This window comes from Balaenoptera physalus (assembly GCF_965194825.1).
Source record: "Balaenoptera physalus genome assembly, chromosome: 4".
NCBI classification, from domain to species: Eukaryota; Metazoa; Chordata; class Mammalia; order Artiodactyla; family Balaenopteridae; genus Balaenoptera; species Balaenoptera physalus.
Window position 1 is genome coordinate 134,674,591 of NC_138891.1, and position 72,089 is coordinate 134,746,679.

At 43.3% G+C, this 72,089-nt stretch overlaps 1 long non-coding RNA gene and 1 pseudogene across 2 annotated transcripts; both read left to right on the forward strand.

Moving 5' to 3' along the window:
• The first annotated feature begins 654 nt into the window (after positions 1-654).
• LOC309659416 (heterogeneous nuclear ribonucleoprotein A1 pseudogene) lies at positions 655-12,876 on the forward strand (annotated as a pseudogene). The gene has a single exon. The product of its transcript is annotated as a heterogeneous nuclear ribonucleoprotein A1 pseudogene (transcript).
• A 3,150-nt stretch (positions 12,877-16,026) lies between these two features.
• Positions 16,027-27,765, forward strand: LOC309659427. The gene is made up of 2 exons (XR_014262803.1): positions 16,027-24,440; positions 24,477-27,765. It is a non-coding gene; the product is annotated as an uncharacterized lncRNA (long non-coding RNA).
• The last annotated feature ends 44,324 nt before the right edge of the window (positions 27,766-72,089 follow it).

Below are 72,089 nucleotides of genomic sequence, written 5' to 3' on the forward strand. Positions count from 1 at the left end.
CAATAGAGTTGACTCATTTTTGTAATTCCTACACTCATCAAATTATGTCAGTAGAGCATTTTGTTCAACATCTTTGATTCTAATCAGGTGGTTCCTGAGAATTGTTAAAACAGCAACCTTAGAATAGAAAATAGAATCAGGAATTTAAGTTTTATTGAATCCCTGGAATGTGAACTCCATGAAGATGTGCAGTTTTTTGTCTGTTTTGTTCACTGCTATATCCTCAGCAGTGCCGGGCATGCACTCAGTAAATATTTGTGGAATGAATGAATGAGGGGATCCAATAAAAAAGAATTATATACGTTGAACAATTCAATGAAGTGGTGATTCAAATCCCTTTTCTCATTCTCTCATTGATTTTTAATATTTATTTATTTATTTATTTTTGGCTGTGTTGGGTCTTCGTTTCTGTGCGAGGGCTTTCTCTAGTTGTGGCAAGCGGGGGCTACTCTTCATCGCGGTGCGCAGGCCTCTCACTAACGCGGCCTCTCTTGTTGCGGAGCACAGGCTCCAGACGCGCAGGCTCAGTAGTTGTGGCTCACGGGCCCAGCTGCTCTGCGGCATGTGGGATCTTCCCAGACCAGGGCTCGAACCCATGTTCCCTGCATTGGCAGGCAGATTCTCAACCACTGCACCACCAGGGAAGCCCTCTCATTGATTTTTAAGTGAATGAAAGCTCTGTGACTTTGTCAACTGTCCTAAATTTTCTGGATCTCAGTTTTCTCATCCATAAAATAAAGACTTGATAAACCTTAAAGTCCCTTCCAAGCCTAAACCTTTATCATGGCAGGTGATACACATATATCAGTGATGAGCTAACTTGTACACCTCCTGCCAAGCAGAACCACCACAGAAAAGATAGTTCCAAATGGAAATTTTCCCAAAATAATTGTGGATGGAGTTACTGAAGAATAAATGCATAATCTCCAGGGAACACCCTTGAATGATAATACTAATTTGAATGCATAGATTCCCTCCTTCCTTGCTTTCATCAGTCTCATTGCTACATCAGGCTCTTAACTGATGGGTACTCTGAATAAAATGAATGTGAAAATGACCCAAACAAAGAAAGAAGGCATTTCCCGTTTTTCCATACTTAAAGCACAATCCTTTGTGCTTTCATACCCAGGAAAACAATGTATGGCATCAGTGGTGTAGAGTTTTGTTGGTCAATACCATTTTACTTATATTATTAATGCAGTGCTCTGAAAAATAAATTTTAAGGCAGTATATTGAATATAATCACATTTCGTAGGTAGCTGGGTATGTTCTAGAATGAATTTATTTTGTCTATTTTAAATCGACTTAAAGTGCTAGAAATTGTATTGCTTTTCTCAGGTTACTCTCTATTTTAACAGTTCTCAACTTTAAGTGTTTTCTGTTTGCTTGGATATTTCCATGTCATTATATTTTTCTCACTAGTTCTTTCTTAATTCATTAAAGGAAAATGTTTAAGCAGTAAATCTCTTGACGCCATGATACAATTTCTTTACAGTCACTTAATCCTATATGTGAAAGATCCAGCTATTTGTCTAGTTGCCTTTCTTAGTTATATGCCTAGTTCCAGTATATTAGCTTGGTTGGTATTATTGCACCGAAATGTAGGGGAGATTGTGAGACCCATCCACATAATATAAATGGATACGTCCTTGAGAAGGAAAGGAGGGTGGAAGGAGGAAAATCCCTGTGACTCTCTGTAAAAAATGGTAAAAATGTCTTGTGTGTCCAACACAGATGTTTCACTTTCAAATTTAAGGATAATTTAATGTTTTGATGCTGGTTCTATTTAATAATTTACTTTTGTTTTATGGAGATTTAAAAAAAGGAATAAGGAAATAGGAGGGTAGACATACAAAGAGAAAGGAAGGAAGGAAGGGAGGGAGGAAAGAAGGGAGGAAAGAGGGAAGAAAAAGAGGGAGGGAGGGAGGAAGGAAGGAAACAAGCTAGCCATTGCTAAGGCCAAAGCCCTTGCTTATTTGAGTGGAGAATGTTACAGTGATGAAAGTGGCAACTCAGAGGAGCCCCACAATCCCTTCCTTCCTTCCAATCTTCTCCCAGTTTCACCTGCCTTCCTTCCGTCCAACTTTTTCTTCCCTTCTCAACTTCCTTTCTCCCCCTTTTCCCTGAATATTTCCCCACCATTGCCGATGATACGCCTGTCTGTCGCTGGGGACACCTTAGTGACAACACAGACGTGGAGCTGAGCCTCTCCTTGGGGAGGACAGAGACGTAGCAGGAAGTCACACCGACTGATGGGATTATCCATTCTGATAAAGGCTGTGACAAAGGTGACAAGGGACAGGATGATGGTGGGACAAACTTAGACTAACGGGTCAGCAAAGAACTCTCTGAGAAAGTAAAATGTTTACACTGAGACTTGAAGGATGAGCTGAAGTTATCTAGGAGTAAGGGTGTGGTGTGTGTGTGTGTGTGTGTGTGTGTGTATCTGTCTGTCTGTCTGAGGGGAGAGGGGAAGGTGTGAGCCCAGGCAGAATGAAAAGCAGGTGCAAAGGCCTTGAGTGAAAAAGACTGAATGTTAGAGGAGCTGGAAGGTGGTCAGAGTGGCCAGAGTGGTCAGTAGGATGGGGGCAGGGCTGGAAATGACTGTGGGTAACATAGGCAGAGCCTTGTGGGCTGTGTCAGTTATCTTGGATGCTCTCTAGAACATCCACGGGAATCCACTGAAGGGCACTGAGTGGAGGTTAATATGATTTGAGTCTTAAGGAGATTTTAATAGTTTAAAGATTTTTCTGACCACCTTCTAGGGAATGGATTGCAGTTATCTGAACTAAGGAGTGCCACAGTGCACCTAGCCAAAGTGTACCTACACAGCATAATGTAGGAGCCAACTGTTCAGGTTCAAGTCCCAGTTGCTAGCCTTGGGCAAGAGAATTAAATTTTCTGTGCCTCTGTTTCCTTATTTGTAAAAGGCGGGTGATAACGGTATCAAGCTGAGGGCTGTTGTGTAGATGACAACAGCGTAATAATGTCTGGCATATAATAAGTGCTCAATAAACATCTGCCATTGTGATGACCTATTCCTGAACTTTGCTCTGTAACACACAGGCTGTCAAAAGGTAAAATTAAAAGACATTTTAAATGTTTTCCAGGAAAAGTAGCCCATGAAGAATCCTTTAATAAAACAAGCAAGCAAACAAACAAAAAGACCCTGTATCTTTCTAGCTGGAAAAACCTTTTCGTGTATGAGGTTGCTTAGCATGGGGGACAGTCATGCTGCCTAAGGAGTCCTCTGAGGGCAGTGAACCAGCCCCATCTTCCTACTTTAATTCATCCTGCAAATTGCAGAGTATCTCCTGTCTGCAAGGTACTGGTGTTGGTTAAGGTGGTTTTGGAGGCAAGAGACAGAAAACTCCTACTCAGCCAGCTTAAACCATGAAGCACTCTATTATTTTATATGGTGAGGGATCCAAAGGCAGCGTGGCTCTGGCTCTTTCTCTGTCTTTCGGGATTCCTTTGCCTCTGCCCCTTTCTGGTGCTGGCTTAACCTTCAGACTGGTGTCAAGAGAGCGGCTTTCATCCCCTGTGTCTCATTCGGGTGGACCACATCCCTCCTAAGCAGAGGAACAATCTCTTCCTTGTGTCTTCTTTTAAAAGCAAGGAAATCAAGATATGTTTGGTAGATGGGCTTTCTGCCCATGGTTGCTGCTGAGTAAGTATCGTTGACATCTCGCCCCTCCACTGCCGTCATGTCCGGGTCAGAGTGTCCCAAAGAGCCCGAACAGCTGTGGAAGCTCTTCATCGGAGGTTTGAGCTTTGAAGCAACCAATGAGAGTCTGAGGAGCCATTCTGAGCAAAGGGGAACGCTCACAGATTGTGTGGTAATGAGGGATCCAAGCACCAAGCGCTGCAGAGGCTTCGGGTTTGTCACGTGTGCCACTATGGAGGAGGTGGATACGGCCATGGATGCAGGGAGAGTGGTGGAACCAAAGAGGGCTGTCTCAAGAGAAGATTCTCAAAGACCTGGTGCCCATGTACCTATGAAAAAGATTTTTGGTGGTGACGTTAAAGAAGACACTGAAGAACATCACCTAAGAGATTATTTTGAACAGTATGGGAAAATCGAAGTGACTGAATTCATGACTGACGGAGGCAGTGGCAAAAGGAGAGGCTTTGCTTTCCTAACTTTTGATGACCGTGACACCGTAGACAAGATTGTCATTCAGAAATACCACACTGTGAATTGCCTCAACTGTGAAGAAAGGAAAGCCCTACCTAAGCAAGAGATGATAGTGCTTCATCCGGCCAAAGAGGTCGAAGTGGTTCTGGAAACTTTGGTGGTGGTCTTGGAGGTGGTTTTGGTGGGAATGACAGCTTTGGTCATGGAGGAAACTTCAGTGGCCGAGGTGGCTTTGGTGGCAGCCGCGGTGGTGGGGGTTATGGTGGCAGTGGGGACGGCTATAATGGCTTCGGTAATGATGGAAGCCATTTTGGAGATGGCGGAAGCTACAATGATTTTGGCAGTTACAACAATCAATCTTCAAATTTTGTACCCATGAAAGGAGGAAACTTTGGAGGCAGAAGTGCTGGCCCCTGTGGTGGTGGAGGCCAATACTTTGCCAAACCACGAAAACAAGGTGGCTGTGGTGGTTCCAGCAGCAGCAGGAGCTATGGCGGGGGCAGAAGATTTTAATTACTGCCGGGAAACAAAGCTTAGCAGGAGAGGAGACCCGGAGAAGTGACAGAGAAGCTCCAGGCTACAACAGATTTGCAAACTCAGCCAAGCACAGTGGTGGCAGGGCCCAGCTGCTACAAAGAAGACATGTTTTAGACAAAACTCATGTGTATGGGCAAAAAAAACTGGAGGACTGTATTTGTGACCAATTGTTTTTTGTTTTTTGTTTTTTTTAAATTAATTAATTAATTAATTAATTAATTTTTGGTTGTGTTGGGTCTTCGTTTCTGTGCCAGGGCTTTCTCTAGTTGCAGCGAGCGGGGGCCACTCTTCATCGCGGTGCGTGGGCCTCTCACTATCGCGGCCTCTCTTGTTGTGGAGCACAGGCTCCAGACGCGCAGGCTCAGTAATGTGGCTCACGGGCCCAGTTGCTCTGCAGCATGTGGGATCTTCCCAGACCAGGGCTCGAAGCTGTGTCCCCTGCATTGGCAGGTGGATTCTCAACCACTGCACCACCAGGGAAGTCCTGTGACCAATTGTATAACAGATTATTTTAGTTTCTGTTCCGTGGAAAGTATAAAGCATTCCAACAAAGGGTTTTAATGTAGATTTTTTTTTTTTTTTTGCACCCATGCTGCTGACTGCTAAATGTAATAGTCTGATCATGAAGCTGAATAAATGTCTTTTAAAAAAAAAAAGCAAGGAAATCTTTTCCGGAGCTCCTCAGCAGAACCCCCTCCTATCTCATTGACCACAAAATTGACCCATGACTATGTTGGAACCAGTCATTGACAAGGGGAATGGCGCCATCATGACCGACTTGGACTCCTCATGGCCCATGCACTAGGGGCCCAGCCTCCTCGGAAGCACGTGGACAGATTGGAGAAGGGGAGACACCGGAGTAAAATGGGGATTGTGTCAGGAAGGAGGAGAGAAGAAGTGCCTGAGGGTTCGGCCTCCAGCAGCATCTACCAAATAGCTGTAGGGCAAACCATCGCCTTCAAAACCTCACATTCGAGAGAGTGAGGTGGAGACACACAGAACTTGAACATTGATCAGAATGCAATAATTACTGAAATAGAGTTTTGATCAGAGGACATGGGAGTGTGGAAGAAAAATTGATTAATCCTTTTTCGGCTGGTATCAGGACTGGTGACAGCTGACCAGCCCATTGAAGAATTGAATAAGAGTTAGCTGAAATATGGCTTTCTTGGTAGAAAAAGAATTTTTTTTAACAATGTTTCTAAAACCAAGATTTTTTTTCCAATTTCTTAAAAACATTAAAAAAAATTGTGGTAAAATGCACATAACATAAAATTTACCATCTTAACCATATTTAAGTGCGTAGTTCAGTATTGTCGAGCCTACTCACATTGTCATGCAGCCAATCCCCAGAACTTTTTCATTTTGCAAAACCGAAACTCTGTATCCATTAAACAACTCCCCATTTCCTCTTCCCTCCAGCCCCTGGCAACCACCATTCTTTCTGTTTCTATGAGTTTGACTATTCTAGATACTTCATCTAAGTGGAATCATACAATATGTGTTCTTTGGTGTCTGGCTTATTTCACTTAGCATAATGTCCTCAAGGTTCTTTCATGTTGCAGCCTGTCCCAGAATTTCCTTCCTTTTTAAGACTGAATAACATTCCATTACATTTATATATCACATTCTATTTATCAGGTCATCCAGGGATGGACACTTGGGTTGCTTCCATGTCTTGGCTATTGTGAAATAATGCTACTGTGAACATGGGTGTACGTATATTTCTTCAAGACTCTGCTTTCAATTCTTTTGGTTATACCAGAGTGGAATTGTCAAGCTTGGTCCTTAAATCTCCTAATGTGTGTTCTTATTGTAAAGATAATAGTTGAAGGTGGATGTATGATTTATGTTTTAGAGCCTTGCTGCCCGCTGTGGTACCTGGTCTCGTAGGTGCATCAGTAGCACCTGGGAGATGGTTAGGTGTCTTGCCCCAGCTCTACTTACTGAACCAGCTCTGCAAGTCCTAGGGAATCCCCAGGTGCCTCCAAGGCACATTAAAGTTTGAGCAGCCCTGCTCTGAGTATACACTGTTTCCCTTCCAAGAGTTTACGGTCAAGTGTATCTTTTCTCTTAGGTTTTACCTTCATTCAAAAACTTGCTCTTCCCTCCCCTTTGTGCTACATACAAATCATTTGCTTTCAAAGACTTGATATTTAACATTGCAGCGGCAGAGATCTTTTTTTTTTTCTTTTTCCCGTTTACTGTTTCATCTGCCTCTAAAAGAGGCAGGAATTAGATCAGCTGGAATTAGAAAAGAAGACCCACTGCAGAGGTGACTGCTAATTAAGTCCCATCTTGAAGATTATTAGTTTAATACAGCAACAAAGCAAACAAACAAAAAGAGAGCATATTTTAGTTTTGGTTGAGAAGGGTAGGACCCAGGAAAACAGAAGTATGTGAAAAGAATTGCTAAGTGACTGATAAATAGGCTTAAGTTATTTAAACTGGCACCGAGCACGGCTTAAAGAGTATGTTTTGCATCATCTAAATTTCTAAATACCTGGAGTATATTTGTAAACATGGCAATCTAACATGTTATTGAACGGCACATTCATATTCAAATGAGCATAAATGAGGATTTAACAGCTGATTGCACAGTGTGAATGATAGTAACTAATTGTCAAGTCGGAAAGTTGCGCAGATAATAGTACTAATGCGATCGGCACGCAGCCGCAGTGATATGACTTACAGTAGCAAATCCGTGAATTTTCAGCTGGCTGCCCAAGTCCCCGTACATAAAAGAACGAGTCTGGATTAGGGCAACATGGGCCAAATGGGCAGTCAGAAGGGAAAAGAAGGGCGAGGAGGGAGAATCGGAGCTAGGTTTGAGGGGCGGTGTGAAACTTTTCTTTCCCCCTACGCGGGCCTTTACCTCTTTCATAACAGTCGTCAATGGGGCTCCCTGGCCATTCAGCGCTGTCCCTCTTCTAGGAAGCAATTGTTCAGAGGTGTGGCTCATTTCAGGCATTAATCTCCACTGAATGGCGGCTGTGTTACACATTCTGTCTCTACCCGGAGCCTGCAGGCAGCTGGTCAGTGGAAAGTAACAATGACCACAGGAGGAGAATGGGGCAAATGCTTTGCTGCAGATGCTGCGTCCCCAACCTTGACCTTGGTCATTTCCCTCCCAGGGTGGCTTGGCCCTTCGCAGCGGGAGCCTGGCTTTGCGAGGCTGCCACGGCGGGCAAGGTGGCCGCTACCTGCGGATTTGTCCCCTCCTAATAACCCTTAGACCTGACAGGCAGTCACCATGAGGACTGGAGACGGAGGCCAATGTGGAGACAGCTGCTAAGTCCAAACACGAAAACAAACCCCCTAAGTTTTCAGGCAGGGGCTTTTCCAGCAGGGATGAGTTCCAGTTCCCAGCGGCTCCAGTCGGTGATCCAAGCCTGGGTGTTGGGCATTGGTCAGGGGAAGTGGCTGCTCTTTCAGGCCAGCGCTTGCCTCCTGCATCCTCTGTCGCCCGGTCTCCAGCCTGTGCAGAGCGCTGGGAGTGGGAGAAATGTAACAAATAATCCTGTCTTCTGTCCACCCATAGTGCCTTCTATACCTCCACCCCCCAGGGGGAAAAGCACATCCCTAGTCTCTTCCCTATCCCACCTTCAGCCCATCTCCATTCTCATCCAGTCTCCTTCTGCATCTTTCTCTACCTCCGCCTATCTCTCTCTCATCTATCTATCATCTATCTATTATCTATCAATCAATCGATCATCTATGTATCTATTTATCTATTATCTATCATCTATCAATTATCAATCAATCAATCATCTAGGTATCTATCTAAGTATCTATCAATCAATCATCTAGGTATCTATTATCTATCTCTCTCTATCTATCATCTAATACAGAAAAGCAGATTCGGTCGAGTACTGCTTATCACGTCCTTGATTAAACCATTAATGACTGCCCATTGACAACAAAAAGTGCACACTTTTTACTAGAACCCTGCAAGTCTTTCATAATCTGAACCACCTTGGTTTTTCAACTTCTTCTTCCCCTTCCCCTCCTCCCTCCTCACTTCCTCTCTCCTTTCCTTGCTCTGAGGTCACAGACATGGTGCCAGGCACAGGACATCCTGACACTCCCTCCCACCCGCTTCCTGACGACTGCCTTTCATCACACCCTGCCTCTCCCCCCATCTCCATCACCTCCAGGGTTTGGTCTCAGAGCCACGCTGGACCGCTTGTCTTCCCCCCAGGCTCCCCGCTCCTTCCCCTCTCTCAGCCTCTGTCTTTGAGGTTTCCTCTCTAGCATGCTTGTTCCTGAACCCACATTCTGGCCATAAATGGTTCCTTCTTTAGAGCTCTCTTTGTCAAGAACAAGCACAGCTGTACCTCTTACCAGACTGAGGGTTCCTTTCTCAGTTTATCCCAGTGCCTGGAAGGGTTTCCAGCTTAATAATATGTGCATGTGAGGGAGAAGGGGGAAGAAGCCTTGATTGCCACTTCTACCTGAATGGAAGTCAAGAACTTGGACCCTGGAGTCAGGCTTCCTGCTCAGACCTACTTCGGCCATTCACCGGCTGTGCATCCTTGGGTTGGTTTCCTCATCTCTCTGAGCCTCGTTTCGTCAAGTGTACAGTACAGCTTGTTACAGTACCTACCTCATAGGGTTGCTCTGAGGATTGAATGAACGAGTGCATGTGAAGGGCTTAGCCGACTGTAGATGCTCAGTAAATAGAATTCAAACTCCCTGAGGACTGGGACCCTTGTTTGATTGACTGATATGTTTTCAGCACCTAGGACTCTGCCTGGCATGAGAATGAATGGAGGGAGCTAGAGTAATAATCATATGTGAAAGCTGCAGTTGGTGGGTCCTGCTGGCAGTTGCATCCATGTGGGTTGGAATAAGCTTTGGGTGACCCTCAAACCTCTCTTTACTCTGCATTTGGAAGGACTGTGCTTAGGACTTCATTATTTGGTTACTGTTGCCCCAATTCACCTGGAAACACATATCTTTCATGCTGCCCTTCAGGTGTCATTCAGGGGACCAGCACTCTCCAGCCACACTGCATGGTTTGAAGCTGTGTTTTCAAGGGCGCCCTCTGCCAGTTCTCCACTCTGAAGATGTTTCCCCCACCCCTGCACCACTGGTTGGGTCACCTTGGCCATGAGATCCTGATTTGCCATCCCATTCTAATTTGGTAAGTCCTCCTGCTTTGCTGTGCCCTGTTTCATGCAGGGCTCTTGTGACACTTCCATTTCCCCCACACGTTGGCGTCCCCTGACCCAGTCAAGGTTATTTTGGTTGCAAGCACCCAAAACCAACTCAAGGACTGTAAGGAAGACCAAAGGGCCATGTGTGGTGGAGGTGGTTTATTGGAAGGAATCAGGAATATCTCAGAACTGATGGTCAGGAAAGGCTGTTGGGACCAGCAGTGGGGACGGCTCAGCCACAGAGGCCGCCCTCTCCACCCACAGAACCCGTGGGCAAACATGCCAGAGGGCTTGCCTGGAGGGGTGTGGGGCAATGGGCTTTGGACATAGGTTACCTGAGAGCAGGTGCCACTCCAAGCCAAGCAGGAGGAGAGGAGAGGTTTTGGTTGCAGAACCAAAGCATCCTGTCCCAGCATCTCCTGCTCAGACAGTCAGTCTGGAAAAGTTAGTTTCCTGAAGCAGGTTACTTTGGGACTGAGTGAGAAGGGACCTTTACCTAATTCTCCTCCTGATGCAAACCTAGGGGAAGGGCATGCTGGGAAAAGAGACTCTAAGGGGATGGTTGTTAGGGCCTGGTGCAGCTGGGATCCCCTGACGTGGGATATGGGACATGGGACCCCACTTTAGCTCAGAAAAAAGGCCTGAGCTGAGTCCACCTTTGCACACAGCAGGTCACTGTGTTAACTCAGAGACCAAAGGACTTGGGTGGGGCTGGAAATGGGATGGGAATTAGGGGTGATGAGATGCCAGTGATGTGAGACAGGGATTCTTCTTTCCTCTTTTCCTCAAATTCATGTCACATATTTCATAGATAATTTTGGTTCCCAGGTTATAAAAGGACAATTCTTAATCCCAGGATTAAAAATGTTCATTTTAGGATTTATGTATTGATAATTAAATTGATGAAGACAAGCATCATTGCAAGGAATAGAGAGCCAGGCTCCTTAATATTCACTCAGTTACAGTGATTATAGGATTTGGTTTTGCTCTTACTTTTCTATATCAAATAGAATTGTTTTTCTGTTTGTTTTTGACATTTCTATTTTTTTCTTAACCTTTATTTTTTTAGAGCTTTCTTACATTCACAGAAATAGAACTGGTTTTTGTTATAGCTTTTATATGATTCCGATTTCACAGAAAGTTTCTACAATCTGCACATTTGTATTTGTGCCATGGTAAATTTCATTCAGTTTTACTTTTTAACTTTTCATACAGAAGGATAAAAATTAGAAATTCTTAAAAATCACTGATTCATGAAACACTTGTTTGGCAACAGTACAGCTATTGAGTCGGGACTGACGACCTTCATTCTGACAGAATGAGGACAGATTATTGTTCAGATTAGAGTAGTTTATGAAATTAACCAAAATCACAAACAAAATATTAGCAAATAGAATACAGCAATGTATTAAAAGAAGAATATATCTTGACAAAGTGAGGTTTATCCAAAGTGTGAATATTTGTTGAACATTAAAAAATCAATGTCATAAAGAATAAAAACCTTGTGACCGTACTAATAAATGCTGAGGAAACATTTGATAAAATTCAACACCCATTCTGTATTAAAAAAAAAAAAAAAAACAACAAAAACAAAAAGCTCTCAGCAAAGTAGAAAATCAGGGAAAGAAACCTCCTCTCTAATAAGGGGTATCTACTGAACACTTAGAACTAACATCACACTTAATGGTAAAATATTAGATGCTTTTCCTCTACAGTCAAGGCAAGGATAGTCACTCTTATCACTTCTATTCTACAATTCAGTAGAGGGCCTAGCCAGTACAATAAGTCAAGGACAGAAATAAAAGGCATAAAGATGAGAAAGAAAGAAGGAAAACTATCTTTATTCACAGTTGACATCACTGTGTACATGAAACATCCAAAGGAATCTACACACTACTAGAATTTTTTAGTGAATTTAGTAAAGTTGCAGGGTAAGAGACCAATGTATAAAGATTAAATTGTATGTCTCTATACAGACAACAAATGATGGGAAAATAAAATTAAAATACACTACTGAAAGTAACCTAAGAATCAAATACTAAGAATAAATTTAAGTTTAATGAAAGATATGCAAGGTCTCTACACAGAAATTTATAAAATATTGCTGAGACAAATTAGAGAAGTCTTAAATAAATGCAGAGATATGCCATGTTCATGAATTGGAAGATTTAGTATGTTAAGATGTCAGCTTTCCTCAAATTTATCTATCCAGTTAATGCAATCCCAACCTAAATCCCAGCAGAGATTTTTGTAGAAATGAATAAGCTGATTCTAAAATATTTATGCAAAGGATCTTAAATAGTCAGAACAATCATGAAAAAGAAGAACAAAGTTGGAGGAGTTATGCTAGCTGATTTCAAGACTTACTAAAAAGCTATAGTAATCAAGATAGTGTACTATTGGTATAAGGTAAAAAATAGATCAATAGAACAGGATAAAGAGTCCAGAAATAGATGTACAGTGGTTATTGGGCAACATATAGATGCATGGTCAATTGCTTTCTGTCAAAAATGTCAAAGCAATTCAATGTAGAAAGGCAAATAAGTCACATGACAGTAAATATCAGGAAAAAATGGTGGAAAAACTAGATATTGGCACAGGAAAAAAATTAAGCTTGACTCCTACCTCACACTATACATATAAATTAATTTGAAGCGGAAAACATACGTAAATATCTTCACTATTTGGGGCAGGGAAAGATTTCTTAGAAAGTCATAAAAGACACTACCAATAAAGGCAAACATTCATACATTGGACTTTATCAAAATTAAATACTTCTCATCAAAAGAAACATCATTAAGAAAGTGAAAAGTCAAGCTACAGATTGGGATGAAATATTCAAGAAGCATATATTTGAAAAAGACTTCATCTAGAATATATAAAGAATTCCTACAAATCAATAATAAAAAACCCAATTAATAAAAAATGGACAAAAATCTTTAACAAGCACTTTCAAAGGAAGATACCTGAAAAGCCAAGAAATATCAATACATGAAAAGGTGTTCAACATCATAAGGCAACAGGGGAATGCAAATTAAAACCACAATGAAATACTGCAACACACGCATCAGAATGTCTAAAATTACAAGACTGACAATACCAAGTGTTGGCAACCATCCATTGTTGGTGAAAACATAAAATAGTAAAATTTTAGTTCAACATGTTATCTAACTTATGAGCAGAAAATCCACTTCTAGGTACATACCCAAGTGAAATGAAAACATATTCCTCATACAGATGTGTCCAAAACTTTCATGATAGCTTTATTCATAATAACTGCGAACATCAGCAAGAGAATAGATAAACAAATTATGGTATATTTTTACAATGGAATACTACTCATCAATCAGAAGAAACAAACTCATGATGCAGGCAACATCATGGATGAATCAAAAACATTATATTGAGCACAAGAAGCCAAACACAAAAGAATACATACTTTATGATTCTATTAATATGAAGTTGAAGAACAGGCAAAACTAACTTATGGTGATAGAAATTAGAACAGTGCTGGGTGACCGGAAAGAGGCACAGAGGAATTTTCTGGAATGATGGAAAGCTTCTCTATCTTGTATTGCGGGTAGTTATATGTGTGCCCATTTGTCAAAATTCAAAGAGCAGTAGACTTAAGATGTGGGCATTTGACATTATCAAGGAGTACTGTCAGTATAGTAGAAAGAGAGAGAGGCCAAGAGAGAAAGAGAGAGAAGTGCATATTCCAGAAGGATTGCCTCTTACATTAGTCAAGTCATAGAAAATGAAAACAGTCCTCTCCTGCCCTTAGGTTATAAGCATTAAAAATAAACTGTGAAGCCTCTATCCTATGACTTTTGGTTCTTGGATGGCTTAAACTTTCTTTTAAAAAGTAAACCAGGGACTAATGATTCTCATTGGGGTAGAAACTCATTGAACTTATTTCTAAATTCAAGTCAAGACAAGAGTTTCCAGCCTTTGGGACGGCCTCCCCACGCTCCGGGTCCCTAGTGGATCTCTAAATAAGTTGGCAGTTCTGCAAGGGGACATTTGCTACAATCAGCTTCCTTAACTTGAAAGCCCCAGTGGCTGAAGTTAATTGTGTCTGGCCTTGGCCCCCTTGGCCTCTTCCCCCTTTGATGGGTTTCTCTTCTGTTCCAGCTATGCCACAGGAGGCATTTTACTAGGCCCTTCCCAGCAAGGAATAAAATTACAAATATATTGGAGGTATCCTTTTGTTTTGTTTTGTTTCTAAGGAAGGACTGCTTATGGCTGAACCCTGTGATAACCACGAGTATTAAATTGCAGTTGCTGATGTGGATACAGGGGGAAGAAAGTGGGTTGGGTAATCTCTTCAGAGAAACTGACATCAGATTTGGGTAAAATGTTGGGTGACTCCAGGCAATGTGTAAATCAACAGTTCTTATTATTAATCCCGGAAGCCTGGTATTTCTTTGCAAAAGAGGAAAAAAGGAAAACTGCAATCCTCAGCAGCTCTTTGTACCCACCAAGGTAGAGACCAAGTCCATATTAATCCATGTAAACAAAATCAATACTTCTGAAAAAGTCAAGGTTTGGGGAGCGGCACACACATACCTGCAGGACCTCAGGCATCTTGTGACTTAAGGATGAAGGCCACATGCTGAGGATGGTTGGTCAGGGTGACAGAAGAGCCTCCCTCTTTGATGACATTGTTGGTCTACCTGCCTCTGGTCTTCTTGTTCCATTAGAAAAATTAACATTTTACTTTTTAGGTCATAGTCAAGATTTCTGTCACTCAATGCAAAACCCATTTCTTATTGAAAAAGATTCTTTCGTAAATAGATAATAGAGAGGTAGATATTGCATGTTAATTATTTTTTAAAAAGTGTCAGAGGTGGAAGATGGCAATCTTATTTGCAATTCTACCCCCCTCCACATACCCGTGCCCTTTGCCATGCCACCTGGCCATTCCTCTCACTTATGGCAGCACCAAGTATTATAGTTTCCCAAGTTATTGGTACAAGGCTTGGCCGTGGACTTGCTGCGGTCATGGAATGCTGGTGGATGTAAATGAACAGAGGCTTTAAATTTGGTTATGGGTGGGGCTTGTTCCACTCTGAGAATGTGCCCCTGGGAGCTGCTGTCCTGGAGGGATGAGAGACAACGAAAATAGGCCTGACCCCACCTGCAGCTGGGAGCCCATTCCGCTGCCCCAGCCTGAAGAAGAGCCACCCAGCAGAGCCCAGCCCAGATCAGCCTAACCTCAGACAACCTGCCCAATGTGAGCATGAGAGCAACTGTCTGGGGTAAGCCACTGAGTTCTGGGATATTTTGTTTTGCATTAATATTGTGGCTAATGAAGTAATACTAAACCTGCAGTTTTGTAGCTTAGTTTTTCAGTTAGCAATATACCATAAACACAAATATGCTTCTACAACTTGAGTTTTAAAGGATGCATAATATTCCATAGTATAGAATATCCTAATTCTTTTCTTCAGTTACCTATAATTGGACACTTGGGTCCAATTATTTTATTAGGGTTTTGCTAATAAAGATGCCACAAAATCCTTGTATAAGTCTCTATGCATGTTCTTAGGTTCCCTAAAATAAATCTTTAAAGAACAAATTTCTAGAAGTGGAATTGCTAAGTCAGAGCAGATACACATTTTAAGGCTTTTCATACATATTACCACATGGCCGTTCAGAAAGACTGGAATAATTCAAGTTTCTACCAGCAAGGAATGAAAGTACTCATTTCCCCAGATCTTTCCAGGATTAAATATCATCATGCTTATCATTTTTGTACAAAATCTTGATGGTTGGATGATAGCGACTATTTTTTAGTGTTATGTGTGTTTTTTCTTATTATAAAAGAAATGCAGGTTAAATATGGAAATATAAGTATGTGAAAAGAATAAAATACATATCACCCAAAACGCCATTTCCAAATGATACCCAATGCTAACATTTTGTATAAATCCTCAAGTGGCTTATATTTGAACTGTATACACTTAGATATTTACATGTTTTTGCAGGTCACACATGTAGATGTGAACAGAGGAACTTAGTTCACCTCTCTATAATGGAAATAAACTTGATCTTGAGCCCCTTATCCAACTGGGTAGAAAAAAGCACTTAAATTTGCTACCTGTTATGGACTGACTGTTTGTGTCCCTCCCCACCCACCCTCCATCCCCCCCCCAACCCAACCCCCGGCCCAGCCCAGTTCATATGTCAAAGCCTTGACCTCCAGGGTGACTGTATTTGGACTAAGAAAGTATTAAGGTTAAGTGAAGTCATAAGGATGGCGCCTTGATCTGATTGGACTGATGTCTTTATAGGAAGAGACACCAGACAGCTTCTCTGTCCCCTCAAACGCACAAAGAGGTCATGTGAGCACATAGCAAGATGGCACCATCTATATGCGAAGAGAAGAGGCCTCAGAATGAAACCTACCTTTCCAGCACTTTGATCTTGGATTTCCCAGCCTCCAGAACTGTGAGACAATAAATTTCTGTTGTTTAAGCCACCCAGTCTCTGGTTATTTGTTACGGCAGCTCGAGCTAATACAATAACTTAAATTATCATTTGATAATTTCAGGTTTAAATAGCTTCTTTTGACTACTCAGTGTCTTTCAGGTAAATAATCAGTTTTTTCAGGATTTCTCCCTACTTCCCTTTTCCCCCTCCTTTCCCAAAGGGGTAACTGATGGTCAGAGATGGCTTCCTGTCTCACGGCAGAGGACTGGTGGCATCTGCTCTTTGGCCTTCTCTAAGTTCCAGATCATCCCTCCTGCTCATGGACATTTCCGCTGAGTCTACAGGGCTGTGTCTATTACCATCTTGGGTGCCTGCTGGCTGGCTCTTGCTGCTAAAGTCTGTGGTCCCTGGGAAAGTCCCTGCGTCAAAGATTCCTACAATCCAAAGCCTCCCTGTCCTTGTCTCAACTCTCTTTTTTCCCATAGATACTCTTGGCACTTCTGCAAGCCCAAAGGGGTATGTGCGGCTTCTGAATGTCTTCCTCACGTGGCACGCTCAGGGGTGGGTGTGAAGGATTAGCTCAGGTCCTCACTTTTGCACCTCCTTCCTCAGACCCTGCTAATCTCCTGCCCGGGAATCATGTTGCCCCCAGACTCTCCTTTCTCCCAAGGTACCCAGGTTCCACTGGGTCTGTCCAGGTGCTCCTGCCATTGTCTGTCTCTTGGCTGCCCAGGACTCAACAGGATATGCGTGCCAAGTGCTTCTTGAGGCTCCTTCTCTCATCCCCTCGGAATTCTTTCCAGGTTCTTCCCCAGGGCCCTGGAAGGGCCTGTATTCTTCCTATGGGCTGCGAGCTCCCCTCATGTCATAGCCTACACACTGTGACCTACTCTGTGGCTTTTCCTCAAAGCTTTAGTTCTTTTTTTTTTAAGTTGTTTGTTTTCTTTTTTTCTGCAGCTTTATTTTTTATTTTTTATTTTTTTTGGCTGCACCAAGCAGCATGTGGGATCTTAGTTCCCTGACCAGGGATCGAACCCATACCCCTGCATTGGAAGTGCAGAGTCTTAACCACTGGACAGCCAGGGAAGTCCTCAAAGCTTTAGTTCTTGATATATAAAATGCAGCTTTGGAAATTCTAAGAAATCCTTTTTCTTTCTCTTTTGAAAACTTGGCTTTCAAGTCTACTGCCTTCCTTTTCCCCCAACTACTCACCAAGGACCTTGAAAAATTTAGTTTGAAGCATCCAACAAATCGATGAATTCTCTCCTGAGCAGTATCCATTCTCTTCGCAAAGCAGTGAATCTTTCAGCTTCAATAAGCTGATAGTCACCCAGTAAGTAGGAACAGATCGTGTCTTAACATTTTAAAAAATATAATCCCTGCTACCTATGATATATGCATATGTGCAACACTGACCTTTTTAAAGGCTGCATCTCCTTCAGGATGTTCAATATTCCATAATGAATTCAAACAAGCTTGTTTCTCTGTGTTGCTTTTCTCTGACTGTAATTCCGAGTCCATGTCCTGCTATGCATGGGTAAGGGACTACTCCCCAGACTGGGAGATCTTAGGTCAGGGTTGATTCAGGGGTGTTGTACCCAATATTGTCTAGGAAGCAGAGTATGAGTTGAAAGTGGTGGGTTAGTGTACCAGAATCAAGGAATAACATAAAGTGAAAAGGTGACCTTCAGTGACAGACGAGGCATGAGAGTGGGGCAGGATACAAGGTGAAGTGGAGGTGGCAGAAATGGCTAATTCGCCTTCTCTTCTTCTGGAGCAGTGATTCTTAACTGGGGGTGATTTTGGCCCCTAGGGGACCTTAGACGATGGCTGGAGACATTTTTGTTCATCACACATAGGGGGCTGCTGCTGGCATCTAGAAGGTAGAGGCCAGGGATGCTGCTAAATGCTCCACAGTGCCCAGGGTAGCTTCTGCACCTAAGACTCATCAGGCTCAGCAGTTGTGCCAAGGTTGAACAGCCCTGTCCTGTCTTACTGGAATCACTGATTTTTAGGTCACATGGCTGCCAACACTGAGGACTATATTTCCCAGCCTGTTTTGTAGTTTGGTGTGACCATGTGACTAAGTTCTGGCTAATGAGACCTAGGCTAATGTAGCAACTTCTGGGAACTGTCCTTGAAGAAAGAAAGCATGCTCTTCTCCTTCCCTTTTGTCCTTCCTCGTGGCTGGAATGCGATCGTGTTGGCCGGAGCTCTGGCAGCCATCTTAGAACAATAGGATGACTTTGAGGCCATCTGAAGTGGAGCAAGAAGGAAAAAAGGGTCCCTGACACTGTGAAGCATCTTTCTACTCTCAAATGTCCTCCCCTAAACTCCTTCAAACTAAACAGAAACACTCTATCTTGCTTAGTCTTCTATTATTTCGTGGGGTTTTTTCCCTGTTACTTACAGCTGAACTTAATTCTAATTAGTACAGTGTACTATTTGCACCTACCTTCTGCACTCTGGAATGTTCTGGTTATTGAGATCTGCCATGCCATGATGGGTTAGGGCTACATTCTGGAAGGAGCTGAACTTGGCAAGGAGCAGAGCAGGTCTGGGTGGATTGTGGGCAACAGCACAAGAAGTCAACGTGGAAATGGGCTAAGAAAAAGAAGGGGTTGGATTTAAGCTTCATCTTTTTCTGCAGGCTTGCTTAGGTTTGTCCTGGAGTCGGACCAGTGTCCACAACCAGACTCTTCATATGTTTTACACACCAGCACTCTGTCGCAAAGATGTCCCCAGCATCCTGGTGGCTAAGGTTGGATCCATCTACCTGACCAGGCCTGGCACCCTGATAAGCTCAGCCCTGTGAACAAGCCATAGAGGTAACAGGAAATGTGGTCGTGGTTCTTGTTCATGGTTAATGGTCGTGGGTGAAGGGAGCTAAGATAATCTGGTAGATTGTGCTACTAGGTATAATCAATTTTGAAACCCCATAATTAACTGCAAACTCAAATATGGATAAAACCACAGTTAGCCTCAGCAAACTGTGGTGTAGGGAGAGCTTATCTTCAACACCTTCCTGACCTTCAGTTTAGAATCTGTCCTCAACTCGCTAAGGTTTCTGGTGCTCTTAGATTAGCCCTTGGGTTTCCATAGCCGTTGTGGCAACACGGCCTCTGATATGCCCTTTGCTTGCACCACCCTCTCCTCTGGATCTTCCAAGCTTTCCCACTTTGACACATTTTCTATTCCTTTACAATGCTGTTCTTTGCCAGGCGATAGTAGCTAAGGCACTCATACTTTCTACTCAGTTGAAGTGTTGGTGTATTCGTTTCCTGGGGCTGACATAACAAAGTATCACAAATGGGGTGACTTAAACAACAAATTTATTCTCTCATATTTCTGGAGGCTGGAAGTCTGAGATCAAGGTGTCTGTGGGGTTGGTTCCTTCTGAAGACTATGAGAGAAGGATGTGCTCCAGTCTGCTCTCCCAGATTCTGATGGTTTGCCATCAATCTTTGGTGTTCTTAGACTTGTAGACTCATCACTCCAATCCTCCACTTTCACACACATTCTCCCTGTGTCTCTTTCCTCTGTGTGTGTCTGTGTGTGTTTGCGTGTGTGCGTATGTGTGTCTAAATTCCCCCTTTTTTTAAGGACATCAGTCATATTGGATGAAGGCCCACCCTAATGACTCCATTTTAACTTGATTACCTTTATAAAGATGCTGTTTCCAAGTAAGGTCACATCCTAAGTCCTGGGGGTTAAGATGTCAACATATCTTTTTGGAGGCACACAATTCAACCCATAAAAGTTGGTCAGCTGAGTGGCACAGTTACATTTTAGCAGAGGCTTCTGCATCTCCACTTGTAGGAGTATCTGAGCTATTTAATAAGGAGGGAGTCCATTCTCCCCTCCCCATCCTGAGCCCAGGGTGCATACCCCTCAGTCACCTGTCACGGGAGCTGTTTTCTCAGTGTATCACAGGACAAGGCCAGACCTCAAAGCTCCACTGATATTCAGAGATCCATACTACCTCATCTCTACAGAAACCTCATGGGAACAGTGTTGAATTATTGCTTTTTACGAAGTACAGTCTGAAGCAGGACGAGTATGTCTAAGGAGAAGGCTGTGGACCTGAAACCAGTGGGCAGTGACAGTTGTTTTCAACCAGAAAAGAAGCTGGTGATAAATATTAACAACATAGAAAATGTTCCAGAAATCAGGCCAGCAAAACTTAGGCAGGAGTGTCAGGTACAGCTTCTTATAAATGCTTCTTGTTGTCATTAATCCCAGTTTTAATTTCTAACCTTATTAAAGACTTAAGGCTTTATCTCCATGTCTTCCCCCTGGAAAACCAGATGCATGTAATGATCTTTATTTCTGTAATTTTCCCAGTGGTCACAGTGTCGGTGCTGCTTAATCTTTTCCATGTGGATTAATGAGAGCTGGGAAACTCCATCTTTGTCCCCCTGATGAGTCCCAGAGACAAGATCTGTGGATTCAGCATCGTTTCTCGGAGCTAGATTTTTACCATGAAGACAAATATTGCAGGGGAGGGGGCCAAATACCCATTTGCTGACCTGGGTCACAACAGAATCCAGTGTCACCACTTCTATGTCTCCTTATGAATGTGTTTACATTCCACCCACGGACCTCGTCTGGACCCCTGTCCCAATTACAAATATCCACAATATCCACAGTATCACAGAATAACAGGGAAAGGACCATGATCATAGAAGTAGAGTCTTAAAGCCAAAATTGACCTCAGAGATGATTTAATCCAGCCTGCCTCAAATAAAACAAAACAGAACAGAACAAAACACCAGAGAGGTTGTGTGATTTTCCAAAGGACACACAAGGAGTTTCTGAAAGAGACGATTCAGCCTTAATCTAATATCCCATTGACTGTAGCCTAATGACCTATTTGCAACCAAGGGTGAATATTTGTTTTTCATCTGCTTTAAGAACTTGTGAAAAATTAGGGGATTAAAATGTCAGAGATCTGCCAGGGACATGTTCTTATGTTATGAGAAGAGCAGAAATCTTGATAAATATGTACTTTAATATATACTTTGCAGGGAGGAAGGCTTAACATCAATATTATTCTTCTCCCCTAATGCAATATTGTATATCAACTATACTTGAATGAAAAAAAAAATTATTGTTCTTCCCCATCAAAAAAAAAATCTATTTGAGGACATTCCAAAGAATGTAAATAATAGGTGACCTATTTTTTAGAGAGGATGTCATGCATTTGAACAGGGAAGTAGCAAAAAAATAACTTTTAAAGTATACCATTACACTACTATATATAAAATAGATAACTAATAAGGACCTACTGTATAGCATAGGGAACTCTACTCAATACTCTGTAATGGCCTATGTGGGAAAAGACTTTAAAAAAGAGTGGATATATGTATACATGTAACTGATTCACTTTGCTGTACACCTGAAACTAACAAAACATTGTAAATCAACTATGCTCGAATAAAAATTTTAAAAAATGAAGTACATGATTAGTAAAAGGCAGGGTATATGCATGCTTTTGGAATTAAAAGAAATAAGAATGTTTTAAGAGCTTTATTCTGGTTATTCATGACGCATTGGCCACAATTAAAAGTATCTGGGATTTAGATGAAGTCCCTTCCTTTCTTGCTCCCCTAAGCTACTGAGGGTTGGGGGTATTGTCATGGGTACTACGAAGTTTCTAGAAGAAAGTTGGTTCTCACCTGTGTATGGAGCTGATGATATCTACAGGGAATTTCTCTAAGGACAAAAAGGATGGTGGTGATAAGGCAGTTGGAATTTTACCAATAGGAAAATGTGTTACAGAAAGTACAAATTAGGATGTAGGATTACGAATAGTGCATTTTATAAATAGGAAAGAGTTTGGTTCAAAGAGGACAACTTGGAGGCCAGGCTTTCATTGGTTGGTTTGTCTTTCTTGAGTCAGAGTAAGAAGGCTGAACATTGGGGTGAAAAGGAGTGGCAGAAATGAGTGGGTGGGACCTTGGTTTGGAGGGCTCTAGAAGCAGCAGTGCTGAAGGCTTATGTAGAGTTGTGTGTTTGAAGGCGTGATGACTTTGGCTTCCCCAGTCTCCATTTTGAGTTGACTGCTTTATACAACTGCAGCCTGGTGGCCAAAAACATGAGCCTCACCTTCAGATAAACCTGGTTCAAACCATGCCCCACTCTATTGGCATGTGCTGTTGGATGAGTCACTTAACTTCTCTAAGCCTCAGTTTTCTCAGCTGCAAAATGGGGCTAATCATATGCACCTCATAGAGTTGTAAGAGTTCATGGGATAATGGATGTGAAGTTCTTTGTACTGCACCTGGCACATAGTAATTGCCCAGTAATTGATGGCAATTATGACTATTATTACTAATAAGAAAAAAAATGTTCTTTAAAATTCTTTAAAGCAAATGGAATAATTATCACAATATTTGTTTGTTTCAAAATTGTCATTATGGATTTTATTGGTTGGCTATTTGCTGTGCTTAGGGAATCAGGGGCATTTCCTGCCTCTTCTAGCAGATAAAATAAGACTTGCCCCCCAAGTTGTCATGGGGCACTGCATCCCCGGTCTTTTGTTCTCCCTACCTACCCAAGGGACTTCCATTCCAGGCTCCTTCTCCCTAAATGACAGATTCACACAAACAGCAATCCATTTCTTGGAACTATTTGGAAGCTTACCATCATACTTTTCCTATACAGAGCAGGCTGCTGTGATTTCTTAAGTTAAATATCATGTGATTCAAAGGAAACAATGGAAATCAACAAACAATACCCAGAAAAAGGGCAGCAATGGCCCTACTCTCATCTGTGTAGCCAGATAGTGACTGCAGCATGACATCCAACTCTGAGGCACCCACATGAAAGGGAATGCAAAAGACATGGAACACGTGCAAAGGAGAAGAGCTGGTGTGCTCAGGGGGAGCAGAAGCTGTGTTATAAGAGATATATTTTTTTGGTTAAAATGGTAAATTTTATGTTGTGTATATTTCACCACACACACACACACAAAAACAAACAAACAATGACAGCCTGGCTGATATGGGAAACATCAAAAACTGCTGCTGTGAATAGGTCTCCTTGACTTTAAGTGCCTGGAGATCAAGGGTCCAGGAGTTAGACTTCAGTAACTCACTGTAACTCAGTAACTCAGCTGAAAGGAACGGGGTGGAAAATTGAGGGAAGAAAAGACACAAGGACACACAACAGTATCTCCTAGTAGTTGAAAGGCTGTCATGGGGAAGGTAGATTGGATAAGGACGACCTCAAGAGGAGCGTTTGTAGTCAGTAGGTGTAAGCTCTAAAGAGAGAGATTTTGGGTTTGTTCCAAAAAAGAATTGTCCAAAGATGGAATCCGTTGCTTCAGAAGAGTGGATATATGTATATGTATAACTGATTCACTTTGTTGTACACCTGAAACTAACACAACATTGTAAATCAACTACGCTCCAATAAAAATTTTTAAAAATATATGTACTCAAAAATAAGAAGTGTAATATTTAGGGTTCTCCAGAGAAACAGAAACAATAGGCTCTTTCTATATCATCTATATCTATCTGTATAATGAGATTTATTATAAGCAGTCAGCTTATGCAATTATGGAGGCTGAGAAATCCCACAATTGTCATCTGCAAGTTGGAGACGCAGGGGAGCTGGTAAATTCCAGTCACATGCTAAGGCCTGAGAACCAGGAAGGCTGATGGTATAAGTTCCAGTCCCAGGGCAGGCAGAGAGAGAGAATTCAACCTTCCTCAGCCTTTTTGTTCTACTTGGGCCCTCAAAGGGTTGGTTGACGCCCACCCACAACGCGAGGGCAATCAGCTTTACTCGGTCCATCAGCTCCAAAGCTAATCTCTTCTGGGAACACCCTCACAGGCACACTCAGAAATAGTGTGTAACCAGATATCTGAGCATCCCATTGTCCAAGCAAGATGACACATCGAATTAATCATCGCAAGAGGGCTGTGGAGTGATTTTCCTGTTCCTGGAAGTATGTAAGTCTCGATGACATGGTTTCTTGACTGGAGCGAGAGGGAAGGGATAAAGGCATTAGATGGGAGGTCTAGATGGTCCAAGAGGACTTTTCTATCCTGTGTGGATAACTTACTTAACCCACCACCATATTCTCCACTCTGTATGGAAACCCAAGCCCCCTCTGTATGAGTTTTGTGAGGCTGCCAAAAAGAAGGACTAAAAGCAACAGAAATGTATTGCCCTACAGTTCCGGAGACCAAAAGTCTGAGATATTGCCCTACAGTTCCGGAGACCAAAAGTCTGAGATCAGTTGTTGGCAGGGCCCCATCCTCTGAAGGCTCTGGGGGAATCCTTCCTCTCCTCTTTCAGCTCCTGGGCGCCCCTGACATCCCTTGGCTTGTGGCTGCATCACTCCAATCTCTGCCTCCATCTTGACAAGACCACCTTCTCTGTGTCCTCTCCTCTTCCTATAAAGACACAGTCACTGCATTTAGGGACCATCCTAAATCCAATACGATATCTTGAGATCCTTAACGATATCCTGAGGTTCTGGATGCACATGAATTTTGGGAGGATGCATTCAACCCACTCCACCCTCATTTTGGATTATTTCCTTTGTCCTTTAGTCAGAATATCTGATAAAGGATGTTGCTGCTATTTCTTTTCCTGGTAATTTGTCTGGGACATTTTGCCGAACGTAAACAACCTCTACCTTAAAGATTCAGTTTGAATTAGAATCCGCTTTCAGGAGATGTTAGGAGGAAATTAGGTCTTTTTTGAACTCACCTTAGGAAGGATGAAACCGTGAGAGGATCAGATGGACTTGCTCGTGATAGGCCAGGTGTGTACAATGCCTAAGGGTCCTGAGCACACCATCTACAGGGGCCAGGGTGGCCAGCTTCTTCCAAATGGCAGGGCTCAGAAATTAAGCAGTGGGAGCTTCCGCTTAGAGGCAATGCATTTCTTCATTCGCTTTATATGTATAGATGACCGAAGACCCCTTATGTGTATAAAGACTGAAGGTGGCTTCTTTTTCTTTTCTTTCCTTTTCTTTTCTTTTTTTTTGTTTTGTTTTGTTCCTAGAGGATCATGGTTGCAGTTGAAACCTCTCTCCAAATATACAGCTGCTAGAGCTTTTGCAGCAATGAGTGACATTTAGAAATTGTTTTTCCTCCAGCTTTATTAAGATATAATTGACATAAGACATTGTTTTAGTTTCAGGTGTACAATGATTTACTACCTGTATCAAATAACCACAATACTTTTAGTTCACGTCCATTATCTCACATGGTTACTATTTTTTTTTTTTTTTTGTGATGAGAACTTTTAAGAGCTACTCTCCTAGCGACTTTCAAATATACAATGGTCACCCCTCCAAGTCGAAAATCCACGTATAACTTGATAGTGATGCCTCCGTATCCACATCTGTGGATTCAGTCAACCAGGGATCGTGTAGTACTGTACATATTTATTGATAAAAATCTTCATATAAATAGACTCGTACAGTTCAAACCCGTGTTGTTCCAGGGTCAACTGTACAATACAGTATTGTTAACTATAGTCACCATGCTGTTCATTACAGTCCCAGAATTTATTTATCTTATATCAATAACTAGAACTTTGTACCTTTTGACCCCCTTCACCCGTTTCCCCACCCCCCATCTCTGGCAACTATATCTGTATCTATATCCATCTATATCTATACCTCTATGTATCTCCACATCTTCTTTATCCATTTAGCTGTCAATGGACACTTAGGTTGTCTCCACTGGCTGTTGTAACTAATGCCACAATAAACAAAGGGCAGGGGGATGCAGATATCGCTTCAAGACAGTTATTTCATTTTCTTTGGATATATATCCAGAAGTGGAATTGCTGGATCCTATGGTAGTTCTCTTTTTAACTTTCTGAGGGACTTCTATGCTGTTTTCCATAGTGACTGAACCATGAGTAACATTTTTTAAAATTGATTTAATTTCATGGGTTTTTAAAGGATGCTCCATTGTTTCTGACTTTAGGATAGGCTCGTTTTTTTCTATAAAGAGCCAGATAGTAAATATTTTACAGTTTTTGGGCTCTGTCACAACTACTCAATTCTGTCTTTGTAGCACAAAAGCAGCTGTAGCAATTTGTACACAAAGGAGTATGTCTGTGTCCCAATAAAACTTTATTTGGATTTCATATAATTCCGACATGTCGCAAGATATGTTATTCATTTGAGTTTTTTCAACCATTAAAAAGATGTACATTCTTACCTTGTGGACCATGCCAAACTAGGCAGCAGGCCCTGGAAGGGCTTACAGAATCTACGGAATCATTGCCCAGCCAAGATGCAGAAAGGAAGGACAGAGCTCGGCTTCAGGAGCAACTACCACCTCCAGGGACCCTACAAGTCCCAAGAACTTCCCTCTGCTTCTTGTCTCTGCTTCTTTCTTCTCTCGTGTAGGAAACTCGATCACTGATGGCTTCTGAGCCTCACGTCTCATAGCTGTGGCTGTGGAGACTTGCTGAGCTGTATCTATACATTTGTATATCCCAGATCTATACATTTTGGAGCAGGGAGGCGCTGGTCTACTTGGGTCGAGAGCCAGTCGAGAACAGATATCTGAGGCTGGCGGGTAAGGGGGTGGTAGGAACATGGTAGATCCCATGGGACTCCTAGAGGTGGGAAGGGCAGTTCCCAGACACGTGGGAGTTTGGGGTGGACTAAGCAATTGTTGACTTGCCCAATGGCTCATAAAACAGGGTGTGTGTGTGTGTGTGTGTGTGTGTGTGTGTGTGTGTGTGTGGTGGGTGAGATAAAACATCCATACATTATTACAGATTCCCAGAGTGTGTTCTAATAGGGTCTCTAGAACATGTGCTGGCTCAATAATTGCATACACCAGCTTTTAAGCACTTGTAACTGAGCAGGACCCTTTGGAGCCTTCCCAGAATGGGACCCCCACCCCCGCTGTCCTCCACCTGCCTCTTGTCTGTAGAAAAACTTTAGCCTCCCAGGCCTCCTCTAAGTTCCAAAGAGCAAATTTAATCAGAGAAGTGAGAAAATGCAAAAAGAAAGGAAAACAGTCAAGCAAGAAAAAATAATAATAGCTTGGCCATTAAACAAAGTCAAGTCCCTTTAGTTCCTCCTCAAGGGCCAAAGATAATATCCTGAGCCATATCTTTGAGCTGTTTTGCAGATACTGAAACTCCCACCAGGTGGAAGAAGTTAACTGTATGCTGCCCACAAGCACATAGACCCCAGACCGGTTGGAACCAGAAGGCTGATGATGTTGACTCCTGATTACCTCACCATCAACCAATCAGAAGAATGTCCACGAGCTGATCACGCACCCCACACCCCTCTCCTTCACCCTGTGTTTAAAAACCTTTCCCTGAAAGCCATCAGGGAGTTCAGGTCTTCTGAGCATGAGCTGCCCATACTCCCTGCTTGGCCTTGCAATAAACCTGCACCTTCCTTTACCATGACCTGGTGTCAGTAGATTGACTTTACTACATGCGGGCAGCTGGACCCATGTTTGGTTCGGTAACAGAGGACTGATTAAAAACACTCCCTGCTTGGCCTTGCAATAAACCTGCACCTTCCTTTACCACGACCTGGTGTCAGTAGATTGACTTTACTACATGCGGGCAGCTGGACCCATGTTTGGTTCGGTAACAGAGGACTGATTAACAACACTCCCAGAAAAATAGGCTGCTGGAGCCATGCTGGGAAGATTTGTTGACACCAGGTATTTTTCATTTGCAAGTTTAAATATTCCTCCTTGTTTGGGCCCAGGATTTGATAAGCATCTTTCATAGAAAATCTTTTTCTGTCTCTGTACCCAACATTTGCTCTCATTTCAGAGAGAAAATTTTAACGACTCCTGCTCTTCTCACAGGGAAGTGGCTGCTCTTTTTGCAGAAGTTTAACTAATGGCTTCTCAGCCAGATCAGAGCAGACAGGTCACTACAACCGTCCGGAGGTCTTGCTCTCAGATATAAGCCAAAGGGGTGACAACACAGGGGAGGACGAGTGCGGTCAGGCGGCCAGCTGGCTGTGTGCCTGTTACCAGCCTGTTTGCTTGTTAGTCCCTGGAAAAGCGTGGGGTTTCAAAATCTGATCAGAGGAACAAACCCACATGTACCAAACACTCTGCGACAAAAAGGCCAAGGGTGGGTTGTGAGGCAGTTTGTGCTAATCAGACTTTCTAAATTTACACTTTTCCTCTTCATCCTTGACAGTAAAAGTGGAATGCGGCCTCAGTTTTTGGTTGAACAGCATGCAGGAAGCAAGAACCTCAAGCACGCATGGGCCCATCACAGCGTGGTCTGTCTCTACAAAAATTATCTGCAGCCCCTTGGGAGTAGGAATTGTGGTAAAGGGGAAAACTAAAATATTAACCAGACCAATCCATTCCAAAGCTATTAGGTGCCAATGGAAGAGAGTTGAGGCCCACGTGAAGAGGGAGCAACGTGCCTTTATGGCCACGTAACACCAAGGCAAATGCAAAGCACAATACACATAGGATCCTCATTCACTCACCAGACGTTAATTGAGGACCTAATATATGCCAAAGACTGTTGGAGGGGGAGCTGGGGTGGGTAGAAAGGATAAAATGATTAAATGAAGTTCCCACCCTCAGGAGATAATCACACACGTGAGCCAATAATTAGGATACGGTAGGATAAATAGTAAAAGAAGGGAAACCAATCAGGATGGGATTCAGAGAGGAGGTGGCATTTGACAGAGGTCCTGAGGGATGAATGCACTTTGCCAGGTGCAGAAGAAGAAAGGCTATTTCAGGCAACGCGTGTAGCAAGAGGTGAGAAAGAATCATGAGTTTTAACGGGTGGAGAATTGGTGAGTAATTCAGTGAAATGAGACTTGATGGTACCTGACATGTATCTGAGGATACATGAGGGAAGTCTGGATGGTTGGATTGGAGTCAGGCTGTACAGGGCCCTGGGCACATACTAGGCATTCAATTAATATTTGCTCAAAGTTGAAAGATAGAAGAATAGCAAGCATGCAGTAGTAAAAATGATAATGACAATAAAAGTAATAGCTATTTACTGAGGGCCTACCCATTGTTTTACAGATTTACAAGGTATCAGGAGAGAAATAAAGAATTACAGAAATTCAACTACTTATTACATTGCACTACATCATATCTATCTATCTATCATCTCTCTATCTATCATCTATCTATCTATTATCTATCTATCTATCTATTATCTATCTATCTATCATCTATCTATTATCTATCTATCTACCTATGAATGAAAGAGATAGTAAAAGAGAAAAAGACAGTAGAAGAGAACTGTGGGTTTCTCTGATCTTAAGTCCTGTGATGGGATAACAGTGGGTAAGAGGGCAATGTCAGACCATCTGCCCTTCCTGTCCCAGCATCTGTCCTGGGCAGTGGTCCCTCTGAAGATGGGACCAGGCCCCTGTGCGATGCTGAGGCCAGTATCTTAGGGGCAAACTTCCCTCCCAGGGGTCTGGATCATGTCCATTCATGATGGTAAGGGCAGGGTAAGGGCATGACCTCAGACAGAGTTCACCGAGCTGGCCAGGTCTGAACCTTGACCCTTGGGTAAAGAGGGCATCGAGTTACCTGGCAAAGCATAGTTCCTTTTTCAGAACAAGGGCTGAGTTAAGAGTACATACGTTAACATGGAGCCCTGCAAAGTTTTTCGGGGACGAACAGCAGAAGCAGGCATCTATATGGATTTTCTGAGATGATCTTTTCACCTGTTCCGAGGGTCAGGTCACCGCTCAGGGCACCGTCCTCTGGCAGGTCAGTGGGAGGGAGCTGCTTTTGGCAGTGCAAGGGAAAGCGTGTAATGGACCCTCCATGTCTCAGAGACTCTACCTCTGGGGTAACCGGAGAGGATACACACGGACTCAGCACTCAGGAAGGAGGTGTCACTCACATGCTTCGTGTAGGAGGTGGTTAGCACGCATGAGAGTAAAGCACAAACCTGCCTGGTCCTTCTCAATATAAAAACTCCTGTCCGCCATCATCCTGGGAAGCTCAACATGCATCTACTCCACTGGCACTGCCACTGTGCAAGCCTTTTTTGGAGTTCGCCAAACTTCAGAGCCTGTTTATGCGTCATAAAAGAAATTTGTCTCATTGAATCATGTCTCATTTTGGACCCAAATTAATATGGCTCAGATTGATCCCTACCTTATTTCCCAGACAAGTTCAACCACCACAATGTAATAGCTGACATCTACGAAGCTCTTATACATGCCAGGCCCTGTGCTAAGTGCTTTGCATCATTTAATGCTCTCGGGAATGCCAAGAAGTATAAATGATTGTTATCTCCATTTGACAGATGAGGGAACTGAAGTACAGATTTGTAACCACTGATTATAAACTAAAGAATGTGCCTCTGGAAAAAAAAAAAAAATGTGCCTCTGGCTCTGAAGAGAATTCAGAAATAGGAGCCTCACCCACTTTAAGTCCTTTTGCTGGCCGCCTGTTGAAATAAGCATATGAAAAGCCTCTCCTGTTTATCACTTTGGAACAGCACCCATTCTGAACTTTAATTTGCACGCGGCAGGTGCGTATACCTGGATTAAGTGCTCTGAGTCTGCATTTGATGATGGAATATTGTGATGAGAAAGAGAGAGGCTGCATGACAACTCATGAATATATCATTCATCTTTCAGCATTCATCGGGGCCCTGGAGCTCTCAATATTGCAATCTTTTCTTTTCTGTTTTTAGGTGAGAAGATCAGCGTCTACAATCATAGGTATAAGCAGCAGACATTTTCCAAGACACTAGAAGCAGAGTCAGAAGGAAGTGGATTTGAGTTACGGCCCTGCATTTACTAGCTGTGTTTAGGGAGAGTTGTCACATTTTCTAGCTTCTCAGCACCCTTTAATACATCTCTTGTTATGACTTGGGACTTTCTTCTCCTTAAGGTAGGAGGCAACCTTCACAGCCTTCTTGTTGGTAGGGCTTAGGCTGGGCTTGTGGGTGCACCTGTGGGAGGCCCTAGTTTGGAGGAAAGCAGCATGAGGACACAGTTCTCACCGCAGAGAACTCTGTCTCCGGCGAGTGTGGCGGCGAAGGCATCCGGCTGTGCACTGACAGCCATCCTGGGTCCAGTCCCCCTGTGGCAAGCGCCGTGTCCGTGCACAGTGGGCCAGGGGTGAGACCTTTGTTCTGGGATGTGGTTGGGTTTCCCAGCTCTGGGGCTTATCTTCCGGCCCTCCTAGAGACTCTGAACTACCCAAGGAACACTTTGAAGAGCAACTTCTCTCCATAAGCTGCCCAGAGCGGGCTCTGCTGTTTGCTGCTAAGAACCCAGCGGAACCTCTGTGATCCTGCTCTCCTGCCTCTACCCCTGACCTCCTCATGTGCAAAACGGGGATGGAAGTAACACTCACCTCGTGGCATTTTCATTCAGAATTTACGAGATTTTTAAAGGAAAGATGACTTTGAAAATTCTAAGTAATTGTATCAACATCAGCTATTTGAATTTAAAAAGAAGCAATATGCCACAGTCACTGTGGAAAGCAGTTTGGCGAGTCCTCCAAAAGTTAAACATAGAATGACCTTAAGATACAGAAATTCCACTTCAAAAGAATTGAAAGCAGGGACTTAAATAGATATGTGCACACCCATGTTCATAGCAGCGTCATTCACAACAGCCAAAAGATGGAAGCAACCCAAGTGTCCATCAGTGAATGAATGGATGAACAAAACGTGGTCTATCTGTACAGTGGAATATTATTCAGACTTAATAACGAATGAAATTGTGCTGCATGCTATGATGTGGATGAAACTTGAACACATACTAAGTGAAAGAAGCCAAACACAAAAGGACAAATACTGTAGGATTCCACTTATGTGAGATACCTAGAATAGACAAATTCATAGACACAGAAAGTAGAATGGTGGTTGCCAGGGGCTGGCAGGGACAGAGGAATGAGACTTACTGTTTAATGGGTACAATTTCAGTTTGAGATGATGACAAAATTCTGGAGATGGATGGTGGTGATGATTGTACAATAATGTGAAGGTGTTTAATGTTACTGAACTGTATCCTTAAAAATGGTTACCATGGTAAATTTTATGTTATGTGTATTTTAGCATAGTAAAAAAAATCCAGAAGAAGAAGAAGGAAGGGAGGGATCAGAGAGAGGAGAAGAGGAAGGGGAAGGAGAGACAGGGGAGAGGGAGAAAGGGAAGAGGAATTATCCCAGTGACACACTTGATTTTCAGAAACATTGGTATCAGCCCTTCTTCATTTAGCAGATTGGAAATAAAAATCCATGAATTTGGTAATTCTCTGCTAAGCAGACTGGGAGGAGACAAGGCACTCTTAAATAAGTCTGAGAATGTGAATGGGTACGACCCTAACAGAGGGCTGTCGGGCAATACTATTAAAATAGCAAATGTATATACATATCCTTTGGCCCAGCAGCTTGTGTAACTTAGCCTGACTAATACCATCCCTGCCTGCTCATACCTGGTCTCTGGTCTCTCCATCCTCAGTGCTACCTCTGGATTTTAGCGGGAAAGAAATTTCAAAGAGTGGGAATGACTGTGTGCACTTGGCCTTCCATATCCGCGAGTTCTGCATCCATGGAAGTGGAATCTGTGGATGCGGTGTGCGGGGAAACAACTGTACTATGCCTTTTTATAAAGGGACTTGAGCATCTGTGGATTTGGGTATCTGCTAGAGGTCCTGGGACAAATGCCCCACAGATACTGAGGGATGACTGCATGTGAAAGTTGACATTTCTTCTTCTGGAATAGCTGAATGAGAGGAGATGTTTGTTTAGAAAAGTTTTCACAAATCCTTCATCAGGAAGATTTTCAGGAAAGGTGATGGTGAACATTGTTAAGGTGACTTTTTACACACCAATTAAATGTCTTGATTCAAGGACTTCAGGGCATGAAGGGAGCTGGCAGCCGCCTCGGGTGTTCTGATCTGAGCCGCTCATCAGCACCTAATAGCCCCTTTGCTACATGTGGATACAAATGACCAAACTCAAGCTTTTTCACCCCCCTCTCGCCTAGATTTTCTTTCCCTAAGGAAATATGAAAATGTCACCGGTTGCTGCCTCTACGTCCTATAAGTTTATGTCTCTATTTTATGTTCCAGAGGGAGAAAAAGCTCACAGTCAGAGAGAAAAGTAATTTTTCTTGTTGCTAATAAGCTAGGTATGTGCAAAAGGTTAGTTTCTGAATTCATTTCAAAGATTCTCTGATTCAAAGTAAGAGATTTGGTAAACTATAATGGATAATTGTGAGAAATGAGAAATTAAAGGGAGTTTGAAGTCTTCTACGTATTTCTAGTTTAAAAACAGTTTGGTCTATGCATCATTAAAACTAAACTTTCACCAGCTGCAAATTTCCTTCTTTGTTCCAAAAGCTATTGTTTGTTTGAACAGAGAGGAAAGGAAGCTGGTGGAGGCCTTTTCCACAGTGCAAATGAGAGCAAAAATCAGCTGGGCCACAAATGTTAATGAGAGAATGGCTGCTGATCAAGAGGGTGGATTGGGACACAGAAACTTTATCTTGGATCTAAGAAGTTTTTCAGTTGGTGATTGCGGGTCACAGTAAAATGAATTACTTTTTGAAAATAAATATTCAGTGATTCAAGATATTTGAAATTATTATGACCACACTTTGTAGATCTTGTGTTATGACTTATACCTCACGTTTAAGCAATCAACCTACACTCAGAATTTTTAGATCTTATGTATTACTGCACATATATTTTAGAAATATATACATAAATATATAGCATTTAAGTCAGTACATATAAAAATACATTTCTCTCAAAAGACAGGTGAATACTATAGTTTCTTTCCCTATGGATTCACCAAAGTATGCTTTTTAATCCTCTTTTTATGGATTTAACATTTCATATATCAATCTCTCAAATTCTTTTCCAACCAATAATGTCTCGTTTTACATTCAGAACAACTCTGTAGGTCAGGGATTATTATCCCTATTTAATAGATGAGGAAACTGAAGCTCAGAGAATGACACTGACTCACTGCTGAGACAAATGTTCAAACCAGGCAGACACACAGGAAGATGAAGAGTCTCTGAGGAGGGCAAATAAATGAAAATGAACAGGTGAATTCTTGTGAATACTGTGAACTAATTTTAAAAGATGAGAAATGTCTCTCTCCCACTGGAATGGGGATGCAATATCAGCGCAAGATACTGTCATGCAGAAAAGCATTTAATCTAGGGAATTATGCTTACATAAGTGTTAGAAGGTCCAGAGTAGCAGAGGCAGAAGGCATTCGCTGGGCTTCGAGGTCACATCATAACAACTGTGTCCAAAGAGGAGGAACTCTCCATCGTCATCATCAGAACACCCTGGTTGGCAAAGCCAGGTGCCAGAGGGGAGCAGGAAATCTGGCTGGTGTGATGCTAGCGTCTATTGGAGCCTACCCATCAGACACCTCTCTCGCTGGAAGAACAGCTCTGCCTTACCACTGACTTCCAAATGGTGCACAAGTGCATCTGATTGGCAGAACCTAAATTGTGTCCAGAACCCTTGTGGGAGAGAGTCTGGGGGATGGAGTTTAAGACTTCCAATTTCTGAATACAGGAGGGGACAGAAAAAGGGGATAGGAGTCAGGGTAGTCTGAACTATGGTAACAAATAGACTCCACACATTCAGTATCTTTAAGAATAAAAAGTTTATTACTCAGTTAATAGTCCAAGGCAGGGGTCAGGGCAATGGCAACCCTGTTCCACGCAGTCATTCAGGGACTCAGGTTGATGATGGCTTTGCTATTTTCAACATGGGGCTTCCAAGGCTGTCCTGGGTGTTCATCCTCTCAGTCAGCTAGAAGAGGGACAGAGCACGGAGGAACATGTGTGAGAAGCTTTTGTAGGCGGTCCTGAAAGTGGCAGCATCATTTCTGTCTGTATCCCATTATAAAGAATATGGTCTTGTGGCCACATTTACCTGCAAGAGAGGCTGGAAAACATCCATTTGTAGCTGGACAAATATATGTCTGGTGCCTCCAATAAAATGGAACAATAAAAATATGGATTTAAGACAGCCGGCAGTCTCTTATAATGGATGGAAAGAGTACCAGTATCCAATAGATGATATCCAGCACAGGGAAAGAGAGTCTCTCTTGCCAATCTTCATTTCTATAATTTGCAGGTATAATTTGGAGTGAAGTTAGCCCGGAAAATCTACATGTCTCATTATAAGGGGACCTGTGTATTTTCTCTCTTGTTCCTCACAAAGTTAAAACGCACTTTCTGTAATTGAGAATTAATATTGCTTGGCCAATAAGTTCATTTGGATTTTTCATAAGAGGTTACGGAAAACTCAAACGAACTTTTTGGCCAACCCAATACACTCTACTCAAGCTGTGTTTCCACTTACGGTCAGTTGTGATAATATTGCAATTAATTTCTCTTGTCAGAATAAAAATCCCCTGTGCTGATCTATGTTGTTATATGTTTTGGTTTGTAAATTCACTACTGGAATATTTCTCTTCACCCTTCACACACCCTCCAACACAGATAGACACACTTTATTTTGTTTTGCCTGCAATTAGAGGTGCTACCAGCAGGTGGTAGTAGTACACTACTCAGGCAGATGTTCTGAACTGAGAGCACAGCGTCTTAGAAATAAAACATGGATTTTAAACTGATTTTTAGAAAATAAGAAATAAGAAAAAAGAATTTTGTTAAAATTCCTTAACAAAATAGTCATCTTTAAAGAGTATTACTCAGCCCTATACTTTAAAACCTACCCTCCTCAGATATATACATACACACCCTTGAAGTCAGATTAAACTTACTAAAGCACAGGTCAGATCTCCTGGGACTCTGTTAAATTCATGATCTCCTCTCTAGTTTAATCCCCAATTATTCCTATTCACTTACTGTGTTCTCTGGTCAAACTCCACAGCTTTCAGTTTCCTAAATCCTAGCCTTTGCTCAAGACATGACTCCTGCCTGAGAATCCTTCCCCCTTCTCATTTTCCAAGGACCAGTTCAAATATTGCCTCCTCCACGATGCTTCCCACCACACCATGGTATAAGGGAGCTCCATTTTTCTAGCCTTTTACCTCTCTCAGGTATGAAGACCATTACTCTCCCCATTGTGGTCAAGTTATTTGTCAAAGTCTGATATTTTCCATTAGATTATAAGTTCCCTGAGGCAAGAGCCATATCTTACTTATCTTCGGGCTACCAGACAACCCATCTCCCCTTTTTATTTTTCTAACAACTAAAATCAGAGTTGTTAACAAATGAATAAAAGGGTAAATCCAAACAATGCCTAAGGTACAAAATTTGATACCTTTACCTTTGGGACTCAATTCTTTTTTTTCCCCCATAGCTTTTTATTTATTTATTTATTTGTTTATTTATTTATTGGCTGCACCCCGTGGCATGCGGGATCTTAGTTCCCCAACCAGGGATCGAACCCACGCCCTCTGTATTGGAAGTGCAAAGTCTTAACCACTGGACCACCAGGGAAGTTCAGGACTCAATTCTTATCAGCCATCAGCCATGACTCAGTCTCACACCTATCCCTAGAATTAGTTTACAATGATTCTGATAGCTGCTATTAGCAACTGTCTTTGGTTAGAGAAATTTTGGTGATCTTTAATTTTTGGCTTACCTTATTTCTACATTTTTTTCCTTTTTTTGTGGTAAACTATGCATAACAAAAACTGCCATTTTAACCATTTTTAAATGTACAGTTCAATGACATTAAATACATTCACACTGTCGTGAAAGTATCATCACCATCCATCTTCTAAACTAAAAACTCTGTACCCATCAAACACTTATTCTCCATTCCCACCTACCCCCAGACTCTGTTAACCTCTCCTCTACTTCCTGTCTCTATGAATTTGACTATTTTAGATACCTAATATAAGGGGAATCATACAATATTTGTCCTTTTCGGTCTGATTTATTTCATTTAACAAGGTTTTCAAGGTTCATCCATGTTGTAGCATGTGTCAGAATTTCCTCCTTTTTAAGGCTGAATAATATTCTATTTATGCAATGTCTATCTATATGTATGTATGTGTACATATATATACAGATAAAATGTATATACTACATTTTGTTTATCCATTCATCTGTTGATAGACACTTGGGTTGCTTCCATCTTTTGGTTATTGTGAATAATGCTGCTGTGAACACTGCTGAATAAATATCTGTTCAAGTCCCTGCTCTCAGTTTTTCTGGGTATATACCTAGAAGTGCAATTGCTGGATCATATGGTGATTCTTCCTTTAATTTTTTGAGGACCCACCGTACTGTTTTCCACAGCAGCTGCACCATTTTACATTCCTACTAGCAAGGCAGAAGGCTTCCAATTTCTCCACATTCTTGCCACCACTGGTCATTTTCTGGTTTTTGACAATAGCCATCCCAATGGGTATAAGGCTATATCTTATTGTGATTATTTTATATTTTAAATAATGAAAACACACTATTTTAGTTTTTTGAAAAATTAAAGGGAGAAATGTTCCTATTGCTGTCTCATCACCAGTTAATTGGCAGGCAAACTCTTCTCAAGGCTTGTGGAAGCTTCTGTAGCTTCATGCTGAGCAAGCTATACCACACCAAACTATACTATACTGTACTGTACTATACTATGCTAACTATATTATAGCTTGCACCTAACTCATCACACACTCATTCTCACTCTTCTGTGAAATGAAATGATGTGATTAATGGGGAGAGTTTCACCTCGAATTGTTTGATCAATCGAGGGACATGAAAGTGTGAGCAGGGGGACTTCCCTGGTGGCGCAGTGGTTAAGAATCTGCCTGCCAATGCAGGGGACACGGGTTTGAGCCCTGGTCCAAGAAGATCCCACATGTTGTGGAGCAACTAAGCCCGTGCGCCACAACTACTGAGCCTGAGCTCTAGAGCCCGCGAGCCACAACTACTGAACCTGTGTGCCACAACTACTGAAACCTGCGCACCTAGAGCCCGTGCCGCAGCAAGAGAAGCCACGGCAATGAGATGCCCGCGCACTGCAATGAAGAGTAGCCCCCCGCTCACTGCAACTAGAGAAAGCCCGCGTGCAGCAACAAAGACCCAACACAGCCAAAAATAAATAAATAAATTTATTTTAAAAAAAAAAGTGTGAGCAGGAAGTGCTTTAAGACAGCCTCTCCAGGGACCCATGTGGGCTATGATAACCAATAATGGTTGCACTGTATTTGAGAATGTGACTGAGGGGCTGTGCTTGTGTGTTTCTTTCTTTTTTTTAATAGCTTTATTGATGTATAATTCACATACTGTGTAATTCACCCATTTAAAGTGTATAATACAAATGGGACCTAATGAAACTTAAAAGCTTTTGCACAGCAAAGGAAACCATAAACAAGACAAAAAGACAACTCTCAGAATAGGAGAAAATATTTGCAAATGAAACAACTGACAAAGGATTAATCTCCAAAATTTACAAGCAGCTCATGCAGCTCAATATCAAAAAAGCAAACAACCCAATCCAAAAATGGGCAGAAGACCTAAACAGACATTTCTCCAAAGAAGCTATACAGATTGCCAACAAACACATGAAAGGATGCTCAACATCATTAATCATTAGAGAAATGCACATCAAAACTACAATGAGATATCATCTCACACCAGTCAGAATGGCCATCATCAAAAAATCTACAAACAATAAATGCTGGAGAGGGTGTGGAGAAAAGGGAACCCTCTTGCAGAGTTGGTGGGAATGTGAATTGATACAGCCACTATGGAGAACAGTATGGACGTTCCTTAAAAAACTAAAACTAGAACTACCATATGACCCAGCAATCCCACTACTGGGCATATACCCTGAGAAAACCATAATTCAAAAAGAGTCATGTACCAAAATGTTCATTGCAGCTCTGTTTACAATAGCCAGGACATGGAAGCAACCTAAGTGTCCATCATCGGATGAATGGATAAAGAAGATGTGGCACATGTATACAATGGAATATTACTCAGCCATAAAAAGGAACGAAACTGGGTTATTTGTAGTGAGGTGGATGGACCTAGAGACTGTCATACAGAGCGAAGGAAGTCAGAAAGAGAAAAACAAATACCGTATGCTAACACATATATATATAACACATATATATGGAATCTAAAAAAGAAAAAAAAGAAAAAAAAATGGTCTAGTTCCAAATTTTTTTCATCATCCTAAACAGAAACTCTGTCATCATTAACCAGTAACTGCCTATTACCCCTCCTTCCAGCCCCTGGTAAACTTGAATCTACCTCTTGTCCCTAGGAACTTGCCTATTCTAGACATATATAAGCAAAATCATACAATCATACAATATTTGTCCTTTTATTTCTCGCTTATTTCACTTGGCATAATGTTTTTAAGTTTCTTCCATGTCGTGGCGTGTATCAGAACTCCATTCCTTTCAATGTCTGGATAACATCCCATATGTATGTATACCACCTTTTGTTTATCCGTTTCACCTGTTGATGGACACTTGGGGTGTTTCCATGTGATTACCTTTTGGTCTGACCTGTACTGTCCTCAGTCCCAATTCCCCTCCTACTGCAAAGCTGCTCAGCCAGAAGTTTGGGCAACACTTGGCCACACCAACTTGTCTAAGGCTGTCCTGGCCTCCATTCAGATGGGGCACACTGTCCAGCACGGCTGCATAGATAACCCAACTGTTATTGTTTTGAGAGATCATCTTTCTTGCCATGGGGGCACCCACTGTAAATCCACACGTGCTGTATCCTTTTGACAGACACCATCATTTTAAATTTGGAGGTGTGCCAGTTATTCTTGTCTTCCAGTTCCAAACTCACCTTTCTAAAGTCTTCTCTATGCTGTTCGATCGGGACTGGGGCTTTGCAAACCACAAGTCTACTTTCCCTGCTGGCTCCATGTTAAGTTTTGCCAGTGAGGTGAACTGGAGAGAAACTAAAGGGATGGAGTGCAGAAAAGGGCCTTGCTCCTTCCCGTTTGCTTCCTGTGCCTCAGAACACCACCCAAGATGCTTCTTCACCCCAGCAGCAGTTCCCTCCCACAGAAGGTGTTGCATCCAGTGTGCAGTTTTCCGAACAGCTACAGAATCAGCTTCATTCCACACCCCCCTCTCCCCCTTGAGAACCAGCACCAGTTGTCTGGAGCTCCCTCCTCCAAGATCTGCATTCCAGCCCCACAGTGTCCCCCTTACAAGCCCGGAGGCACCAGCACCAGCTGAGCGGGGCCCTTTCTTCTGAGATCTGAGTTTTTGCTCCTCAGGGTCCCTCAATTCTAGGTTTTAAAAATACATCTTCCCTTTGTTCCCACCAGCCTTAGGGGTGGAGCTGCTTCTTATAGTTGCTACCTCCATCTCTCTGAATTTTCAATGACTTTGTAAACAATCTTATTCCTAATTAACAGCTATTTGTATTAAATTCCCATTTCGAATTCTGGATATGAGATGGCTTCTCACTCAGCCTCTCTCATCCCACACACACAGCATGGACCCCCCCCCCCCACACACACACACTGCATGAGTGTAATGGAGTTAGGGTACCATCTTTCCAGTCAAGACAGTGAATATCCCGGGGTGAGCTCTAGAGTAGGGCCAGACCCCGTGGATCTGGGGATGTAGAAGTTTCTCCAGATCAGGAAGCTTTTCTCTCCCTCCTGAGAATGTAATATTGAGGGGTCAAGTAGCCGTGGTCCAGGTGAGGCAGTCCAGGTGATGGAGGAAAAGAGGCTTCTGATGAATTCATCAGACATTCATCTCACATTTCTTCTGTGATGCCCACAAGTAAAGATTGGCTTAAACATACCATACCTGAATCAAGTGTTAAAAGGGAGCAGTGATTCCCTCCCCCAGGGGTGAGTGGCAGCTCTAATTCATAAGAACTCTTCACTGGGGAATGTGAGTTCCCCCAAGACCGACCTGATGACAGACTTGGGGCTTAAGGCAAGAATTATCGATAGATGCTAAGATTACTGGATGAAAGTTTGAAAAGAAACGAAGTATTCCATAGTCTAAAAGTATTTCCCTACAGATTGTTTATTAATTACAATGGGAATCAGAGTAATTACAGTGGAGAAACATGGCAGACACCACCTTATCCAGGTGATCTAAGCTGACATCACGAGTCATGGGAGAAACTGACATCATGTGTCCCCTGACGTGTTGCACTGAGGACACACATCACTTATGCGCTCCTGCCAGAAATGTAGAACCCAACCCTACTCAGCTCAAACCCAAATCGTGGAATATTCTACGAAGCAACTGACCTGCACTCTTCAAGAATATCAATGTCATGAAAGCCATAGGAAGACTGAGGAACTTTTCCAGATTAACAGACACAATACATGATCAGGATTGAAGTCTGGATTGGGGGAAATTTGCCATTAAGAACATTTTCAGGATGATTAGTAAAATTCGAATATAGACTATATATTAGATCATAGAATTATGTCCATGTTAAAATTTTAGAATTTCATAGTTACTGTATTTACATCAGATAATCTCCATGTTCTTGGGAATACACACTGAAGTGTCTGGGAGTAAAAGTGTTGATGTGTGCACTATCTCAAACAGTTTAGGAAACAAAGTGGGGAAGGGAATCTCAGGTGACAGGTGAGCGAGGGGAGAGAAGAAAGAATGAATGATCAAGGAAATGTGACAAAATGTTAAGAATTTGTCAGTCTATGGGAGTTTGTGTACTATTCTTTCAATTTTTCTGTAAATTCAGAATTATTTCAATGCAAACAATATAAAAAAAAAAAAAGAACAGGCTGAAATATGCAAGCAGCCTACAGCCTATAAGCCATAAGACATTTCCCATCCCCTGTGGCCTCCTCCCTCCCATGCTGCTCCTACCCTGGACCAAACAGAAACCGAATACTGAGAAGGAGGTGGAGGTGGAGAGGAATAAAAGCGCAAGGTGGAGAAAGAAAAGAGAAAACAGCCAAGTCCATCTGGCTACTGTGGCTTCCAGCCTGAGGCAGGGCCGAGCCGGGGGTGAGGACAAGGGTTAACACCGCAGCTGGAATCGTGATCCGTGTGTGACATGGACATTCTAACGTCTGAAGCAAGACAGTGTTTGTCGCTTAAGGTAGCTGTCCAACTCCTGGGGCCCGCAGGAACTTTTATCCAAGGGTAGAGGAAGATTATCACCACCGAGTATTCATTCAAGGGAGTTGGGAGAGGTCAGAAATAAAGTTTCATCATGTCCTGTAAGTTAAGTTCTTTCCCGCTGCTGGCCCAGGAGAAGGAGGTTGCTTTAGAGGGCGGGCGCTGTCTTTATACTCACCACAAAATGACTTCTAGAAGCCCACATTTGAGAGAGTTCTCTTACCCATTGTAAACTGCTTCGATAATATGCTAGAAAAATCCTTTAACTCCTCAGTCACCAGAGACATCTGACAGGGGTTCCTAAGAATGGGGCACTTGAGCCGCAGCTGGTGGGGACAGAGGAAGAAGGGGACCAAGAGGAGGACCGAGGAGGGGACAGGTGATGGACAAGCTCCACCCCCTCATGGTCCCGGCTGGGCCTGACCTAGACCCTGGATGCGACACAGTGGGCTTGAGTGGCTGGGCCCCCAAAGCCGCCTCACCCCTACACGGATGGCTGATTTATATAGTATTATTCCCTTGGTGGTCTGACGCTCTTTGGAAAGCAAGTATTTCCCCCCAATCTCTCATCTTGTTATTGGATTTCACCTTTGTGGTTATATCCTAACACCCAGTACAGCCTGAGGGTCATTCTCAGAGACAGAGGCAGAGGGAAGGAGGGCGCAGGAGATCTGGGATGGGCCGCTGCCCTGCCTCTGCTTGGCCAAAAGACCTTGGATTTATTACTTCACCATGATGGGCCTCAGTGTGTCTCATCTGCGAAAGGAATACTGTCTCAGTGGCATCTACAGTCCTTCCCAGTTCCGCGAGTCTTTGACAATCTCTGGAGAAATCCTCAGAGACTTAAAGAAGCCCAAGTGGTCCTACATTATTCAGGGCACAAGCAAGAAACAGTGTGTTACACACACATTGTGGTATCTGAGGAAAGTTTCATAAAGGGACCATTTACAAAGGTGTGGGCTGGGAGAAGGGCAATTGCAAGGAATAGTGTGGCCTTTAGGGGCTAATAAATCATGGGCAATGCTGTTATCACCCTCGGGCCTGAGATCCCAGGAGCCTGAGACAGAGAAGGCTGGGGGGTGAGGACACCTGACCCTGGCCGCCTTTGGAGGGACTCGGCCAGCCTGCAGTGACCCCCAGAGAGGGATCAAGAGAACACAGGGCCTGGCCTCACGTCTCAAGCACCCTCCTGACTGAGGATCACGGGAAGTTGAGGAGCCCGGAAGCCTTTCCATGCCATCCTCCCAGCTCAGCCTCCTGGGCACAGAACAGCGGAGAGGGGTGGGGAGCAGACCTGGGGGTGCCAACGGAAGATATTCAGCACAGGTCACCCCTCTACCCCACAGTTTTTCCTCTTGTCTTTTGTCCAGTTGAAAAATGGGCATCCCCAGCACGGGGTGGGGGGTGCAGAGCACATCAAGTCCCGTCAGTGACTGTATCATTGTGGGGTGACACCAGTTCAGTCAAACTCCTACCTGAAACTGAAAAAATTAGCTGCTTCCTTCCATCATCCTCCTGTGTCCCCCCCTTATCTCATGACAGCCATGGTTAGGCTGAGCTCTTTACCTAGAGGGATCACCTGAGCCTTCATTCCGGAAGGATCTAGACCTTGACGATCGTTTTTCCACTGTCCCGGACTGTTGGACATGGAAGTACTCAGAAGTACCCCAGTGAATCTCCTGGGCCCACATATAAGAACTCCATTCCCCTATTATGTCATTTGCCCCTTGGTTTTTGGGATCAACCACCCTGGTCAACACAGGGATCCCTCCTCTGCCTGTTGGTTAGGCAGCATGAAGTTCCCCCCAAAACAGTCATGACTCATCTGCTTGGGCAAGTCATCTTCCCCCAGACACTATATCAGTCAGGGTTCCACCAGAAAAAATTAACAATTTTTTTGCAAAGAATTGGCTTACCTGATTGTGGAGATTGGCTAGGTGAGTCTGAAATCCACAGCGCAGGCCGTCAGGAAGGACAGGCTGGAACTCTTGGCAGGAGCTGAAGCTGCAGTTCACAGAGGATGTTTCTTCTTCTGCAGGGAAACCTCAGTTCTGCTCTCAAGGCCTTTCAACTGATTATCCCAGGCCCACCCAGGTTGTCAAGGATAGTCTCTCCTTTACTCAAAGTGGACTGAGTGTAGGTGTTAATTGTATCTACAGAATACCTTCCAGCAACACTTAAACTTATATGTTTGGTTGAATAACTGGGGGCTAAGCCTAGCCAAGTTGACACATCAGACTGACCACTACTGGCACTAACGACAGCTCCAAACCCTCCAAGTCCACAACACCAGGGATGGGAAAGCAAGCATCACTTCAGAGAGTGACACAGTACAGTAGTGAGAGGGACGGTCTCCTCTGCACCCCCTTGCTTCCCAGGCCCCTGCATTCTGGCCAAGGGGAGGATGGCCCATACGTTAGCTCTCTTTAAAGGCATGTGGGACAGATGTGACAGCATTCTGACCCCTGGCTTATCATTTCTCCATTAGTACTGCACTTGAGGCTTCAGCTGGCTCTTACCCTCTTCCATTAAGCCAGCAGCTTCTGAGTAATGTGCTATTTGGGCATCAGCTCTTTGCCACTCTTTCTTACCCTAAAGTGGAGGTGAACAAAAGGGGGACATTTTGGTAAGGGATGTGCTGGTCCCTTACAGGGTAGACATGATTTTTAGCATAGATTACCAATAATCATGATTTCTACAGTACATCAAATGATACATAGCAACAAGAAAATGTTCTCCCTAGCTCTTAGGTACTTCTATTTGAAAAATAAAGTTTCAAATCATCTTCTTGATTTCTATGAAGAGTTCAGTGAAATTGCAGAAAAAATAAAATGAAAGATTATTGATACCTTGTCCAAATAAACCCTAGACTTTTGTTAATCTACTCACACATTTGGTTGACGGTGCAAATGTAAATTCTGGCAAATTCCTTTCAGACTAGAAACTTCTTACCAAAGAAAATGAAAAGATCTTACCTGCTAATGGTCCTGCATTCAGGGAGTGTAATTTGCTTATTTGGGATACAGTAAGTCCCCTACATACAAATGAGTTCCATTCCGAGCGCCCGTTTGTTAAGTCCACTTTGTTCGAAAGTCCAGCAAAGTTAGCCTAGGTACCCAACTAACACAATCAGCTATATAGTACTGTACTGGAATAGGTTTATAATACTTTTCACACAAATAATACATTAAAAGCAAACAAACACAAAAAATAAGGAAAACATTCTTCATCTTAAAGTACAATACCTTGAAAAGCACGTTAGTACCAGCTACATCACTGCTACTTTTATGCATGCTTCCGACATCCTGGGCTTGAAATAAAGGTACTGTACTACTGTACTCTATACAGTCCTGTACAGTAAAGTACACAAAAGCACAACCACTTGTAGAGGATTCATACACATGACAGTGTATGCCAGACACATGAACAAACTTAACATGATTAGACACGCGAATGCACGTTGGCATCTTCGAAAGTTCGCAACTTGAAGGTTCGTATGTAGGGAACGTACTGTATTGGTGCTTTCATAATGAAAGTTTTTGGTCACCTTGTAGCTTTCCTAAAACATGCAGAAGCACTTAGTGAGACTTTTGACTTTTTAGAAATGCAAGGAGATAGCCTCCCTTGCCATGTGCCTAGGAGATGGCTCTCGTTATCTCCTGCCATAGAAGGGATGTTGACCTGTTACAAAGTCATATTTTCAAAGTTTGGGAAAAGAAGAGTGTCATTCTCTAATTTGGAAAGAACATTGAGGATAAGAATGGAGAAAAGGATTACAGCAAAGCAGAATTAATCTGCTCTTTCTCCAACTGTTTGATGATCTTTGAAGAGGCCATCAGGAGCCTAGCAAAAGATGAATTGACTGAACCTGGGTTGTTTTATGTTATGTGGATGTTATGACAAAAACTCATTTACAAAAAAGACTTTTTAAAAAATAAGACTGTTTAAAAACTAAAACCAAACAAACCCAAAAAACAAACCAAATCACCAGAAAAGGGCAACAGGATTTTCTCAATTTCTTTACTAATTTTGGACATGAATACCCATACGGTGAATTTCTAGATGCAAAGGGCCTGACTGAGAAACAGCTGGTCAACCTAGACAAGCCCATAGCTACAGAGTGGGTGGGCATTTTTGGAGAGCTGGAAACGAACTCTTGCAAGTCTAAAAATGCTCTGTTTATCATGTATTAGTCAGGGTTCTCCAGAGAAAGAGAGACAGAGAGACAAAGAGAGACAGAGAGATTTTAAGGAACTGGCTCATTTGACTGTGGAGGCTGGCGAACCCGGAATCTCTAGGGTGGGCGGGTAGGCTGGAGACTCAGGTAACAGCTGATGTTTCAGTCTTGAGTCCAAAATTCATGGGACAGGCCAGCAGGCTGAAAACATAGGCAGGATTTCTATGCTGCAGTCTTAAGGCAGAATTCCTTCTTTCTCAGGAAACCTCAGTCTTTGCTCTTAAGGCCTTCAGCTGATTGGATGAGGCCCACCCACATTATGGAAAGTGATCCACTTCACTCAGTGTCAACTGATCGAAATGTTAACCTCATCTAAAACATACCGTCACAGCAACGTCTAAACTGTCGTTTGACCAGACACCTGGGCTCCATGCCCAGACAAGATGACACAAAAAATTAACCTTCGGAGCCAATAAAAAGTATCCCTTGTTCAAACACTTCTGTTGAGAGGCTATTCAGCTCAATGGCATCACCTTGGACTGGTATCAGGCATCAGCATAATGTGGGCTTCATAAGAGGAGAGCTATAAGTCAAAGTGAATTTTACTTTGGGCTATGTTCAGTTTTATCACTACATAGATGAAAAAGGCAGTTCAGAGAAGTATTACTAGAGAAGGAAGCAAAAAGAATAAAAATATCCTATTATAACACTGCATAGGAAGAAACATATTATTGTTATTTTTTTATTAAATATAGGTGATATCTACTTAATTAGGCCTGTTGTGTTTGTTTTCCTTTCCTTTAAAAGTTTTACATTTATGTACCTTAATATAGCCTACAAGATTTAAATATCCAATAAAGAGCTGAAATATATTGCTCTATCAGAGGACCGAAAGAAACATTACAAAATATTGTTTTATTTTCTCACATATATTATTTGTTTAATTAGTGCACCTACTAATTACGGTCAGCCCTCCACATCTGTGGGTTCTGCATCTGCGAATTCAACCAACAGTGCAGATTGAAAATATTTTTTAAAAAATTCCAGAAAGTTTCAAAAAGCAAAACCTGAATTTGCTGCACTCAGGCAACTATTCACATAGCATTTACATTACGTTTACAACTGTTTACATAGCATTTACATTGTATTAAGTATAATAAGTAATCTAGAGATGATTTAAAGTAGACAGGAGGAGGGAATTCCCTAGCGATCCAGCGGTTAGGACTTGGCGCTTTCACTGCCGTGGCCTGGGTTCAATCCCTGGTTGAGGAACTAAGATCCCACAGGGTTCGGCCAAAGAAAATAAATAAATAAATAAATTAAATTAAATTGAAATAAAATAAAGTACACAGGAGGATATGTGTAGGTTATATGCAAATACGACACCATTTTATATAAGGGGCTTGAGCATCAGAGCATTTTGGTAAGGGGCCGGGGAGCCCCCCATGTATATCAAGGGGCAGCTGTGCTACTAATTGCTATTGTTAACTAGTCCTAGTGCTGTTTTGTTTAAATAATATCATTTATATAACAGAAAAGTGAGTAATATAGAATAATATATCATTTTGGATAAATACCCATTTTTCATACTTTCCTGTTAAAGGAATAAAACACATGTGTCTGAGTATTGATTATATATTATATTACTATAGGTAGCGGTGGTTGTTTTTTAGTCTTATATGGCCATGTCTCAGGTCGACTTTCAAAAAGTTGGTCACCCTGCCCATTGACCAAACACTGCCAGGACCCAGAGGGCAGGGGATCCTGTGGATGTAACCCCCACCAATCCAGGGCCCAGAGCAGAGTAGAGATGATTGGGAGGTGGATTTGGAGGAGGAAACAGACGCCCTCCCAGTTTCCCAGCGTGTACTGCTGGGGTACATGATGCTGGGGTAATCTCAGGTGCCCAAGACCACCAACAGCATAGCTACGTTGACAGTCCTGTAACAACTAGGAAATGGACAATGCTGATCTCCATGAAGGAATCAGGGTTTTCTTAGGGTTGCTTCCTAATCTCTTTTCAAGAAATGATGGCACTGCTGGTGCCCCAGAGCATCAACTGAGTGTGACTTTTCATTCACGTGCCTATGGTCAGTCAGAAGCGTACAGCAATCCCGTGGTTCAATTTTGTCATCCATAAAATGGGAAAAACAAAGCCCAGATTTGTCTTGGGACTATGGTTTATAGATAGGAAAGCACCTTGACAAACTTAGTGATTCAATCATTTCTTGGCATCTAGCTCTTCTGTTTTTCAGGCCACTGGAGCCTTTCAAAAAATAATAATTCTCTGAAGTTGGATATCTGATTCAAACTAAGGAGTAATAACCACCATAGTAATAGCAGACATTTACTGGGGGTTGACTACGTGCCAGAATCTGTGGGAAGTGCTTTTTCACAGATTATCTTATTTAATACTCATAATAACCTTAGGAAGTTGGACTACTGATGTACTTCACAGAAGAGGCTTAAAGCATTGAACAACTTGGCCCAAGTTTCCAAAACTAGTAAGTAGTAGATCTAGGGTTTGAACCCAGGCAGTCTGACTCAGCCCATACTTTTGACTACTAATACAGTGCTTTGTAAAGCCAAGATATCAACCAGGAACTATTCCCTGTAGAGAGATTTTTGATAAAATATTGCAGAATGGTGATGAGGTGTGTGTACTGCAGAGAGTATTAAACTCCATCAAGATTCAGGCTTTGAGCCTTCCATCGGCACCAACACAGAGGAATGATAGATTTAAAAAATTGCCATGCTCAAAAAAAGATAACATCTTCATCAGCCAGCAAACCTAAAGTGAAAGCAGGACTGAAGCTACCAGCCTCCTGGACTGTGGGTCTGGAAGCAGTTAAAGGAAGCAGGGAGCTTGTTTCCTACACAGTGGTTGAGACTACAAATGGCTCATACAAAGCAGGGAACAGAGCCAAGGATGGGGTGCAGCTCCCTCCTTATAAAGAGGATAAAAATGCTTCTATCAACCACTGCCTAGACTCAAGATACATACCTATTAAGATGAGGAAAAGCAAATAACAGACTTGAAGCCAAGAAAGATCTGGCCAACTTATCAAATGGCTCAGTGGCTGGGACTGTAATATTCCCAGTTACCTCCTTAGGATGAACGCTCTGAAAACCCACTATAAGATGTGGTTCTGAACTGGAGACTCTAAGGGGGCTGATAGAGACAACAAAACCCCCAGAAAGGGAGTGGTGAATACAGAGCCACTGCAACTACAACAAAATGAAACAAAACAAAAATAAACTAACTCTGTTTTTTTTTTGGAATACTTACACCTGGAAATGGTTTTTTTAAAAAAAATATCTATTTATTTATTTGGTTGCACCAGGTCTTAGCTGTGGTACGTGAGCTCCTTAGTTGCGGCACGTGGACTCCTTAGTTGTGGCATGTGAACACTTAGTTGCAGCATGCATGTGGGATCTAGTTCCCTGACCCTGACCAGGGATCGAACCTGGGCCCCCTGCATTGGGAGCGTGGAGCCTTAACCACTGCGCCACCAAGGAAGTCCCCAAATAAACTAACTCTTGATGAACTCACACCAAATCAACAAAATGAGCAATCAGGAGATGAAATCACTTTAGAGAAAAAATTACTATGCTGAATATCTTCTAAGAGTTAAAGGCAGGAGTCACAGAGATTAAAAAAAAAAAAAAAAGATTAAAAAAAAACACAACTAAGGAGCTGAACCAGGTGGAGATGAAATGAAGAAGAGATGGGTATGAAAAAGAACCACTTCGAAATCCTGGAGATAAAGCAGCTTATCACTAAAATTTACAAAGCTTGATAGAATTGATCAAAGTTTAAATTGGAAGGCTAAAGAGAGAATTGATGGAAGATCATTAGGGAGGAATTCATCTAGAATGTAGCACAGAGTGTTAAGTTATCCAAATGACCAACAGCATGAGCAAGTATTTGACATCAATATTCTCAGATTGCAGTTTTAAAAATAGCTAGATATTGGTTACAAGTCCTAAAACAAAATGAAGCAGAAATGTTGAAAATATGAGACATAAAAATTTACCATGTGTAAAAGCTAAACAAACTGCTATATTGGTCAGGATTCTCCAGAGAAACAGAACCAGTAGGATGTAAATGTATAAAGAGATTTATTATAAGGAGCGAGCTCACATGATTATGGAGGCTGTTAAGCCTCAAGATCTGTGGAGTGGGTTGGCAAGTTGGAGACACAGGAGAGCCAGCAGTCTAGTTCCAATCTGAAGGTTTGTGCAATCTGAAAATGAGACCCAGGAAGAGCCAGTGTTTCAGTTTGAGTCCAAAGACAGGAAAAAGCCAATGTCCCAGTTCCAAGGCCATCAGGCAGGAAGAATCCTCTCTTACTTGGGGGAGGCTCAGTTTTTGTTCTATTCATACCTTCAACTGACTGGGTGAGGCCCACCCACATTAGGGAGGGCAATCTGTTTTACTCAGTCTACAGATTCAAATGTTAATCTCATCCAGAAACACCTGCACAGACATATCCAGAATAATGTTTGGCCAAACATCTAGGCATTCTGTTGCCCAGTCATGTTGACCTATAAAATGAACCATCATCACATGTGCCTGTGGGAAACTTAGCAGGCACAGCACCCTGGTCAGCCAGGGAAATAAAGGGAGGAATTGCCCCTTCTTTTTGGAAAGAGAGGTGAATGGATCATAAGGTTGGGGATCTCTGGGTGCAGACGTCTGGGATTCTGGGTGCTATCGTAGAAAACACATGTACTTTGAAACTAGAGAGATCTGGGTGAGACTCTCTCCCCCCCACTAGCTGTGTGACCTTGGACATGTTACTTAATTCCTCTGAGCCTCATTTTCCTCATCTCTTAAAAGAGAGCAATAATAGTACCTACCTCAAAGGGATATTGAGAAGATTTTACAAGATGATAGGTAAAACCCTTAGCAAAATATTTCAATCTACAATAGCTCTGCAATGGTCAGCACTGGGGATGTGGACAGCAGACCCAGCTCTGGTCACGGCCAGATCCATCCTTATCGTGACCAGGGAGGACTGTGCAAAGGAATGAGACCTGATGGACTTGAGTCTAAATCCCACTCTGCCTGCTCTGTACTATCTGCAAGAGTTTGAGTTCCCCCTTTACGCTCTGAGTGTTTGCTTCTCATCTACAAACTGAGGGTGGCACCCCTGTCTCTAGAGCAGTGTTTCTGAACTGGGGACCACTTTTCCCCCAGGAGACATTTTTGACTCTCACAGTTGGGTTGGAGTCTAGGGGGTGGAGCCTAGAGATGCTGGTCAACATCCTACAATGCACAGGACAGGCCCCCCGTCTGATCTGGCCCCAGATGTCAATTGTATTGAAGTTGGAAAACCCTAGGAGAGAAAACTTAAGTGAGATCATCTTTATAAAAGGCTTGACTTAAGAAACACAAATAAAGGCTGTCATCGTCATCATTACCATGATCATCATCACATGAAGTGGGCAGATAGACAGTGGGTGGGTTTCTGGTCTTCTTCCCCTCCCTCCCCCAGCCCTCCCCTATGGCTGGGGACATTAACAAGGAGAGGAAGTGTGACTGCTCAGCTGGCAGCATTCCCCCTGCCCAGCACCTACTTGTGACCTCCCAGAGAGAAAGCCTGCCGGCTGCAGGTTCTGTGTGCCAAGTTCTGGAATGCGGCTTCCGGGCAGCCGCATCTGCAATGCTTTCTGGCTCACTCTGCAGACCCCCAGCCTCCTGCAGCTCCTCAGCTGACTTAGGGGGAACCTCAGGCCAGGCAGGACCCTGCAGCTCACGCCAGCCCCTAGATGGGCCCCTTCTCCAAGGGCTCCCACACACCTCCCAGCTGCTTTGGGGGATTTGGCTCTCTCTGCGCAGCCCTTAGCTGCAATCCTTCCTGAGATCTTAAAGAAGCCTTTTCTTTATGATCCTGTTTGTGCTTGTTTTGCGTGCAGGCATCGAAGGAAGAGATAGCTAGGGAGAAAAGCAGAGGGGACAGAAGAGCGATGTCCAGCCCATCTGCAGGAGCGCCGTGCCCACGCTCCAGACTCAGTCCCCTGAAATTTCCAAGAACAGTTCTTCCTCCCGCCTCTGCAAGGGAGACCAGGGGGAAAGACCCATCCCCGCACTCCCAGACGAAAAACACAAACAAAACCAGCGTCCCCCTGCCAACGTGCACGTGAGAGCTCTGGCCATCCCTCCGAGCCTTCCCGGGGATCCCAGCATCCCCAAGTCTGTCCTCAGCTGGCTTCAAAAGGCGGGGACAACAGACCACACTCAAATCCCTCCAGTGGAGCATTGCTGCTTCTCATCTGTTTAGCCACAGCCGAGAAAAGTCTAGTCGCAAAACCTTCCCCCCAGGCTGCAGAAGATTTCTCCTTTGAGGTAGTTCCCAACGATAACACTGTAATCGAAACAAAGCCTGCTTTCCTGGAGAACCACAACTTGGGTTACAGGGAGAGAGCAAGGCTTCCTCCCCCAGAACATGCTTTCCTGGCCTGCGATGGGTCCAACTTTTTTTTCTTTTTCCACAAGAGAGCCATAAACACAGAGATACCAAAGAGTTAATTTGCGTTTTTTAAACCTCCTTCCCAATGCCCGCTCTCATTCCTGCATAAAATCCTCATGTCCAGACATCAAATCAGTAAGCCCTGTTGCCTGTCAGAGAATACAATGTCAGGCCATTAGTATGTTAATAAGTCCGGAGGGCGACAGGTGGCCTACTAGACAGCTCAATTAAGCTGCTCATTAAACACACGCTAACGAACAGCCCAGGCAGGGCCTGAACAGCACCATTCTGTAATGACATGATGTCAGAGTGAACAAATGAGGAAAAATAACAAAAACATTACAGCAGGGACAGACGCCACTAATAAGGACCCCTCGCACTACATCAGCCCGCAAATCAATGAGCCACAGGGATCAAAAAACTCGACCCAACATTCTCAGGAGACTGAATGCAGCAAGATTTTTTTTGGTCAGTACTGAAAAAAAAATCCAACCCCCCAGCTGAAAATTATCGCAGAATATCCCAAATTAGCTGCTAAAAAAAATTAAAAAGAGCAAAAGTTTGACACGGAGCTAATCACAAAGTCTGAGAAATTTGTATTGTTGAGTTTGAATGAAAATCATTATTTAATGGGATCATCATTTACATTTGATTGGCATCTTTTTTTTTTTTTTTTTTTAAAGCCCACAGGTTCGAATCATTTGCCTGTTCTTCTCCTCGGCCAGCATAAGGGCGCAGCGGAATGTAAAAGCATGGAGCCAAGTTTCTTAGGTGAAGATCCTACTTGTTATTATTTGAAAAGAAGGGATTTCCAGAGGTTGCTAGAGGTTTTTCTCACTTTCAAGTAAGGGGCTTCCTGACTAATAAAAAAATCAAATCTCCACCAGGCATGGCTCTGACGTTGGAGACACATATTGCTAAACTAATAGGCTGGTTCACCATTAGAAGGTCATGACCTTGGCTCTCATCTTTGTCAAGTTAGCAGCTGACACCTCCTCTGTGAGTAGCTTTCTTCAGGCCTCAGGGAGGTGTTGCTCCTCTCGAGGGCGAGGATGGTAAGCTGAAGACAGGCAGGAAACTCCTAACCACGGCTGTCGGGTTTGCTTTTGTGAGCTGGAGCAGGCATCCTTGGAAGCATAGGCCTTTCCACGTTTGTTGAACTTGCTCTGCGCAAATTTATGGTCCCAATCTATGATGGGGGCCGGCAAGGCTCTCGCCTAGGAGTAGGTCACTTTACCTCCCTGACTCTATTTATCTCCCTTATTTATAAAATGCAATTAGATTGGGTGTTCTCTCTGCCCTTCCGTTCTAAGAAGGTCTTTAGTACAAAATAACTGGAAGATGCTCATGGAATTGGCCATTTGGTTGGAAAGACAAAGCTAGTACAGTAACTGAAAATAATCCAAATTCAAGAACCAAGTGCAGTGTGTTACCTGAAGATACACTAAGAATTCAAAACCGGAAGACACCAGCAGTTTGTAAGGCTCTATGTCAATTCCCTGAAAGTCAGCTGGGCCTGAGAAGACTGAGGGGATGCAGGGCGTAGGGGTTCTGCTCACTCCGCAGACACAAGCAGGTCAGAAAGTGGAAGGGCAGGAGGTATTCCAAGGCAATGCCTTTTCCACGCATACTCCTATCAATAAAAATAAGTTAGAGTGCATCTCAAATATGCGTATTTAATTTATAAATAAGCATCTATTACTATACTAATATATTATTAAAATATTAAAACATACAGCAGAACAAGATAATTTTTCTTTTTTTGGCCACACCACGCAGCTAGTGGGATCTTAGCTCCCTGACCAGGGATTGAACCCAGGGCCCCACCAGTGAGGGTGCCAAGCCCTAACCTCTGGACCACCAGGGAATTCCCCAAACAAGACAATTTTAAATGATGAGATTTTAAAAAAAAACCCAAAACAGGGAATTCCCTGGTGGTCCAGTGGTTAGGACTCTGCACTTTCACTGCCAAAGGCGCGGGTGCCCAACATGGAGGCAGGACAACAATAGTGCCTGTTCCCAATTTGCATATTAGATAAAAACCCCCAAACAGAAGTCCAAACATTTTCTCCCTATACTCCAGAAGATCATAGTGGGCAACTCCTGGGGATGCACACACCCCAATTTAGAGACCACTCTTCCAGGTGCGAGGAGGGAGGGGAAAGGATGTCCAAGAACAAGCATGGAGGGCATGCGTGTGTGTGCATGTGTCTTCTGCGTGTGTGTGTAAGGTGTGTAGGGGTGATGGTGACCAGACCTCATGGGGAAGCAACGAGAAAGTAGGCGGGATGTGGCAGAGCCTCGGGAGACATTATGTGTGAGGACAGAGGTGAGGGGGAGTTTGGGGAGTTTGGGGAGCACAGCAGCCCAGCTTTTTGTCTTAGTGGGTGCTAAGTCCGTCCTCAGGCTGACAGCTCTCAGAGCATGCAACAATCCAGCAGACATTTACTGAGGTTCCTTCTCTGCTCAAGGAACTGTGGGGAACACAAAAATGAGAACGTTTCATTCCTGCCCTCAGGAAGTTTATAATCAAGCCACTCATTCAACTAACATTTATTCAGGAACTTCTCTTTGCCTGTTTCTACTCTGGGGGTTGGGAATAATAGCAGATGGCACAAGCTTGGTCCCAGCCCTCATGAGCTTATTATGGTCAAGTGGGAGAGACAGGCGTATTATCTAACTAACTCCATTTCAAGTCGGATTGTAGTAGATGTGGTGGCAGAGGTGGGAACAAAGACCTGTAGGAACATGGATGAGGTTGTGGTAGATTCTGTCTGCGAGAATCGTCCAGGTACCAGTAGGAGCTCTGGGTCAGTGCTGTCCAATAGAACTTTCTCCAACAATGGAAATGTTCTCCATCTGTGCTGTCTGATATGGTAGTCACATGTGGCTATCAAGCCCTTGAAAGGTGGCTAGAGTGACTGAGAAACTGAATTTTTAATTTTAATAAATTGACCTTTAAACAGTCACACGTGGCTAGTGGCTACCATATTGGACAGCACAGCTGCAGAAGATCGTGGGGTGAAATGACTGGAGGTGAGTTTCATGTGGATGACATGTCTTCTTTCTTAAAACTTGTACTTCCCCTTTGTACAGGGTAGTGACAGCCTAGAAGTCAGGAAAATAGTTTTCCCAGCGTAATGCTAAATCCCCAGTGATAGTTACAAGGCCACAGACAGTGGGTGTACTGATTGATGCTGGCCTGGACATACTGATTGATAAGAAATGAAAAAGAAGTTTAAATTTAGAACATATTTTCCCCTCTTCTCTTCTGGTGTGAGTTCAGATCTCACCTCCTCTGGCAGTAGTATCTTGACCTCACATCATCATCTTGGAAAGCATGGAGAGAACCTGAAAAGCAGTACCAGCTTCTCCACCAGGAGGCAGTGCACGTGCCTCAAGATCACACAGATCAAGATCTCTTGGACCTTTAGACAATTGTTTTCCAGAAAATGGGGAGAACTACTTAAGTCCAATTTTAGATTTTTTTCTCTCTTCTCTAGTGTGTTAGGTGCTCTAACAAGCATAAGTGGAGAAGTAGAGAAACAAATTTCTGTTCATATGTTAAAGCAAAGTTAATCAGATGGCAATGGATACTGGAATGGGCTTTTGTTTTCTTACTTGATTGTTGCTATGATAAAGACAGGAAAGGTTCCAAAGCCAAGGCCACTGAGAGGAGATTGGGGGAACCTCTATTCAAAGATGGCAAGTCGAATGCAAGGGTTATTCTCCAGTGCCTCCTGAAACCCCACTACAACAACAGCAGAGGAGGTATTTTGGAGAACACACAAACCTACAGGCTGAAGAGAACAAGAGTGCGATAATAGCAATAAACTTTGGAAGCTGGAAAGTAAATGTATGTTTGGTAACTGATGTAACAGAACCGAGAAAGCTGAATCATAGCCGCCAAGGGGGGAAGCCAAAAGCAACCCAACTGCTCAGGAGTTGGTGGCATTAGGGATGAATGGAAGTGGGAATAAAGGTGACTCTACAAGCAGGATGACTGATTAACAGTCCTTTTGAGAAGTGGTTAGATCTCCTACCTTCCTTTCCTATTCTGCAAAACCAGGCCAGACAAATGTTCACATTCTGAATGTTGACATCTCCAGCCAGTTTCTCCATCTTGTTTCCAGAATAATGATAGTAAGGACTATAGCTTCCACATGAGAGATCGTAAGAGCTTTCACTACAGTTCTTCTAAAAATGCAGGAGAAAAGACTTAAAAATAGTGATACCCAGGGTTCCCCAGGAAAAAGACCCAAGAAAATCACCCTACTGTATCCCATAGTTGCCAACCCTATGCATGTGCACAGAGCTTACCATCAGCTCTTAGCGTCCCATTTGTAAATATAGAGAGACACTTAAGGATCACTTGACATTTGAGAACAGCCTCTAACAGAAAAGACAGAACCAAAGAGGAGGGGGAGTCATTTGGAGGCAACAGAAGCTATAGAAGTTACATAGGGAGAAGAAAAAGTTTTAAAATCATTATTAATATTCTCAGAGAGCAAGAAGAAAATGTTGTATTCATGAAATAAGAATAAGATTCTATTATGCTATATACCTTAAAATTATATAGTGATGTATATCAATTCAATCTCAATAAAACTAGAACAAAAGAAAATAGGATTCTAATTTTTAAAAAAATTCAGAGAAAAAACAAAAGTGCTTGGAAAGAGCAGAAATGAAAAAGTCAAGGATAGCAATCAGAATGTGTAGCAAAAACACAAAGAAAAAAAATAGAGAGAAGTAATGCAATTATAGGACCACGCCAGAATGTCTAAACTCAAATTTGGAAAGCAGATCCAGAGACAATGAGAGAAAATTCCCAAAGAAATAATTCATGAAAACTTCCCAGCTATCAAGAGCCTAAATTTCCCAATTATACCCAGCAGCATGGATGAAAATTGATTCACCAAGACATATCATCATGCAATTTCATCACACTGGGACAGAGAGAAGATACTAAGTGTTTCCAGGAAGAAAAAAGAAAACATGCTTTATGCAAAGGGTCAAGAATCAGAATGGCATTGGACTTCTCAACAACAATATTATAGAAAACAATGGATAAATGTTTCAAAATCCTGAAGAAAAGTATTTCCAAAGGTAGAATTCTATACCCAGCAAAACTATTAATTAAAAATGAGGGTATAATAAATATGTTTTCAGATATGCAAGGCCTTATTGAGGAAGCTGCTGGAGATATTTTAAAAGGACTAAAATTTTTTTAAATTTAAAAAAAGGAAGATGTGGGGTTTGGGAAACAGGGGCTCCATCACAAAAGAGAGGTAAAGATACCTCTAATACAACAGCTGTTAGTAGACGTAGAGGGTAACCAATCCAGAAGGTTCTGGAAGAGACTTCTTCAAAAAGATGGAATTAGTGTGTGAACACATTGAAAGGAGGGCAGAGTTTCGTGATAAATTATTAAAACTGATCAAAAATATAAGACAATTGTTAACTTCAGGAAAAGCATAAGTTGTTGAGGAATACAAAAAGAAACATAATATTTAAGGTTCCACTATTCACAGCATTTACAGAATTATAATAATGTAAAAGCTTAATATTAGTCTCCAGAATTTCAGTGAAACTATAGAGGGAGAATGGAGGAAAGGCATCTCTGTGTGTGTGTGTGCACGCACGTGTGTGCATGCGTGTGTACGTGTGCTCTATGTGAAAGAGTAAAATCCTTTTCTTCTGTAGAGGAAGTTAGTAGGCAACGCCTAAAACCAAAAAACCAAGAAATAGCAATAAAATCATGTTATTACAGATATATAGGATGTAAATATCAAAAGAATCTGTTAAAATGAAAGTGATTGCCTCTGATTAGGAAATGGTAGAGGGGAAATGGAGAGTTGAGGAACTCCATTTTATTATAAGCTTTTCTAACCTACCTGACTCTCTAAATTCTGTGAATTTATAACTTTGATTTTAAAAAACCAAATTACAATAAATTTGAAATAAAAGGAAGAGATAAATGGCCCAGAGCAGGGAACAGAGCAGGTTTTTCTGGAGACCCTTCAGTCTGGATCAACACACTGGTGCTGGGGGGAGATCACACCCACCTCCATGCTGCCAGGCTGCTCAAGTGGGGTACAAGGGAACAACTCTGGTGCTGCACTGCCTGCGTTTAAATCCCCATGCTGTGACATCACAGCTGTGTAACCTTGGGCAAGTCCCTTAACCTCTCTGTGCCTTGGTTTCCTCATTCATAAAATGGGTAGAATGATAATCGTACCTAGTTCTCAGGGCAATATTTGGAACACACTCCTCTAAAAAATTATTCATTGTCCAAAATTCAAATTTAACCAAGCTTCCTGTGTTTATCTGGTACTTCTCCAAGGGAGGGTAGACCCTTGAAGAACCCAGCTCAGGGACTGTTGTCTGTGCCGGCACCAAGTTTGCCTGGGTCAGCTCATTCCACGTGGCTCCTCCAGACCTGGGCTCCGAGGCAGTATCCGGGGGATGCAGTGGCCTCTGGGCTCCAGGTGGGCACAGGCATGCTTGCCTTGATTACCAAGGTGCCCAAGCACTCTGCGTAGAGTAGCACACGGACCAGGCGCTCTATAAAGAATTGACAAATATGCAATTAATTAATCTAGCTAGACTCTTAGAAAAATAAACTGGAAAGAAAAAGGTCAAGTATTTTCTCGGGTATAAGCCTTTCTTAGAGGGTGTTTTCCTAAAATCCTATTTTAGAAACTGTCATAGAAAAATTAATTTCACCCCGAAATGATTGTAAATTGTGTGCTTTGTCAGGAAGTTAATCGCAAGAGGAAATTTGGGGTAGACTCTTGTTTCATCAGGCAATGTTCCCCCAGGGAGTTGTTGGGGATCAACTCTGTGCCCGATAAAGGTGCTAAGACAGCCTCTGCAATGGTAAAGGCGCTGAGGCAGCCTCTGCAGAGGTAAAGGCGCTGAGGCAGCCTCTGCAGTGGTAAAGGTGCTGAGGCAGCCTCTGCAGTGGTAAAGGCCAGAGCTCGTGCAAAGCAGAAACCAGGCCCCAGGATTCCTATCAAGCAAGTCCTGCTGCTCATTCAACTGGGGTTCAGAACATTTATGAGCAGATTAATTCCGTGGGTCCCTGGGCCTGGGCCTTAATCTTTCTATACCTTTGTGAGGCTCCTGTTAATGGAATAATCTAGACAAAGGATAGTTTGGACCACTTTGTAAAGGTGGTAATGATTTTATGCAGATTAAGATGCTATAAGTCTGGGACAAGGCAAGACAAAAAGGGATCAGACGCCAAAGGTCTAAAAGAGTAGCCTTCACACTTTGGTGAGCTTTTAAGTGACTTGGACTTTACCCGAAACCTAGTGAATCCAGCGCCAGAGGATGGGTCCATGGATCTGTCCTGGGCTACTGCCCTAGAGTAATCTGAGGCAGCTCATGGATATGTATATTCCAGACCGAAGTATGGGCCTTCAGGCTTGGCTTCCTGAGACAGCCAGAGGCATCCTATCTCTGTCTGTCTCTGTCTCTCCTTTCAAATGTGAATGTCATATGATATTTGTCTTTCTCTGTCTGAGATCACTTATATGTGGAATGTAACGAAACAGAAACAGACTCACAGACATAGAAAACTTACGGTTACCAGAGGGAAAAGTGGCAGGGGAGGGATCAATTAGGAATTTGGGATTGGCAGACACAAACTACTATATATAAAACAGGTAAACAACAAGGTCCTACTGTGTAGTACAGGGAACTATATTCAATATCTTGTAATAACCTATAATGGAAAAGAACCTGAAAAAGAATAGACATACATATATATATATGTATAACTGAATTACTTTGCTGTACACCTGAAACATTGTAAATCAACTATATTTCAATTAGAAAAAAAGTGACTGTCCCCTTGCACACCCAATGCTTGATTGCTACCTGGGCTGAACCAGAAAAGTAAAGTCTAGTTAGTCTGGGTGTAGGTGGAACCATAAAACATTAGAGCTGGAAAGAGTATTAGAGGTCATTGATCCAACTAGATGAAGAGACAGAGACCTGGAGACGGAACGTTCCTTGTCCGGATCTCCAACCTCACACCCAGGTTCCATCCCATCCACCCATCTCTCAGGGCAGCATCCTGTTAAAGGAGACTCCAGGCCCTGTGGCACGGGCTGTGAACAAGAGGGTGCTGTTTATTCCACCTGAGGTGACCACGCTCAAGATGCTTGTGTTTGTGGTTGTAGCATTTCGCTTTTGCCTGCTTTGGGAACTGCCCAGATCCCACTTCCTTCCACCTCCACGCCCTTATCAGTAATAAAGAAGTGAAGGGACTCATGGCCTGCCCAGCTTCTGCAGCACCGGGCCTTGGGAATGCTAGGTTTCCTCATGGTGTCGGGCGGGCTGAACCCTTGCCGTGACCCCTCAGAGCGGGCTGCACCCGAGGGGCAGGACTCCAGGCCACAGCAGGGAACTGTCGCAGGCTCTGTGGCCCCTCTTCTTTGCCCCAGTCAGGTGGGCCCATGTGCGGGTTTGCTGGCCTTGCTTCTAGTCTCCAGCCTTGCAAGGACGTGGGTGAGCATGGCGTAAAAACCCAGACCCCTTCGCAGGCCCACAGAGAGAACGCTGCGGCTACGTGAAAGCGCCTGCCTCCTTCTGAAAAAGGATTAGGTGCGACAAAGTGCTTGAGCCCTCAGCTCTTTTGAAAAGAAACTCAGTCTTAAGTGCTAAGCTCAGATTCCGGGAAACCAGGCCTGTGGCCTCTGCAGCTGCTCGGATTCCAGCGCCACCGGCTCCCCCTGCACGGGGGGATTTGCATCAGCTCTTGGGGGGGTGGGGGTGGGGACAGACCAGATGTTTTAAGGGGATTATTGCCTGAAAGAAAAGTCCAGTTTTCCTGTATGTCACCCACTTCTTAAAGGCACTTTTTCCACTTAGTGCCATCAAAGTTGGAGGGAATGGAAAATGAGGGTTTGCAACTTCTGATCTCATCCAACACCCTAAGCGTCACGTGTCTTATCTTATTAATCCTCACGATGACCGTATTACCTCCATTAAGGGCTGAATTGTGGGCCTCCCCAGATTCCTCTGTTGAAGTCCTAAACCCCCAGGACCTCAGAATGGGCCTGTATTTGGACATAGGGCCTTTAAAGAGGTAATTAAGTTAAAATGAGATTATTGGGGTGGGCCCTAATCCAATATGACTGGTTTCCTCATAGGAGAAGGAAACTAGGACACAGACACATGCAGAGGGAAGACCGTATGAGGACACAGGGAGAAGGCAGGTAGCTATAATCCAAGGCGGGAGGCCTCAGCAGAAACTAACCCTGCCGACACCTTGATCTTGGACTTCTGGCTTCCAGGACTGTCGGAAAATAAATTTCTGCAGTTTAAGTCATTCAGTCTGCGGTATTTTATTATGGCAACCCTAGCAAACTAATACAACCCCCATTTTACAGAAGGGGAAAGCAAGGCTTAGCCAGGTTCAATAACTGGCCCAAAGGTAGATAGCTCCTAAGTAGCCCATCTTGGGCCCAGATTTGGTTTCCAAACTTATTTTCAAATTAAAATCTTGGGAGCAGTTTGAAAAAACAAGAACCACCTTTCTGGGCTTGGCTAAGAGCCACTTGAGGTGGGCACCTGAAATTGGCATTTTTGACAGATTTCCAAGATGATGTAGTCTAGTCTAGTCTAGTTTGAGAATCAGTTCAGGAGAGAAAGTGCTCACAAGGCATAGCTCCTGATGGAGAATAACTTTCCTATGTGAAGGACCATTTATTTAAGACGATTTCACAGCCATGTCCCCTCCCCCCATGACTGGTACGGTCTGCAGTCTGTGGAGGGACATCCGGAACTCATGGCGGCCTCTGCTGGCCTTTAAAGCCTCCTACGAGCATCGGGTTCACCCCAGCACAGAGGTGGATCCACCACAGCCCCAGGAGTGGGATCTGTGCTTTCCACCTTCCAGGCAGCAAACAAGTCTCCCTTGAAAGGTCTCCTGCTGCAGGTACCGCTGTTCTCCCTTGAAGAACCTCAGTGGAGATACAGCATGCATTGGTCATGACCCTCACAGTGTGCCTCTGACTCGTTAACATAATTACTAGGCTGTAGGCCAAGCTTCTCTGATGGGCCCAGGTGCAGCTTCTTCAGCTCAGAAGTTGCAGTTGGCCACTTACTTAGAATTCAGAGAAAACCTTGTTGCTTGGGGTCCTGAAACCTCACAGCCTCCTAGTGAAGGGATTCTGCTCCACTGAAGTCCTTTAGATTGGAAAGGACCCATCAGGTTCCAGCCATGAGGGGTATTTTCTCAATCGTAAGCTATGTCCTACCTGCCTTATGTGGTTGTGGGGAAGACCCGCTGTATTAGTTACCCATTGCTGTGTAACAAAACACCCTAAAACTTAGCAGCTTAAAATGATGACAAACACTTCTCGCCTCACAGTTCCAGGGCACCAGGAATTCAGGAGCAGCTTAGCTGGGTGGTTCTAGCTCAGAGCCTCTCACCTGGTTGCAGCCGAGATGTCAGCTGGGGCTGCAGTCATCTGAAGACTAGATTAGGGCGCGGAGGACCTCCTTCCAAGGTGGCCCCACACATGCCTGGCAAATGATGCTGGTGGTTGGTGGGAGGTCTCAGTTCCTCCCCTGTGGGCTGTCCACAAGCTACCTGAGTGTCCTCAGAGTACGGCAGCTGGCCCCCCCCCCCCGAGAGATGGTGACCCAAGTGGGAGCAAGGCAGAAGCTGCAAAAACTTTTATGACCTGGCCACAGATGTCACGCTGAAATATCCTACGGGTTACACATCAGTAACAATCAGTCAGCCTGATTCACATGGGAGGGCACTACAGAGAGTGTGAACACTGGGAGGTAAGAATCCCCGAGGCAGCTGCCACACCACTGAGATGGGCTGCGTGAGAGGTTTTGCCGTCAGGCAGTACAGACGGTCAAGTGATGATGGTGCAGCTGTCAAAGGCTGTGCTATGTGGTGAATGGTCCTGGCCCAGCTGTGAAGAGTCTTTCTCCTTTTTGCAATCGCCATTTGTGACTGAGTCTTGTTTGCATCTGGGGAGCATCCAGGAGAGCAGTGGTTCTCTGAAAGAAGCAGCCAGACATTGCAGAATAGACACAGTGTGTCTATCTTGTATCCAGTTCCCAGAAAAAAAAAAAATCCACAAGCATGTACCCCCTAATGTACATTTGACAATACCTGGAAACATCTTTGGTCGTCACATGTTGGGGAGGAAATGCTAGTGGCATTTAGTGGGTGGAGGCCAGGGGTGCTGCTAAACAGCGGCAAGATACAGGACACCTCCACAGCAAGGATGACCAGGACCAAATGTCACCAGTGCCAAGGTTCAGAAGCTGCCTTAGAGACTAACCCAACTCTCCCAATGGGCCCAAGACAGTGAAGTCAGAGTCACATTCGTTTTCCTTGGCATGGCTTGATGTGAGGGTGGGGGAAAATGTAGTGCAACTTGGACAGGCTTTGTACATCCAGTAGCAACATTCGAGGTTAGGAGGAGCGCTGGGAACAGTGGGAAAGTAAACTAAGATCTGAGTTCAGAATTGCTACCTCTGTTGTCCTTGGAGAGTTGGAAGACGCTAAACTCAGCAAATGAGTTCCCCCAAAGAACTCCTCCAGCTTTCTAAACCAAGAAACTGCGAGTGACTTCAGACCCCTTTGGACTCGGTGAATGAGTTCTGTTGTCATTACCTCAGAACACCAGAGGGCGCTCAAGAGAGGAAGAGGTGATCAGGTGCCCCCCAAGGTGCTCTCCTGTGTCTTTAGATGGCACATCCCAGGTGCTGGGGAAGAAGCTAGAGATTCAGCCCTGCCCCTTTCATCTCAGTCACCTCACTGACCAACATTGGGTCCTCCCATTCTTCTGCCCAAAGCTGCTCAGCAAAACTTCTTGACATCAAAGCTAAAGAAACCACAGTGAAACCTGCTGGCTGAGGGGCTGAATCTTGGGCACTTTCATATTCTCAGCCCCTTGGTGCTAGAGAGGGAGATTTTAATTTAAAAAGAAGCCTTGGAAAGTGATGCTACAATGATCTCTCAAGGCAAGGACTAGGATTATTTCCTTGACAGTGAGATTGAAGGTACAGTAATGGAAAGATCATTGACTGCAACTCAGGATCTAAGAAGGCTCAATTTTACCCTTCCTGCTTATTTCTATGGGACCCTCGGGACGCAGAGGCTCATCTGTAGACGTGGGTGGATGGGACGGTGTACAAATTTCCCAGGGTTGCTGTAACAAAGTACCCCAGACTGGGTGGTTTAAACAACAGAAATGTATTCTCTCACAATTCTGGAGGCTAGAAGTCCAAGATCAAGATGTTGGCAGGGTTGGTTCCTTCTGAGGCTGTGAGGGAGAAGCTGTCCCCAGCCTCTCCTCTAGCTTCTGATGGTTTTCTGGCAATCTTTGGCGGCCCTTGGCTTGTAGGAGCATCACCTTGGTATCTGCCATCATCTTCATGTGACGTTCTCTCTGTATGCATGTCTGTCCTGTATCCAAATTTCCCCATTTTATAAGGACACTAGTCACATTGAACCTCATCTTAACTTGATCATCTGCAAAGACCCTATTTCCAAGTAAGGTCACATTCCCAGGTACTGGGGGTTACCGTTCAGCATCCTTTGGAGGGACATAATTCAATCTACAACAGATGGCTTCTGAAGTCTCTGCCGGCTTCTTGCCATTACAGCTATGGAGTCCTGAGAATAGGACCGACTCCATGCTATGCTAACCATGTGTCCAGCGAATGCTTCCCAAGAGGAAGGGGTAGTGGTTCCAGGCAGGGAAAACCGATTCCAGCTAGGCAGCGGCTGGAATGTTCAAGTGGATTGGTGACGATCCTTCCCAAGGGGCGGTTACCACTGTTTATTGCCACCCTCAGTGTTTCAGAATCACTTTGGTGCCAGTTGGAATAAATGGAAAACGTGTTTAACTTAAAAAGCGAAGCGTACAATGCTATCGTATTGCACATGCAAACGTGCAGCAGGCCAACGGCAACTGCCGTTTCAAGATGATTTAAGAATTTGATCCAGTGTCTGGCTGCACAACTGCATCCTTTGAAAGGCACCTCACAGATGGGTTTCATAATTGAGAAATGCATTTGTTCTTTGTTCGTGTATAAAAATAACGTGATTCAAAGCTTAGGGTCGGATGTCTTTCTGAAAGTGATTTCCTTCTATCATGCACACAAGTACTAGTATGTTTTCACAGAAATGACAGGCAGGTGGAAAGGTAGGGTTATTACTGCACTCTTTAGGAAAGAGTGCATGCCCATCAAAAAAAAAAGTCAAAGGGTTTGTAAGCAGACAGTGCAAAAGGAAAATGATAAGCAAAGAGAGCACCGTGCAAGCCTTGCTTTGTGTTTAGAACACTAATCGCAGAAAAACAAGCCATGGCATACTCTTGGTGCCAAGTGCTTCACAGAGGGTGGGAAGTCACAGGCTTGATAAACTTTCAGGTTCTGAGACATACAATATAGAGCAACCTTCTCCAGTAATTAATTATTCCCTACTCAGCATTTTCCAAAGCCCACAGTACCTGACCAGCTTCACATAATATTCCAGTCTCTCCATCAGCCAGTGAAAACAAATGATTTACTTTAAAAAGGAAGAAGTCAGCCTGTCCAAGAATCCCACGATTAGAACTTCCTACTGGTACCTGGAAAGTGGGACATTTTCCGAAGCCCGATGACTCTGATTCCATCCTGTTTGGCTGGTTTTGGACCCCAAGACATCACAGGGCTATTCAGTGTTCCCAGGATTACTGACTTTTTTGTAGAACAAAAAGGAAACCTGTCTGATGTTTTCTTTCTTGAAAGACCTCCATACAAGGAGGCTCTGAGGGTTTTTCTGGAGTGGGAAACACATGGGTTCTGGTTTTCAAACACCTTCATTTGGTCTGGGCAAGTTCCTCAAATCATAATTTGTGAATCGATGTGTTCATAATGGGCCCTGCCTGAACCCTTTTCAACTCGAGACACAGGACCCACTTGGTTATTGACTCACAGCGGGATACAGAGAACTGAAAGGGCGCTGCTGATTCAATTACCCGCAGCAGAGGTTCTCCAAAACCGGTGAACAGGGCTGATGAAAGCACAGACTGCCGCCGCGGGCTTCCCATCCCACCCTGGGAGCGAGGCCAGCGTGCGGGATGCAGGAAAATGAGCCAGTGACAGCTACCATACCTGCATGACCTAAAAACAGACACAGTCACCCCCGGTTAATTGCAAGCTGGCTCGGCATCTGATTAGGAGAGCGTAACAGAGGCAGACCCTCCAGGAGGGACCGTGGCCTGCGCGTCAGACGTCATCAGAGGATGGGAGGTGAGTTGGGGATGTCTCTGGCCGAGTCAGCTCACCTGCTGCAGGCTGAACAGTGGGAGCAGGGAGGAGAGTTCCCGAACCCCTCCTTGAAAAGGGGATTTCAAAGACTGTTTGAACAGCAGACTTACTTAAAAATATACAAAACATGGAGACAGAGCTTCTCTGGTTGAAGTGGGTAGCGAGTGAGTGAGGAGTCTGGAGGCAGGAGAGGGTGGGGCGAAGGACACACCCCCTTGGCATCGCCCTTCTCTTGATCCCCCAGTGCTGGACCTTGTAGTACCTCCAGGGAACCCCCCACCCAAGTTCCTCGGAACACAGTTTGGAAACCACTTAGTGGTTCCTTCCCTTCTCCTTCACCCACGCATCCTCCAAAAGCTTTCCGAGCTCCTCTGTAGGAGGGAAGTTTGAGGTGCTATGAGACACGCAGATGCCCACAGCATCCTTCCCACCTTCAACAAAGTAGAGACTGTCCAGAAGAGATTGGACAGAGTTTTGCTGGAGAATTGCTGGATAATACAATAAAATGAGTGTGTCTGGGGGCATCAGCAGGTAGCAGTTGTTCTGGGTGGGTTTGCCTAGTAACGGCAGCGCTATCAGAGACCGAGAAGCGTAACCAGAGAGGAGTAATCCCAGGTCCTGGTAGAAGCCCGCATGAGTGAGTGTGCGTGGGTGTTCAGGCACGGTAATGGGGCTCCTTTCGGACAACTGGACTTCTGCACGTAGCAGGCCCTCGGGGGTAAGGCTGGGACTGCTCCTTTTGCCTACTCATAAGACCACCCCATCCGTTACATTATGGGGAGACGGGATGGCCTCACAGTTAAGAACAGAGACTCCAGAGCCACACTAACCAAGTTCAAACCCCAGCTCCACCGCTTTCTGCCTGGGTGAACTTGGGCAAGTTACTTAATGTCTCTGACCTTGTTACTTCATTTGTAAAAATGGGGATGATGGTGATGACAGAGCTTGTTTCACAGGGTTGTTGAGAAGATTAAATGAATTAATATATTTCAGGTACGTGAAAAGACCTTAGTGTGTGACAAGGACTATACAAATGTCTGATAATTTTATTTTATTACAAGAGGTTTTTTATACTTACACATTAAACTCTCAATAAATATTTTATTTTTATTTTTAGGGGGCAGGGCTGGGAAAGCATTGGAAGCTGGATTCTTAGAGGTCTAAATCCTCCAACTTCTCCTCTCAAATCTTAAAAATCTTTTTTAATGGCACGTGGCACCTTCAAGGCCAGATGTGAACATTTTTGCATGATGGGAGCAGGGATTATCTGATATAAGAGCTGGGTAGCTCTTAAGGGAAGCAAACGGGGGTGGGACCCAAGATTGACCCCTGATCTCTAGTTTTTTGTTCTCCCCACCTCTTTCTCGTAATTCAAGAATTAGTGCTCAAACTGAGGGGCAAGTAGGAGAAGAGAAGGGCATCCTTCAGAAGCTTTGGTCACTAGAACAGCAAAGCTCATAACAGGGGCTGTTTAATGAGCACATACTACGTGCTCTGGGCTGTGTTCAGTGCTTGACATATGTTCTGGCCTAGGCTAGGTTTCCCAGGAGACCCAGAAACAAAGGTTCACGTGCAAGTGATTTATCAAGGATAAAAATCCTTGATAAATCAAGGATAAATCAAGGAAATTCCTTGATAAATCAAGGAAATCAGTAAGGAGGTGAGGAAGCAGGACAAGGTTAAGGGAGGAAACCAAGCAGAGATGTCATCTCAGGCAAAACTGTTCAGAGGCGGTTTCCACCTGATTCTGCAGGAGACTGTGGAGTGTCAGTTACACCTCAGAGTCAGTTACACCCAGTAGAGGCAGGGAAGCTGGGACTTTCTTAATCACACATCACCAGTTAGACAATAACCGCCACGTTGGGGGAATATAAATTCCCAGGCACTTCAGCTCTGCATCTTTGAGCAAGGTGGGGCTCCAGTAGCCAAGGGAGGCCACAGGCGCAGACTAGGGGAAGCAAAACAATTGTCGGGGGAAGAGTAGAAAAATGAAAAAAAGGGATTCTAGGAGATCCCCAAGGGGAAGGACTTGAATAGTCCAGTCCTTCTGCAGCAGTGTGACTTTGTCCCAGGAGACGAGACCTAGAGGTCATGATCTTGGCCTCCATCAACCGACTGTCAACAAGTGCCAGCTGAGGTGAAGTGGTACATTGTTGTCTCTTGAGTTTGATTCGAATCCTCCTTCTCCGCCTGTGTGAACTTGGTCATCTCTTTGACCTCATTTTCCATATCTGTCAAATTGAGGTAATAATAGAATACATGACAAGTATTACTCTGTGGATGCAGAGTAGTTCCAACAGGAATAGACACAGTGAGAGAGGGGTTGGCCAGGAAACAGCGGGGTCAGGCACTAGCTGAGCAGACAGGGGCTGATGGAGTGTGCAGACTGGGTAGGACATGAGTCAGCGCCCACGGAGGTCCAGCCCAGGCAGGAAGGCTCGGACACCAAGTGCAGACGGCTGGCAGGCTGTTTGGATGCACACCCAGGAGCTGAGGCAGTTAGCAACAAGAGCCCTGGAGAAAAACCCAGGTCGTGGGTAAAGACTCTTTGCTCTTGGGCCCATTTCATTTTGGTTGCTGGGTCAACCCTACTTCCCTTTTTAAAAAACATCTTTATGTTTTTTCCAAAAGTATTTTAATTAATTTATTTTATAAATTTTTTGATCGTTGAATTAAAAGGGAATAACATAATGCTGAAAATATTTTGGTAATGAAAACTCACAAATAAATATCACATGTCAGCTGAACGCCAAACGAGAAACATCTTTATTGAGATAATAATTTGCACGCTATAAAACTCCCTCATTTAAAGTAGACAATTCAATGGTTTTACTATAGTCACAGAGTTAGATAACCATCACTTCAAACTAAGTTTAGAATATTTGCATCACCCCCTAAAGAAATCCCATATCCCTTGGCAGTCACTCCCCATTCCCACTTCCCACCAACACCTGGCAACCACTAATCTATTTCCTTTTTCTATAGATTTGCCTAGTCTGAACATCTCATAAAAATGGAATCATACAATGTGTGGTCTGTTGTGACTGGCTTCTTACATTTAGTATAACGGTTTCAAGATTCTCCCATGCTGGAGTATGTATCAGTACCATATTCCTTTTTATTGCTGAATAATATTCTGCTGTATGTATATGCTACTTTTATTTACCCCTTCTTTAGTTGATGACCATTTGGGTTATCTCCACTTTTTAGCTAATATGAACAATGCTGCCATGAACTTTCATGTATATGTTTTTGTTTGGATGTATGTTTTCATTTTTCTTAGATAGATACCAAGAAGTGGAATTACTGGGTCATATAGACCTCTATCCTTAAGCTTTTGAGGAAAGCACCTGTAATGACATATCTTTTTTATTCTAGCGCATCCTAGTGGGTATGAGGCAGTATCTCACTGTGGTTTTGATTTGCATTTCCTTCGTGGACGATAATATTGAGCATCCTTTTTTGTGCTTATTGGCCATTTGTATATATTCTTTGGAGAAACGTCTATTCAAATCCTTTGTCCTCTTTTAATTGGGTTGTCCTTTATTATTGAGTTATAAGAGTTCTTTATGCATTCTGGATACTTCCCTTATCAGAGATATGATTTGCAAATATTTTCTCCCAATCTGTGTGTTGTCTTTTCAGTTTCCTGAAGGCATTATCTGTAGCACAAAACTTTTAAATTTTGATGTAGTCCAACATACCTATTTTTTCCTTTGGCTGTTTGTGCTTTTGGTGTCGTGTCTGAGAAGTCATTGTCTAATCCAAGGTCACAAAGATTTACTCCAATATTTTCTTCCAAGAGTTTAATAGTTTAACTCTTATATTTAGGTTTATAATCCATTTTGAATTAAATTTTGTGTATGGTGTGAGGTAAGAGTCCAGTTTCATTCTTTTGCATGTGGACGTCCATTGTTGTTGTTGCGTGTGGATGTTCTCATTGATTCAGTGGTTTATACATGTTCTTTTCACCAGTGCGGGCCTTGCATTAATTGTGGTAGAAAACATGAAATTGGAAGCAAAACTCTTAAATGTATATCCTTTCCATTTCACAAAAGAAAATCAGTGAAGTTGAAAATGTTCACCATTCAGCATTTACTTTTGGAGACCTCTACCCTCTATTATTTATTATTTACTTACTTCTTTTTGTCCAAATATATTTGAAGTATCTCTCTTCCTAGTATCTCTAGGGCCCGTGTAGCCAGTTGAAGAAGCCACACAAAGCTACAAAAACCAGCAGAAAATAAAAAACAGTTGAGAATCAATTTTCTTTATCTATACTACAATCCACCTGAAAGAACAGCATTCCTGGGTGATTTGGCTTCCTGTAGGGGCAGGCTTTACTCACAAGAGATTCCTGACCCAGCCAGCTTGTCACCTGGGACTGGATTCCCTCGGTTTTATCTTTTCATTTTGCCTTTCCAGAGACTCAGATTGAAATGCACGTTGTAGAACTTTGATCTGGACTTGGTAGGACTGAGAATCCCCTGAGTGCCTGCATTTGTTAGAATTAGGTTCATCTGTCTGAAACCAAGGCCCTAAATAAAAGTGGCTTGAAAAAGACCTGAGGTTATTTCTCTCTCATGTGTCCAGAGCTGGTGGGATGGCTCTGCTCCCTTGGTCATAGGGGGCTGCTTTGCCTCCTTAGCACAAATTCATAGTGTGTGACGCATCCAGCCATCCCATCTGCATTCCAGTCAGCAGGAAAAAAAGGAGAGCAAAGAAGGGACTGCCCCTTCCCTTTAAGGACACACTTTCCGGAAGTTGTACACCATTTCTACCTTCAGCCTTTGGATAGAACTTAGTTACAAGATCATACCTGGCTGTGAGCAATTCTGTTAAATATGGTTGTTGTTT